Source organism: Aegilops tauschii, chromosome 3 (genome assembly GCF_002575655.3).
Source record: "Aegilops tauschii subsp. strangulata cultivar AL8/78 chromosome 3, Aet v6.0, whole genome shotgun sequence".
NCBI classification, from domain to species: Eukaryota; Viridiplantae; Streptophyta; class Magnoliopsida; order Poales; family Poaceae; genus Aegilops; species Aegilops tauschii.
The window spans coordinates 623666663-623737364 of NC_053037.3; the positions used below are offsets into that span (position 1 = coordinate 623666663).

Below are 70702 nucleotides of genomic sequence, written 5' to 3' on the forward strand. Positions count from 1 at the left end.
TCTCTCTCTCTCTCTATCTCTCTCTCTCTCTCTCTCTCTCTCTCTCTCTCTCTCTCTCTCTCTCGGCGCGCGCGTGCGTGTGATTTATTTTTCTTATTAAGAAAACCCAATACAGTTGATACAAATGACATAGAGATTGAAGTCAACAATCTATTTAACAGTAAATGAACTTTGATTTGTTAATTAGTTACCATATGTGCATCCAAGACCAGCAAAAGACACCAGAAAAACAAAAGGTAGTAGCACAACTCGATGAACATGGTTCCTCGTGTGCTTCGCAATAATTACTTTAGGATCAAAGGCAATGTGAGGTAGTATTTTGTAAGTGGGACTGATGAGTGTATGTCCATGGAATGCTTTCTCCAAGGTTCATATATACAGAAGACGCCATGCTCATCTTGCCACGCACACTTGTAGAAAATATTAATGTTTAGAGTCAAGGCTTTTCTAAACATCCAACTTTTATTCCGCTTCTAAAGATGGGTGAGGCCTTGTATATTTTTTTAAACTTCCTTATCATAATGTCTAAGTTTAGTGCCACGTCTAAAAAATATCGCTTGGGTAGCTACAAATAGTGCATGTCAATATTATATTTAAGGCATTTATAATGGCTGATTAATGAAATATTACCAATATATATACAATTCCTTCTAATTTCATGTTTGTTCTTGTATATCATTATTTCTCATTTGGCATAAGAGAAGAGAATCTCTGCATAGTTAGGATGCACACAGCCAACACCAACTCACACATATGCAAAAACACGCAGACAGGGTGCTTGTGACCTACCTGATGAGATTCGCTGCTCGTGTTCTTCTATTTACCTCGCAATTTGCTCTTGCAAAGTCCCGAAGGGCATTATGTCAAAAACAAACAAAAAATAGCTCTGCATCATACAGTTTAATTTTTTAATGGTATCATTATCGTGGTGAAAATGGTGAACAAAGCAACTAAGACTAAGATCCCAACCACAACGTCTTATTCCAATGGTTACCAAGATCAGGCAAACGAAGAACATAATAACAAAGAGAGGATTAATCAACCAAACTAGTGAACAAGATTGCAATACTAAAATAAGCTTACAGCCATGTTCCTTGTTATCTTCTCTATTCCTATTTAACGCTCACTGCGCCAGTTACAGTGTATTTTGCTAGTTGGCGCCTACATGTTTTCCTTCGATAGCTAAATGGGCCGGCCCAAAACGCATTTCTCTCAGCACCGGTTTTCGGCAACTTCCAGAAGGTTCCTTTTGGTTTCTAGGCTTTTTTTTGGTACTGTTTTTACTCGTTTTTTGTTCTTTTTCGTTTTTAAATTTCTTTTATTTTTTTATTTTCGATTTTTACTTTTCAAAATCGTGATTTTCTTTTAAATTCAGTAATATTTTTTGAATTCACAGATTTTTAACAAATTCATGAAAAATTTCGAAACTTTTTTTAAATTTCGTAAAAACAATCTCAGAATTCTGAACTTTTTTTCAATTCAAAGTTTTTTCTAAAATTCATGAAATTTTTACTTGAATATGTGAAAAAGAAATCAAACCCCACGAACTTTTCCCCAACTTTTTTGAACTTTCCCTCAAATCTGTGCTTTTTCACAAAAATAAAAAAAGATGAACTTATTTAAATTTATGAACATTTTCAAATTCATGAACATTTCAAATTCTGTTAATTTTTCGCACAATTTATGGGATTTTCTTTTTTTTCTTTTTTGCAAACCTTTTGTTTAATTTAAGAATTTTTTAGAGTCTTCTTTCAAAAGGCAATGGTCAATGGTCCACCAGTTAACGGTCAATTGCTCCACCAGTCCACCGGTCTAGGTGCTTTTTTGTTAGGGGAGTCTGGCATTTCGTATACGATGCCTTTAGAGCTGGCTGGAGGTCACTAGATATACCGGCGCATACCCCCCCCCCCCCCACATCATGTGCTCGGCCCATTTCCTTTTTCTCGACCATCAAAAAATGTCGCGAGTGGTCAGATTCGAACTCAGAACATCCATGTTTCCTAAACCATAGAGCATACCCAATGCAACGCCGCTTGTTTGAAAATTTGATGGACTAATTAAGTGGTAGCCTTGGTGCGAGCATCCATGGCTCCAGCGCTGCAGGCGCTTGCATGATGAAAAAAACTGCCGAATATTGTGCAAAATGAGAAGTAGCGCCTGACCACAGGCTTGGCATCGATGCCAACCCAAATCCTGGGATCAGACGGGATTGACAAGAAACTACCGGGAACTGAACCCTAGCGCCAGTCATAAGAGCCCGCGTTGTCGATACCCTAACCTGCTATTCTTAGTAATACTTCTTTTTCTCTTATTTTCTATGCCTCCCGGACCCTTTTTTCCTTATTTGTTTGACTGGTTTTTCATTGGTTTTTGTACTCGGGTTTTTACTTTCTATTTTCTGTTTTCTTGTTACTTTTTATTTTATTTTTTAAATACGTGAATTTTATCAAATTCGAATCTTTATTCAAATCATGAACTTTTATCAAATTCTTGAACTTTTTTGAAATCAGTTTTTTTACTTTCGTGAATGTTTTTTAAAATTGATGTACCTTTTCCAAATTTGTGAACTTTATTATCATGTTGATGACCTTATTCTCAAGTCTGATGAATTGAATTTTCGAATATTTTGTCAAAAATTAATGTATTGTTTTCATCAAATTGATGAAAATTTTCTCAAATCCATGAACTTTTTAGAAAATCCTGTGATTTTGTTTTTGAATTCTTGAACTGTTTTCAAATTTTCATGAAGTTTTTCAAAATCGATGTACTTTATTCTAAATTTGATCAACTTTTTTTAAAATTGATAAACTTTTTTTAAAATCAATGAACTTTATTCCAAATTTGATCAACTTTTTTTCAAAATGAATGAACTTTTATCAAATTTCCAAAAAATCAGATTTATGAACTTTTTCCAAATTTTGATGAAATTTTTTCGAAAACCGTTTAACTTTTTGTCAAATTTGTGAACTTTTTTCAAATTCGTGACCATTTTGCAAACCCCCGAATCTTTTTCTAATTCATGAACCTTTTTTGAAACCTCGTGAAATTTGTTCAAGTCCATTAACTTTTTTTGAAGTCATGGTCAACAGTCATCCAGTCAAAGGTCAGCAGGTATTGGTCAACTGATTAGCTGTCAAGTTTGTTTTGTTTTAGCAAGTATTAGTAGTCAACTATCTATGCCGGAGTAAAAGTATCGAACGAAACTGACCGAGCAAGCGAGAGCGCGGAGCGGGGGCACATGAGCGATCGCTTTTTGTTGGACCGGTCCAGACTAGCAGGTGCGTGGGTGCCGGTTCCTCCAAGTTGTGCTTAAGGCGCCACTTAGGAGCTCTCGGGGTGTCAATGGTGCAAAGTGTTAATGGGGCGGCCCTAAGCGAGACACACGTGAGTGCTAGAGCCCCGGTCAGCGCCTGAAGCGCCACATAGGAGGAGGTCTCTATTATCTGGCAATTGTCAATTTTTTGGGATGATTACAATTAGCAAAGTGATCACCCAACAAACCACCACAAACACCAGAGAGCAAGTAGTTGAAGAGCGCTCCTTCGGAAGCCTCCCAACGATCATCATGATCCTTTCTAGCTAGCTCCTCTGGTGTTGGATTTTCTTTTCCTTCTTCCTCGGCAAGGGGAGGAGTGGGAACGCGCATAGGGCTCACTGGGTTGTCCTGATGCGCCGGCTCTTCAGTGTTAGTTGTGTCACCATTGACGTCCGGGTTGTCCATGACTATGGCCTGAGAAGGAGCTCCCATCTCGGTAGTTGTTGTGGCACCAGGCGAGTTGTCAGTTTTGTTCTTCACGAAGGCTTTGACTCCGGAAATATAAATGCATGGTATATCAGTAAGTGAAGGGAGCACATTATGATGATTAAAGGTGGTATTTGGCTGGCGCAAGATTCGTCAGATGAAGGCAAAGTCATCTGGTAATCCAGGTCAGAAGGATACGGTGGCTCTTTAAGTTGGCCGGCTCTCAGACAAGAAGGAGTGGGATTAAGTTGTTCTTGGGTCCGTGCCTTGCGGGAAGCCGACTCATTTGGTAAGCCGCCAGATAGGTCTCCGGAACTGCTCCGGGTCTTCCTATTCAATGTGGCCTCATGCTGCATTTTCTTCAAAGATACATGTTTATCTAAGTGAGCTGCTGGATGTGAAAATGGTACCTTTCGAACCACACACTGGGTTTTTCTTTGGCTTAATATTTCTAAGTCGTAAGGAGATGGAATTGCCTCTGCCTCGCCGGCTCAGCTGGTCCCGATGTTTTCCAGAGATGTGTCAGCGTCAGCAAGTTCATTAAAGAGATGACCAAGAGAGTCAAGTTCTTCTACCTTGTTTTCTTCCTCCTCTTCCTCTGCAAGGTTTCCATCCTTAGGTGGAGTTGGGACTTGAGGTTCACTCTTCCACCATTCAATGTCCTCCTATGCAAAAGACAAGCCGGCATATTAAACAAAGGCAAAGAGCACAGTTGTATAGGCAATAGGAATGAACAGGTAAATGGCTACTTACCGGAGGTGCCGGGTTACCAGCATAAAAAGGGGCGTGACCCACAATGGTGATTGTCTCCCGGGTCTCACCAAGAAGCCTCTTGACTTCCTTCATACAATCACTGGCAGACAAGTCATGTTGACTGAAGCGTAAGTCGTTAGTCAACTCGCCTGTGTACTGACGTATGAGTCGGCCTCTGAGACTTAGGCTGGATCCTCCAGCTCATCCAACACCGGGTCAAATCAACCCTAGAAAGCCCATGTGCTATTAAAGCATTGATTCTGGAATAGAGAGGCTTCAGTGTCTCCCTCTCTTCAGCAGAAGCATAAGCGTCAAACTGCTTTGAAACTTAAAGCCGGTCTAATCTGAAACACGGCAGTTGATTTTGCTGATTTGGAGATGTGTCTTTGCAGTAAAATCAGGTTTTGTGCCATCCTTTAGGATGACTCGCCAATGCCATCTCAGGGAAAGCAGAATTCCTCCTCCTTTGAATGGTTACTCCTCCCAGTTCTAGACTCGGCCCTCCTTTGTGCTCTGTCTAGCAATTGCAGTAGAAAAATTCTCGAAACAAGCTGACGGATGGCTCGATCTAGAGATACACTTCACAAAAAACTTGAAAGTTACTCAAATTGAGCACCGAGTTGGGACCGAGATCTTGTGGTCTGATGGCAAGAGAGTGAAGGACACCATGGAAGAATTTGGAACCCGGCGGGCGAAAGCCTCTGTCCAAAAATGATTGGCAAAGATGATGATTTCATTTGGGCCCGGTGCAGGCCACGTCTCTTCCTCTGGAACCCGCCATTCAATTTGGTCCTGAGCTGGCAGCAGACCAGAGGTCACCAAGTCGTCGAGTTTAAGATGTGACATGTTCAACTTGGTCCGGTTAACTGCTTTTGCCACTTTGGGGGCTGTCGTGGAATTAACACGTCAGATGTCCTAGGTGTAAGGACTTAGTCGTGAGGCCAACGCATCTATGTAGTAGCTTGAGAGGGGTTGATTGGGATGAGAGACGCAGGGCGGATCAATGCACAAGACAAGGGTTTAGACAGCTTTGGGCCCCGGGAAACATCATCCGGTAACAAACCTACATGCTGTTTGAGGCTAGGTCTCATTATGCTTATGAGAGAGTCGCCGGTAAGCCGGCTCTTTGGGTCTAGCCCTAGAGATTGTTTCTTGTTGCCCGTCTCTTGGGGTGCCCTGCCCCTCCTTATATAAGTTAGAGGGGCGGGTTACATGTGGAGTCCCAGTAGGACTACGACTAGTCTATCTTCTCTTACAAGTAGATTACAAGTCCGGGTCTTGCTTCCTCGTAAAGGAAATATTCATCATCCCTTTCCTCTTAATCCGGCCCATCATAACGTGAGCCGGCCTTCTGGGCTTTGGGCCTTGTTGTCCATCTGACCCGCCCGCCGGGTTACTAATGAGTCACCAAGATCAGGCAGGTTAACTGTGAATCGCCAAGCTCCGGGCGGGTCACCAGTGAGTCGCCCATACCGGCCGGGTCATACCGCGGGGTATATCCCCGACATTAGCCCCCAGTTTGATTTGGATTCATCCATGTTAAACTGATCTTGTAAAATAAACACAAGAACAAACTTGATAGGTTGTGCTCCGGGTTAAATTTTTGTAAGCCGGCACCTGATCATCTTTAAATCCTTGTCATTCCCTTCTTGATACATGCCCATGAACTCATCGCAAATCTCCTTTAGTAGATATGTTCAAACTTTGTGAATGCACAAAATCTAGATACTTCTTTTAAGAACTCCGGGTCAATAGGCCACCTTCAGAGTCAATTTGCTGGCATTGGTCTCTTGTAGAGAAATATTGTAAGAAATAATCCACTTGAATCGGCTTCCAAAGCGCCGGCTTAAAATATATTGGTCTTGAAATACTCATCTGACTTTCAGCCGGCTTGAAGAGGTGGAACTTGCCAGTTTATCATAACCAAAATTGCCGGCTTGTAAATATTGATAGCACCGGGTCATAACTGTTGCCGACGCCGGGTCATAATTATTGGTGACACCGGATGATGATTGTTGCAAACACCGGGTTAATCTGATCTACTCAAAACTGAGAATTTGAAGATTTCCCCCCCTTATATGTATATCACCTGTAGCCCCCAAGTGCCGGGTTGTGATGCTTGCAGCAACCTGGGACTTGTAATTGCCTTATGCTCATAAAACTTCAACCAGTGTAACCCCCAAGGGCCGGGTCATTATGCAATAATGAGCAGGGACTTTGTAAATATGATCATGTAAACTGGAGCAGCAACGTGTAGCCCCCAAGGGCCGGGTCAGTAAGATATTACTGAGCTGGGACTTTGTATATAATTCATTGATAATAACATCATATGATGTAATCTCCACCATGGGGCTTGAACCCACGTCCATAAGGTTAAGAGCTTTGTACTCTACCAATTGAGTAGTGGATCTTTCAATGTAATGGACTGAGGTTTGTGTACCTTGAATTTTTGACAGGAGCAATTGGTATTACCCCCAAGGGCCGGCTCATTTAAAATGTGATGAGTCGGGTCTTCAATAAGTTAAGCAAAAAATGACTTTGCATTAGCCCCCAAGTGCCATGGTGCATGCTAGCAGTGACATGTGACTTTGCATATTCGATGTAATCTCAATTTGAATAATGTAGCCCCCAAGTGCCGGGTCGTAAGCCTGGAGCGACTCAGGACTATTTCCTCCATTGTAAAATAAATCATGCCCATTGATAAAAATAATAGCCGTTGCGCTAAAGCGACTTTGAAAACCTCAATCATAACACTGGTTATTGATAATCACAATAGAAATCCAGCCATGATGGCTATTCAAGATTTGAATACCTCATCGGTTGACAAGTAAATCCGGAGTTTAAATACCTGGCGGCTCTTGGCCGATGACGACTTAATGCGCATTCATTGTAAGCCGGAATTTTTGTAATCCGGTGGCCTATATCCCTTGAGAAAATCAATAATTGATAACACTAATTTCAGTGACGAGCTTGGACTGAAGCATTTATATAAGTGATAGTTCTGCAAATCCTGCACAGAGTTTAAATAACATATGCCCTGGCGACTTAACGTCAAGAGCCAGGGCGGGTAACCACCCAAATGTAGTCTTACCCTACACACAAGTAGATCACAAGAACCCTTGGCGGTTTGAAAAACCCCGAAAAGAATCATAAATAGACAAGCCGGTTATCAATCATGATGTTAAGACACAATTGATGTTATCATACTTATGATCCTTTGGATGATACCACCGGTTTACGTGACCCGGAGGGTGAAGTTGATAACGTAACCCTGTAAAAGCCGGCACATATGATATTTGTGACGACTCAAATACTTGTGATATTGAATTTGCATTTGTCGGTTTATATGACCTGCACAATAAGGGTGATAACCTAATCTTTGATACGCGCATGATTCCAATGGCGCAATTCAAAACATATCGGCGGCTTAAAGTCCATAGCCAGGGCTAGTTTAAACATAATTATGTATAAACAATATCATACCTGTGATATTGAACTGTACCGCCGGCTTATGATACCTGTGCAGTAAGTGTGATAACCCAATCCTTAGAAGCCAATGCTTCCACATAGATGATGATTGTCATAAGCCGGCGACTTATCATCGAAAATCAAGCCGGGTTTAAATAGAAACCACTCATATACACTTTAGATGTGTTCAAAAGAACTTCAAATAAAATCCCAAAATTATTTGCAAAAAAGAAACTTCAAAAAATCTTGAGGCTTCTGATTCGAATACGATCAGAAAACCGTCCCAGAGGGGTTAAGCTAAGATTCGAATACGATCATATAGCCCCCAGTGGCTTTGGCGTTGCCGATCAAGAGGGTACCGACAGCTATGTTCTCTTTGGTCCGAATACGACCTATGTTTGAACAGGAAGCACCCAAATGACCTTGAGAGTTGTTTAACGACGCTGATTCAAATACGATCCACGTCGGTTCCCAAAGGGGGTTGAGCTATGGTTCAAATATGACCAAGAAACTCCCCAATGAGCTCGGCAGTATGCCGATCAAAAGGGTATCGACAGCTATGTTCTCTTTGGTTCGAATACGACCTATGTTTGAACAGGAAGCCCCCTAGTGATCATGAGAATATTTAACGACTCTGATTCGAATACGATTAGGGTCACACCAAAAGGGTTAAGCTAAATTCAAATACGATCAGCTCCCAATGGTCATTAAAGCAGGGTACCTATATTTGAGTTATGCTTTGTAACAGACTCTCTTTGGTCCCTTTAATTTTTCCTGAGAACTCGAACTTTGCGAGAGATAACCTCTTTTTGAACCGGAAATCTGTAAACCGGATATTAAGAGCTTCAAAGCTTTATAAGATATAAATTTACCTTGAGCCGGACGTTAACCGGATTTGAGAGCTTCAAAACTTTGCGGGAGAAAAAATATCTCTTGAACCGGATTTAAAACCGGAATCTTTATTTGAACCGGCAATTTTCTGACGGCCTTTAAAGTTTCATCAATATGGTAGCAGCCTCCGGAACCGGGTTATCATTCCCTCCAACGACCCGGGGTTCCCGAGTCATGTCACTGTAGCCCCCGAGTCTCAAGATGACTCGAGGAGTTGGCTTGAGATTCTCCATATTTAACCGTGATATAAACCGGCATAACTTGTATATCATTGGTGTTGATAACACGATGTGAACCCACATAAGGTTGAAGCGACTGCGGCGGGTTATAAATGACCCCATATGAGTCGTGTCAACAACTCGGCCAATGGCTCCTTCCAACTGGTTGTTCGAAGTTAACCAAACTGTAGTGGCGGCGACTCGTGCGCCTGCTCATTGAACCATCCAGTGCAGACGACGGCTGATAATATATGATAATTTGCCTCCAGTTTGTTGGAAGAAAACCGGGCTTCCCAAGTAGTGACTTGCTCATAATCAATAAACAACTCATCCAGACAAGTGCGGCCTGGTGTGTTGATGTAGATTAGGCCGCGAGAGACGGACGGTAAGGACGACCATAACATCAGAGGCGGCACAGACAGATGAGTCGACTGTGGCATTGTAAACCGGTGCGGATGGGTGAGTTGTCCTCCTTGTTGTAAGCCGGCGTGGTCGCGAGAGACGGCCACGGCGTGGTAAGCCGGCGCAGTCGCGAGAGACGGCCACGGCGTTGTAAGCCGGTGCGGTCGTGAGAGACGGCCATGGCGTTGTAAGCCGGTGCGAGGGTCCGTTGAATAACGAAGACCACCTGTGCCAAAAGATGTTGGTGTGCCTCCATCTCCGTAGTATAATATCACTTTTTGTCATAAATAATTGCCCTGTATAAGCAATATTGCAGACCAAGGCAAAGATAAACTATTCTTTGACAAAAATAATATGTGCTAAAAATATATTTTAGATGGATATCACCTGATGTGTTTAGGCCGAAAATAATCCGCCATGAAGTTGATGATCACTAGGTGAAACTGGAATCCTTCACGGGTGAATCGGCCGCGGGAGCAGACAGATAAACCAGCCATGGTGTTTGTGAGCCGGTGCGGACGAGCAAGCTGTCCTCCGCGTTGTAAGCCGGCGCGGACGCGTGAACCGGCCGCGAGGGCGGACGGGCAAGTCGTCCGTGGCGTTGTAAGGCGGTGCGGACGGGCGAGTCGGCCGGCGCGTTGATGTAAACCGGACCGCGACACGCCTGTCCGTGAAGCCGCGCGACACAGCCGAACGTGCATCCGTGGTATAACACCACCCCTTTTTCTTTTAATAGTCGCCCTGCGTAAAAATATTACAGGCCAGAGTAATTGTTTCGGATGAATTAATATGTACTGATAAAATACATAGGGAAAATAACACCTGGTATTTTTTGGACGGACGAGTTGGCCGCGGCGTTGTAAACCGGTGCAGACGGGGAGAGTCAGCATCAGTATTGTAAACCAGCTCGGACGGCTGAGTCAGCAGTATGTTGATGTAGACCGGACTGATGATTTGTTGGATGGATCGTGGATGCTGATTTTGGGTAATGCTAGACACAGGCACGACGTGAAAACAGCATACGTACACGCCAATTTGATGGGACGGGAGAAGCACATTTGCTTGACGTCACATGGCTAGCCTGGCCGCTTCTTCTCTGTATTTCTTCTGCTCAGTTTCTGTTTTCATGGAGCTCTCGTATCGCCATCTTCTCTGTTTTCCATGCATGCGCCTGACCAGAACGTCCCCATCCACGGATACACACCTGGGAGCTGAATCAGAGTGGCCGCGGCCAGAGGCGCACGAGTCATGTCGAGCGCGGCGAGCAGCAAACATCAGGCGGCGGCAGCGGCTCAGATACAGAAGCATTGGAGGCTGACTCGTATACTGAGGAGGGCAGAGACTGAGGCCGGAGCACAGCCGAACGGCATGTTGCAGGAGCGACTTGGCACAGGGACTTGCGCCAAGGCAAAGGTGACGCAGCAGCAGGCGATCTGGCAGCTCGAGGCGCCGCAGCGGCCGAGGAAGGTTGGGAGCCGAGGGCGGCTCGGAGTGAGGCGGCAAAGTCAAGGACGACTCTGAACCGGACCGCGACGACGGCGGCGTTTTGCCGTGCAAGGAAGTGGCAGGTCAAACGTAGGAGTCTGTATCCATGGATAACTTGCTCTCGGGTCGTGACTATTTCAAGGTCGACCCCAATTGAACAAATCGGGGTGTGGCCTTTCTTTTGATGATTGAAAAATTGGATCAATATTACCTGTAGCTTCACGTACTAGTACTAGTTGCTGACCTTGACCAAAGCAAAGATTAAAAACGAATCTGAACCTTTCAAGCCCCTTATACGAACAGCCGCCGAGGAGTATCATTGCAGTAGTGTCGCCTTCATGAGAACGGTAGCATAATCAAAGTAATACTACTCTGAACCGTAACAACAGATCTCTTTATGAAACCACCTCGGGGTTGGATCCTTGCTTGCACACACGTTTGTTGATTGATCTGACATAGCGCACAGCGGATGCAACATAATTCCTGCCAACCTCGGCGACAAGTGATTGTAGAAAAATTGATCTTAACTTTGGACTTCGACGGATCACATTGTATCGGTCGCACACAACAGAAACTCCAAACCATGGGATTCGCCGGCTTGTGCCGAAGATTATCTCCTGTCAAATTTTCTTCATTCGGCCAATTGCGACCTTCTCGATCCCTGTGAGAGATCCCTCCAAGAACTCATCACCACCGTGTGCGGGAGCCCCACGGTGGGCGCCAACTGTCGTGGAATTAACACGTCAGATGTCCTAGGTGTAAGGACTTAGTCGTGAGGCCAACGCATCTATGTAGTAGCTTGAGAGGGGTTGATTGGGATGAGAGACGCAGGGCGGATCAATGCACAAGACAAGGGTTTAGATAGCTTCGGGCCCCGGGAAACATCATCCGGTAACAAACCTACATGCTGTTTGAGGCTAGGTCTCATTATGCTTATGAGAGAGTCGCCGGTAAGCCGGCTCTTTGGGTCTAGCCCTAGAGATTGTTTCTTGTTGCCCGTCTCTTGGGGTGCCCTGCCCCTCCTTATATAAGTTAGAGGGGCGGGTTACATGTGGAGTCCCAGTAGGACTACGACTAGTCTATCTTCTCTTACAAGTTGATTACAAGTCCGGGTCTTGCTTCCTCGTAAAGGAAATTTTCATCATCCCTTTCCTCTTAATCCGGCCCATCATAACGTGAGCCGACCTTCTGGGCTTTGGGCCTTGTTGTCCATCTGACCCGCCCGTCGGGTTACTAATGAGTCGCCAAGATCAGGCAGGTTAACTGTGAATCGCCAAGCTCCGGGCGGGTCACCAGTGAGTCGCCCATACCGGCCGGGTCATACCGCGGGGTATATCCCCGACAGGGGCCATGACTACGGTATGCAATAAAGCTCAACTATAAGATGAGGAGAATAAATTACAAGTCGCCTATATGCACATGGATGATGAAAGTCAAAATAAGATGGATATCTACAAGTAGGAAGTAATTGTGAATTACTGCATTGAGAGCTGGCAACATAAGTACAAGCCGACAAAAATGTCATTGAGGCCCAAGACCCGGCGGAGGATTACAAGAGCTATTTTCCGGGTCATAACAGTTATTATTCAGGGTACTATAAATGTCTAAATAACTATGGATTTTTTATGACTCAAGAGCTAATGAGACGGAGTAATCATAACTCGGTGTCGGGGATATACCCCGCGGTATGACCCGGCCGGGAGTATGACCCGGCCGGACTTGACGCTTCATCGTAACCCGCTGGAAGATTGGCAACTCATGAGCCTGGCGACTTAATGATGGCCCTGACGGCGGGTTAGACGGATGACAAGGGCCCAAGGCCCAGTAGGCCGGGACGTGTTATTATGGGCCGGCTTAAGACGGAAGGCATGAGGAATATTTCATTTACGAGGAAGTAAGACTCGTACTTGTATCCGACTTGTAATAGAGAATAAGTTAGTTTTAATCCTACTAGGACTCTACATGTAAGCCGCCTCTTCAACTTATATAAGGAGGGGCAGGGCACCCCAAGAGGGACAAGAAACAATCTCTAGGGCTAGACACAAAGAGCCGGCTTACCGGCGACTCTCTCATAAGCATAATGAGACCTAGCCGCAAACATCATGTAGGGCTATTACCGGATGATGTTTCCCGGGGCCCGAAGCTGTCTAAATCCTTGTCTTGTGTTGCGTCTCTCGATTCCGCCCAACCCCTCTCAAGCTACCACATAGATGCGCTGGCCTCGCGATTAAGTCCTGACACTAAGGACATCTGCCGTGACAATTCCACGACACCCGGCAAAGGTATCATTACATTTTGTGACCCGGCAAGTGTTATGAAGCAGGTTCCGAATGAAGACAACTTCAAAAAAACTATTGAACATATTCAACATCGATATCGATCTAGAAAATGATTGCAAACGAGAAAATAAAAGTCCTACGTTTGCAAACATGGTTTGTTACGGAGAAGTATTGGATTTCATTCAGGAGACAAAAAGGGGATCTACGAGGAAAATAACTACGCTGCAAAAGAAATCCAAGGATCTACGGATGCAAGTCCATTTGGGATATAAAACTATAGTCGTGCCTTACAATGAACTACGGATAAACTCCGACGAACTAATGAAGAACTACGATAAAGAAAATCACAGAGATGCAATGGTGCACTCACAGATCTGCGACGAAGAGCTTGCAGGCTTCGGGACTTGCGAGCGCGGCTGCGGTGTTCTCCGTGACGTTGTTGGTTCTGTTGTAGTTGCTGTCCTTGAGGTTGGGGAGCTCGAGGAGGCGCGACAACGTTCAAGTGAGAGGAAGAAGTAGCAAGAGGCAGAGAGGGAAAAAGGTGAGCCCCTGGGTGCACTGCTCTATTTATAAAGGGAGAGGAACCTGAAACGGCAGGCGGGAGACCCCAGGGGGCACAGTAAATTTCGGCCATCGATTGACAAGACCTGACATATCCACCCAAAGATCCGTTATGATATCACGCATGGATATCGGAAGTGAGGAGCAAGCTGCGCGACCCAGCTAATGGATTGACTGGCTGGATGTTTCACAAAAATGAATGAAGATTGAAAGGATGAAAAGATGTTGGCTCGGAAAGAAATCTAGACCCGGAGCTTAATCCTTCTCATCTTTTTCCTTGTCTTGTTTTCAGGGTGGAGTTTAGCATGGATAAATCCAAGCGGAACTGGGGGCTAATGTTGGGATGTTCCCCACGATTGAGACCCGGCCAAATATATGACCCGGCCAGGAGCATTTAGGCTCCATGGGTCACTCTATTTTCCGGATCACGGTGAGGCGACAAGAAGGGCCCAAAGGCCCAGAAGGAGAACTGGCAGAAGGCCGGCTCATGGAGGAACCGCTACCGGCCGGCTTGAGAAGACAACCCAGAAGGAAAGTTGTCCAAAGTTAGAGAACAAGTCCAATTTGAGTTAGAGTAGGATACGGGTTAGCAGTGTGACCCGGAATCTTATGTAAACCTAGGGACTCAACCTATTATATAAAAGTGAGCCCCTAGGATGAAAAGACTAAGTTGCAATCCCTTGAAAGCTAGGTTAGAGAATCCGCATCCTTCTAATCAAGACCATCATCAATATCAATCAAGAAGGAAGTAGGTCTTTACCTCCACCGTGAGGGGCCGGATCTGGGTAAACTTGTGTCCTTCGTTCCCGATCAACCCCATTCAAACAACCACCTAGTTGCGATGGCCTCGAGACTTAGTCCTTTCACAAGGACATCTGCCGTGACAAAACCATGACAACACCTATTTCAATCGAGCCATTAACATAATGCAGGGACACCTGATGAACCAGCGGTCGCAGTATGGATGTGTGCACGACGCCGCAGACGGCACCACGTGGAAGTACTACTACCACGAGGACAAGGAGGAAAAAAGGCACAAAAAGAGGTTGAGCCAAGTGACTATCAATGAGAAGGTGGCGCTGGCAGTCGAGAAATCCAAAGTTGATACCAAAGCTGAGATTATGCAGGCATCGGTAGCTGCGTGCAGAAGTGATATGGCAGCTGCGTTTACTTCCTTGATTCCGGCTGTTGTTATCTGGGTGGAAAAAATCCAGACGCAAAGGAAGAAGATTTTCGCATTCCCAGCTTCGGCGGGAGCAACTCGGTGAACACCGCATCCACACCCGGACCTGCTATCGTAACCGCACCTGCTCCCGCACCAGTACCCGACACCGCCGCTCATAGCAGCCCGTCCTCCGTCTCTGGCATGCTCGGTGGTGCTTCGTCATTAGCTGACCTCGATGCCCTCACGATAATTACGTATCGCACCCTCATCAACATATTTAATCTTCAGTTTTCGTTGCCTTCTGGATCACTGACGCCGCACACATGTCTTCGCAGGCCGACGACAACCCGTGCACCCTACTCTACCACATCAATGGCCAATTGGTGGATGTGGGAAAGGGTACGATAATGAAGCCCAAGGATCGCGTGTTCCATGGCCAACAGATACCCGGTAACGCCTTAAGGGTTTCCGTGGCGAGTGTGAAAGCGGGCTACAAGGGTTTGGCTCCTCCTATAAGAATCGAGGGAGAGGACGATGAGACCCTGACGCAGCTTGGTCAATGGAAGAATTGGATGTTGTTGGGGCCGAAGAATCTACTTTGTGTGGAGGCGGCCGGGAGCACACCAACGACAACAATATTGATGCAAGGTATGACCACCACCCCACACACGCAATTATCATCGTATGTCGTGTTGGGTGAGAGCGGACGATGCGGGGAAGGGAGTCCAACCGTTCCAGTGGCTGATCACGTCACCCCCATGGAAGAAGATATGGATGATGACATGGAGGAGGATGACCCTCTCCAGTACATCAACACCGGCTATGATGACGTAGGACTAATGAGTCGGCCATATGACTCGGGTATGAGCGTGAAGATGATATGCATGATGTACCGGAGCCAAAATGTTCTCGGGTTGAGTGCAAGAAGTCTCTGGTCATGCAATCCTCGCAGGACAAGCCTCCAGATGCCGCCTCAACCCAGGGTGAACTAGCCGAGGGTCGTGCAGTGCTGAGCCCGACAACACTGTGGGCGGCGGTAAGGCAGGGTCTGATAAGCTCACTACATGAACCCAAGAAGAAACAGAGGAAGAGGCCGCCGAAGAAAGGCTCTGTTGTCGCCAAAGCTGCTTCTAGTAGTCAGCCACCTCCGGTGACTCGAGTTGCGGACAGTGTACCGATCAGAGGTGCACAGTCACTCCATGTCGCGGGCGAGCCGATCCAACCGGCGAAAGTGCTACCACAAGGATGTCGCTGCCGCCACACCATTCTTGCTTGAAGAATATTTATTAAGCGTCGCCATCACGGCTGCCAAAGTAAGACAATGAACAACCTAAAAACCTAGGCTATGAAGGCCTAAAAAGATCCACAACCCCCTCACCACCAACGACTGAGGTCGTTGATGGAGGGGCGCCAGAGGACGGCGGGGGAAGGAGACGCCCTGGCAGCTGCCGCGACATCACATGTTCTATTCTGCTTGGGAAGGAAAGAAAAACAATGGCTAAGACATCATTCATTTGAAAAACGAATTTGGGTCAGTCGATGCTTTTCGGCCGTTGGATGGAAAATAAACGTTGCAGATTGCTTCTTCTACCTCCAGACATCTTCTTCAACCCGCCATACGTGCCACCGTCCATCGCCACCCTGCCCTCCCCAGAACCCCCCCCCCCCCTCCCCCCCCTCCCCCCCCCCCCCCCCACCGCTGGTCTTCTGCCGCCCTCGGCCATCCCTCTAGCCCCCCCTGAAGGAAATATGCCCTAGAGGCAATAATAAAGTTGTTATTTATATTTCCTTATATCATGATAAATGTTTATTATTCATGCTAGAATTGTATTAACCGGAAACTTAGTACATGTGTGAATACATAGACAAACAGAGTGTCACTAGTATGCCTCTACTTTGACTAGCTCGTTAATCAAAGATGGTTAAGTTTCCTAGCCATAGACATGTGTTGTCATTTGATAAACGGGATCACATCATTAGATAATGATGTAATTGACTTGACCCATCCATTAGCTTAGCACTATGATCGTTTAGTATGTTGCTATTGCTTTCTTCATGACTTATACATGTTCCTATGACTATGAGATTATGCAACTCCCGAATACCGGAGGAACACTTAGTGTGCTATCAAACGTCACAACGTAACTGGGTGATTATAAAGATGCTCTACAGGTGTCTCTGATGGTGTTTGTTGGGTTGGCATAGATCGAGATTAGGATTTGTCACTCCGTGTTACGGAGAGGTATCTCTGGGCCCTCTCGGTAATGCACATCACTATAAACCTTGCAAGCAATGTGACTAATGAGTTAGTTGTGGGATGATGCATTACGGAACGAGTAAAGAGACCTGCCGGTAATGAGATTGAACTAGGTATTGAGATACCGACGATCGAATCTCGGGCAAGTAACATACCGATGATAGAGGGAACAACGTATATTGTTATGCGGTTTGACCGATAAAGATCTTCATAGAATATGTAGGAACTGATATGAGCATCCAGGTTCCACTATTGGTTATTGACCGGTAGTGAGTCTCGGTCATGTCGACATAGTTCTCGAACCCGTAGGGTCCGCACGCTTAATGTTCGGTGACGATCGGTATTATGAGTTTATATGTTTTGATGTACCGAAGGTTGTTCGGAGTCCCGGATGTGATCACGGACATGACGAGGAGTCTCAAAATGGTCGAGCCATAAAGATTGATATATTGGAAGGCTATGTTTGGACACCGGAAAGGTTCCGGGTGGTTCGGGCATTTTTCCAGAGTACCGGGAGGTTACCGGAACCCCCCGGGGAGTTAATGGGCCTTAATGGGCCAAGGTGGAAGAGAGGAGGAGGCGGACAAGGTGGGGCGCGCTCCCCAAGCCCAATCCGAATTGGGAGGGGGGCGGGCCCCCTTTCCTTCTCTCCCTCTCCCTCTTCCTTCTTCTCCTACTCCAAATAAGGAAAGGGGGAAACCTACTCCTACTGGGAGTAGGACTCCCCCCTTGGCGCGCCATAGAGAGGGCCGGCCCTCCCCTCCTCCACTCCTTTATATACGGGGGAGGGGGGCACCCCATAGACACACAAGTTGATGGTTTAGCCGTGTGCGGTGCCCCCCTCCACAGGTTTCCTCCTCGGTCATATCGTTGCAGTGCTTAGGCGAAGCCCTGCGCCGGTAGCTTCATCATCACCGTCATCACGCCGTCGTGCTGACGAAACTCTCCCTCGACCTCAGCTGGATCTAGAGTTCGTGGGACATCACCGAGCTGAATGTGTGCAGATCGCGGAGGTGTCGTACCTTCGGTGCTAGGATCGATCGGATCGTGAAGACGTACGACTACATCAACCGCGTTGTCATAACGCTTCTGCTTACGATCTACGAGGGTACGTAGACAACACTCTCCCCTCTCGTTGCTATGCATCACCTAGATAGATCTTGCATGTGCGTAGGAAATTTTTTGAAATTACTGCGTTCCCCAACAGTGGCATCCGAGCCAGGTCTATGCGTAGATGTTATATGCACGAGTAGAACACAAAGAGTTGTGGGCGATAATAGTAATACTGCTTACCAGCATGTCATACCTTGATTCGGCGGTATTGTTGGATGAAGCGGCCCAGACCGACATTACGCGTACACTTACGCGAGACTGGTTCTACCGACGTTCTTCGCACACAGGTGGCTAGTGGGTGTCTGTTTCTCCAACTTTAGTTGAATCGAGTGTGACTACGCTAGTCCTTGTTGAAGGTTAAAACAACAAATTTGATGAAAAATCGTTGTGGTTTTGATGCGTAGGTAAGAACGGTTCTTGCTCAGCCTGTAGCAGCCACGTAAAACTTGCAACAACAAAGTAGAGGATGTCTAACTTGTTTTTGCAGGGCATGTTGTGATGTGATATGGTCAAGACATGATGCTATATTTTATTGTATGAGATGATCATGTTTTATAACAGAGTTATCGGCAACTGGCAGGAGCCATATGGTTGTCGCTTTATTGAATGAAATGCAATCGCCATGTAATTGCTTTACTTTATCACTAAGCGGTAGCGATAGTCATAGAAGCAATAGTTGGCGAGACGACAATGATGCTACGATGGAGATCAAGGTGTCAAGCCGGTGACGATGGTGATCATGACGGTGCTTTGGAGATGGAGATCAAAGGCACAAGATGATGATGGCCATATCATATCACTTATATTGATTGCATGTGATGTTTATCCTTTATGCATCTTATTTTGCTTAGTTTGGCGGTAGCATTATAAGATGATCTCTCACTAAATTTCAAGGTATAAGTGTTCTCCCTGAGTATGCACCGTTGCGACAGTTCGTCGTGCCGACACACCACGTGATGATCGGGTGTGATAAGCTCTACGTTCACATACAACGGGTGCAAGTCAGTTTGCACACGCAGAATACTCGGGTTAAACTTGACGAGCCTAGCATATGCAGATATGGCCTCGTAACACTGGAGACCGAAAGGTCGAGCGCGAATCATATAGTAGATATGATCAACATGGTGATGTTCACCATTTAAACTACTCTATCTCACGTGATGATCGGACATGGTTTAGTTGATTTGGATCATGTGATCATTTAGATGACTAGAGGGATGTCTATCTAAGTGGGAGTTCTTAAGTAATATGATTAATTGAACTTTAATTTATCATGAACTTAGTCCTGGTAGTATTAGCTTATCTATGTTGTAGATCAATAGCTCGCGATGTAGCTCCCCGTTTATTTTTTATATATGTTCCTAGAGAAAACTAAGTTGAAAGATGATAGTAGCAATGATGATGACTTAGTCCGTGATCTGAGGTTTATCCTCATTGCTGCACAGAAGTATTATGTCCTTGAAGCACCGCTAGGTGACAGACCTATTGCAGGAGCAGATGCAGACGTTATGAACGTTTTGACAAGCTCGGTATGATGACTACTTGATAGTTTGGTGCATCATGCTTTACGGCTTAGAACCGGGACTTCAAAAATGTTTTGAACGCCACGGAGCATATAAGATGTTCCAAGAGTTGAAATTGGTATTTCATACTCATGCCCGTGTCAAGAGGTATGAGACCTCTGACAGTACTTTGCCTACAAGATGGAGGAGAATAGCTCAACCAGTGAGCATGTGCTCAGATTGTCTGCGTACTACAATTGCTTGAATCAAGTGGAAGTTAATTTTCCAGATAAGATAGTAATTGACAAAGTTCTCTAGTCACTATCACCAAGTTACTAGAACTTCATGATGAACTATAATATGTAAGGGATGACGAAAACGATTCCCGAGCTATTCACGATACTGAAATCGACGAAGGTAGAAATCAAGAAAGAGCATCAATTGTTGATGGTTAACAAGACCACTAGTTTCAAGAAAAGGGCAAAGGAAAAGAGAGGGAACTTCAAGAAGAATGGCAAGAAAGTTGTCACTCCCGTGAAGAAGCCCAAAGCTAGACCCAAGCCTGAAACTGAGTGCTTCTACTGCAAAGAAAATGGTCACTGGAAGCGGAACCGCCCTAGATACTTGGCGGATAAGAAGGATGGCAAAGTGAACAAAGGTATATTTGATATGCATGTTATTGATGTGTACTTTGCTAGTGTTTATAGCAACCCCTCGGTATTTGATACTGGTTCAGTTGCTAAAGAGTAGTAACTCGAAACGGGAGTTGCAAAGTGAACAGAGACTAGTTGAGGGTGAAGTGACAATGTGTGTTGGAAGTGATTCCAAGGTTGATAAGATCACCATCGCACACTCCCTCTACCTTCGGGATTAGTGTTGAACCTAAATAAATGTTATTTAGTGTGCGTTGAGCATGAATATGATTAGATCATGTTTATTGCAATACGGTTATTCATTTAAGTCAGAGAATAATTGTTATTCTGTTTACATGAATAAAACCTTCAATGGTCATACACCCAAGGTGAATGGTTTATTGAATCTCGATCGTGTGATACACATATTCATAATATTGATGCCAAAAGATGCAAAGTTAATAATAATAGTGCAACATATTTGTGGCACTGCCGTTTAGGTCATATTGGTGTAAAGCGCATGAAGAAACTCCATGTTGATGAGCTTTTGGAATCACTTGATGCTTGCGAACCATGCCTCATGGGCAAGATGACTAAGACTCCATTCTCTGGAACAATGGAGCGAGCAACTGACTTATTGGAAATAATACATACTGACGTATGCGGTCCGATGAGTGTTAAGGCTCACGGTGGGTATCATTATTTTCTGACCTTCACAGATAATTTGAGCAGATATGGGTATATCTACTTAATGAAACACAAGTCTGAAACATTTGAAAAGTTCAAAGAATTTCAGAGTGAAGTGAAGAATCATCGTAACAAGAAAATAAAGTTTCTACGATCTGATCGCGGAGGCGAATATTTGATTTACGAGTTTGGCCTTCATTTAAAACAATGTGAAATAGTTTAACAACTCATGCCACCTGGAACACCCCAGCGTAATGGTGTGTCTGAACGTCATAACCGTACTTTATTAGATATCGTGCGATTTATGTTGTCTCTTACCGATTTACCACTATTGTTTTGGGGTTATGCATTAGAGACAGCTACTTTCACATTAAATAGGGCACCATCTAAATCCGTTGAGACGACACCATATGAACGGTGGTTTAGCAAGAAACCCAAGTTGTCATTTCTTAAAGTTTGGGGCTGCGATGCTTATGTGAAAAAGCTTCAACCTGATAAGCTTGAACCCAAATCAGAGAAATGTGTCTTCATGGGATACCCAAGGGAGACTGTTGGGTACACCTTCTATCACAGATCCAAATGCAAGATATTCGTTGCTAAAAATGGATACTTTCTAGAGAAGGAGTTTCTCTCGAAAGAAGTGAGTGGGAGGAAAGTAGAACTTGATGAGGTAATTGTACCTTCTCCCGAATTAGAAAGTAGTTCATCACAGAAATCAGTTCTAGTGATGCCTACACCAATTAGTGAGGAAGTTCATGATGATTATCATGAAACTTCAGATCAAGTTACTACCGAACCTCGTAGGTCAACCAGAGTACGTTCCACACCAGAGTGGTACGGTAATCCGGTTCTGGAAGTCATGTTACTAGACCATGACGAACCTACAAACCATGAGGAAGCAATGATGAGCCCAAATTCCGCAAAATGGTTTAAGGCCATGAAATCTGAGATAGGATCCATGTATGAAAACAAAGTATGGACTTTGGTGGAATTGCCCGATGATCGGCAAGCCATTGAGAATAAATGGATCTTCAAGAGGAAGACGGACGCTGATGGTAGTGTTATTATCTACAAAGCTCTACTTGTCGCGAAAGGTTTTCGACAAGGTCAAGGTGTTGACTAGGATGAGATTTTATCACTCGTAGCGATGCTTAAGTCTGTCCGAATCATGTTAACAATTGCCGCATTTTATGAAATCTGGCAAATGGATAACAAAACTGCATTCCTTAATGGATTTATTAAAGAAGAGTTGTATATGATGCAACCAGAAGGTTTTGTCAATCCTAAAGGTGCTAACAAAATGTGCAAGCTCCAGCGATCCATCTATGGGCTGGTGCAAGCATCTCGGAGTTGGAATATACGCTTTGATAAGCTGATCAAAGCATGTAGTTTTATACAGACTTGCGGTGAAGCCTGTATTTACAAGAAAGTGAGTGGGAGCACTACAGCCTTTCTGATAAGTATATGTGAATGACATATTGTCGATCGAAAATGATGTAGAATTTTCTGTAAAGCATAAAGGAGTGTTTGAAAGGAGTTTTTCAAAGAAAGACCTCGGTGAAGCTGCTTACATATTGAGCATCAAGATCTATAGAGATAGATCAAGACGCTTGATAAGATTTTTCAATGAGTAGATACCTTGACAAGATTTTGAAGTAGTTCAAAATGGAACAGTCAAAGAAGGAGTTCTTGCCTGTGTTGCAAGGTATGAAGTTGAGTAAGACTCAAAACCCGACCACGGCAGAAAGAAGAAAGAGAATGAAAGTCATTCCCTATGTCTCAGTCATAGGTTCTATAAAGTATGTCATGCCGTGTACCAGACCTATTGTATACCCTGCCCTGAGTTTGGCAAGGGAGTACAATTTTGATCTAGGAGTAGATCACTAGACAACGGTCAAAATTATCCTTAGTGGTATAAGGAAATATTTCTCGGTTATGGAGGTGATAAAGAGTTCGTCGTAAAGAGTTACGTCGATGCAAGCTTTGACACCGATCTGGATGACTCTAAGTCTTGATCTAGATACATATTGAAAGTGGGAGCAATTAGCTAGAGTAGCTCCGTGCAGAGTATTGTAGACATAGAAATTTGCAAAATACATATGGATCTGAATGTTGCAGACCCGTAGACTAAAAACTTCTCTCACAGGAAAAACATGATCATACCTAATTACTCTTGGGTGTTAATCACATAGCGATGTGAACTAGATTATTGACTCTAGTAAACCTTTTGAGTGTTGGTCACATGGCGATGTGAACTATTGGTGTTAAATCACATGGCGATGTGAACTAGATTATTGACTCTAGTGCAAGTGGGAGAGTGAAGGAAATATGGCCCTAGAGGCAATAATAAAGTTGTTATTTATATTTCCTTATATCATGATAAATGTTTATTATTCATGCTAGAATTGTATTAACCGGAAACTTAGTACATGTGTGAATACATAGACAACCAGAGTGCCACTAGTATGCCTCTACTTTGACTAGCTCGTTAATCAAAGATGGTTAAGTTTCCTAGCCATAGACATGTGTTGTCATTTGATAAACGGGATCACATCATTAGATAATGATGTAATTGACTTGACCCATCCATTAGCTTAGCACTATGATCGTTTAGTATGTTGCTATTGCTTTCTTCATGACTTATACATGTTCCTATGACTATGAGATTATGCAACTCCCGAATACCGGAGGAACACTTAGTGTGCTATCAAACGTCACAACGTAACTGGGTGATTATAAAGATGCTCTACAGGTGTCTCTGATGGTGTTTGTTGGGTTGGCATAGATCGAGATTAGGATTTGTCACTCCGTGTTACGGAGAGGTATCTCTGGGCCCTCTCGGTAATGCACATCACTATAAACCTTGCAAGCAATGTGACTAATGAGTTAGTTGTGGGATGATGCATTACGGAACGAGTAAAGAGACCTGCCGGTAATGAGATTGAACTAGGTATTGAGATACCGACGATCGAATCTCGGGCAAGTAACATACCGATGATAGAGGGAACAACGTATATTGTTATGCGGTTTGACCGATAAAGATCTTTGTAGAATATGTAGGAACTGATATGAGCATCCAGGTTCCACTATTGGTTATTGACCGGTAGTGAGTCTCGGTCATGTCGAGATAGTTCTCGAACCCGTAGGGTCCGCACGCTTAACGTTCGGTGACGATCGGTATTATGAGTTTATATGTTTTGATGTACCGAAGGTTGTTCGGAGTCCCGGATGTGATCACGGACATGACGAGGAGTCTCAAAATGGTCGAGACATAAAGATTGATATATTGGAAGGCTATGTTTGGACACCGGAAAGGTTCCGGGTGGTTCGGGCATTTTCCAGAGTACCGGGAGGTTACCGGAACCCCCCGGGGAGTTAATGGGCCAAGGTGGAAGAGAGGAGGAGGCGGCCAAGGTGGGGGCGCGCTCCCCAAGCCCAATCCGAATTGGGAGGGGGGCGGGCCCCCTTTCCTTCTCTCCCTCTCCCTCTTCCTTCTTCTCCTACTCCAAATAAGGAAAGGGGGAAACCTACTCCTACTGGGAGTAGGACTCGACTCCCCCCTTGGCGCGCCATAGAGAGGGCCGGCCCTCCCCTCCTCCACTCCTTTATATACGGGGGAGGGGGGCACCCCATAGACACACAAGTTGATGGTTTAGCCGTGTGCGGTGCCCCCCTCCACAGATTTCCACCTCGGTCATATCGTTGCAGTGCTTAGGCGAAGCCCTGTGCCGGTAGCTTCATCATCACCGTCATCACGCCGTCGTGCTGACGAAACTCTCCCTTGACCTCGGCTGGATCTAGAGTTCGTGGGACGTCACCGAGCTGAACGTGTGCAGATCGCGGAGGTGCCGTACCTTCAGTGCTAGGATCGGTCGGATCGTGAAGACGTACGACTACATCAACCACGTTGTCATAACGCTTCCGCTTACGGTCTACGAGGGTACGTAGACAACACTCTCCCCTCTCGTTGCTATGCATCACCTAGATAGATCTTGCGTGTGCGTAGGGAAATTTTTGAAATTACTGCGTTCCCCAACACCCCCCCCCCCCACACACACACACACATACACACCGACTTTTTTCTCCGGCGAAGCCCCACCACCACCACCCAGCACCGTTGTCGACCACCGCCCCCCCCCCCTAAACCCTAGGATACTGGGGTAGCCATTCGGCGAGCACCTTCCTTCTCCTTCCTCCCATCTGGCCTTCCTCGGGCGAATTTCTGGGAATTTCAAATTTGACTGACCCATTAGCTAAAAGTCAGTCGATTGAACGAACCAACCTGTGGTTGGATGGTTAGAGCGACAGTGGGATCTCCAGCCCACAAGGGTTCAAGTCCTGGTGCTCGCATTATTCCTTGTTTTATTTCAGGATTTCCGGCGAAGCGCTTTCAGTTGGAGGAGACATTCCCGTCGACGATGAGGCGCCTACGGTGGCTTCGTAAATCGAAAGATGATATGCCGGCTAAGTCTCTCAAAGGTGCTCATAGGGGTAGTGTGTGCATTCATAGGGGTGAGTGTATGCGTGTATGTATGGCGCTTGTTTTTTTAGAATGAAGACGCTAGGGGCGTCCGACTTTAAATTAATAAAGCCCACAACGGAACAGGCAGAGTATCATAAGGTCGGATATTACACAGACAAACCAAAAGCCCATGACAAAGCTAGAAACTAAAGTCTGGGTAGGGTTTATAGCCGGGCAGCGAGCAAATTACATGGCCGAAGCCCATGAAAAGGAGCGCGCAGGCTCGCAGAACAAAATATCACGCCCACCATTAGGTAGGCATCGCCGGCTCCCTAGCCGCAACGTAGACCTGGTGCACTCGTTCTTGCGCATGCTTCATGATCTCAGAGTCCTTCTGCTTCGCCAACGGACTCCACTGCTGCAAGAGGATAGAGCATTTGCATATGATATTAGCCGGGTGCGACGAAAACGATCCTTCAATGGTAAATTTGTTGCGGGTAAGCCATAAGGACCATAACATCGCCCCTATACTGGTCCATAACACGTGTTTGTGCGGACCCTGAACCGAATGCAGGAGTTCCACTAGTTCGGATGAGGAGCGCGGGTCCCAAGGGACACCAGCAGCTTCACGCACTGCACTCCAAGCAAACCTCGCGAGGGGGCAAAGAAAGAAGACGTGGTTTGCGTTCTCGGGGTTCCCACATAACGCGCATGGACCCGTTGCCGGGCCATTCCGTTTTGCTATGTTGATGGATGTGGGGAGACGATCCCTGAACAATTGCGAAAGAAAAACTTTGATCTTCATCGGAACGCGAGCTTTCCAAAGTCCTTTGACCTCTCTCTGTACCGTCCCTTGGCACAGTTTGTGATATAAGGACTTGACAGTAAACTTCTCGGAGGCGTTAAGATGCCACAACACCCTATCGGGCTCATCTGATAGTGCCACGGGGGTCACCAGATCCAACAAAGCACCCCACCTTGTTGTTTCCAGATCGTTAAGGTTACGGCAGAAGGTGATGGTCTGGGGGGAAGCCAAAGCCTCTGACACCCTTTGATTTGGATGCACCGCTAGAGCATACAAATCAGGGAAATCTTCCCAAAGGGGGCGAGTACCCACCCAAAAATCTAACCAGAAACGGGTGGATCGTCCGTTGCCTACAGTGAATTTGGCCCCTATGTCAAAAGCGGGTCAGATAGCCTGCAGGTCTTGCCAAAAAGGGGAGCCCCTTGCATCCCCTTCAAAGAAATTCCCGTTAGGGAAATACTTGGCCCTTAGGATATCAGCCCATAGGCATGTCGCTCCTTGCGAGAGCTTCCAGATCCACTTGCACATGAGGGCTATGTTTTGTAATCTGGTGTTGGTGATTCCTAGTCCTCCCAAGGATTTGGGCCTACACACCGCAGCCCATTTGACCATATGGTATTTGCGTTTGAGGCCCGTCCCTTCCCAAAAGAAACGGGCACGCGGCGTGTCCAATTTGGCATGAACCCCCTCTGCCAACAAGAACAGGCCCATAGCGAACATAGGTAGTGAGGAGAGACTAGAGTTGGTCAGGACAAGTCTGGCCGCGGAGGACATGAACTTGCCACGCCAGGGACTCACTTTCTTCCCCACTTTTCCCAGTTACCGGTGCCCATTCATCTATTGTTACTCTGCGTGACGCAAGAGGCAGGCCAAGATACGTAAAGGGGAACTTTCCCACCTTACAGTTGAGTAGGTCAGCGATGTGACGCCCCTCCTCGCTATCTATCCCCATAGATAGCATTTCGCACTTGTGAAAATTAATTTTGAGACCGGACATCAGTCAAAACTCAGCAAAGGTGCTTTCACCGTTGCTATACTATGAGTATCTGGCTGGAACAGTAGCAAGGTGTCGTCTGCATACTGCAAGTGCGAGATCCCCCTTGGGATAAGGTGGCCCTCCCTTGATATGGCCAGTCGTGGTCGCCCTCCGTAGCATAGCCGCGAGAGCATCAACCACAAAATTGAACAAAATCGGAGACATCGGGTCGCCCTGACGCAGTCCCCTTTTGTTCCAGAAGAAGTTCCCTACTTCCCCATTGACCGAAATCGCGGTCTGGCCACCCGAAACCAGCTGCATGACTTGGTGGACCCACATGGCCGAGAAGCCCCGGCTAAGCAGAACCTGACGCAGAAAGTTCCAATTCACGCGATCGTACGCTTTTTCAAAGTCTAATTTAAGAAGAATGGTCGGTTCCCTAGTGCTTTTGAGTTCGTGAATGATCTCCTGCAGTGCAAGAGAACCCTCCAGGATGTTACGGCCGCGGATGAAAGCTGTTTGGGTGTGGCTAATTGTACGGTGCACAATCGGTACAAGACGTGTGGTGGTTGCTTTGGAGCAGATCTTGAACGGCGCGTTAATAAGCGCGATCGGCCTAAATTGACGGATGTTATCCGCACCAGCCACCTTGGGGATGAGCGAAAGGATCCCGAAGTTGAGCCGGGATATATCTACCGTCCCACACATAAAACCGTTGCACACCTCAAACACAGGCCCCTGCAGGATCGACCAGAAGTGTTTGAACATGGCGACGGGCCACCCGTCCGGGCCTGGCGCTGTATCAGTTTTCATGCTCCTAAGAGCTGCATCGATCTCCTCGGGCAAAAAGGCAAGCCCCAGCTCCTCATTTTCCCGTTCGGTGACGAGCTGGGAAGGGTCCCACAGGTCAGCGCGCACCCCTGCTCGATGTTCCTCGCTCGTCCCCATCAGTTGGACATAGAAGTCGTAAACATGACGCACTATGTCCGCCTGAGCCAGCAGCAACCCCTGATCAGACTGCAAGCGAAGGATCGCACATCTACGTCGTCTCCCATTAGCGTAGGAGTGAAAGTATTTCGTGTTAGCGTCCCCTTTGAGCGGCCACTTAAGGCCACCCCGACGCCTTCAGTACTCCTCTTTTGCGCGAAGCAAGGACTGCACCTGATTCTCCAACTCGTAGCGACGAGCCCATTCTTGTTCAGAGAAAGGCCACGCATCCGCCTGTTGGTCGAGGCACGCGATCTCGGCAAGGATACCCTCCCTAAGCATCCTTTCCTGGCGGCCCAAGTTAGCCACCCAGCCCTTGAGACTGGCTCGAAGGCGGCCTCCTACCGCGATCCAGAATTCCATCGGGCCTCGCTAGTTACCCACCTGGCTAACACAGGAGTTCCACTTCGCCCTGAATATAGAGTCGAAGTCTGGATTTTCGAACCAAACCGTCTCAAAGAAAAATCGAGGGCTTCGACGGATCCTGTCCTCCCCTGAGGAAAGGATAAGCGGGACGTGGTCCGACGCGACCCTGGTCTCCGCGACAAGCGAACATAGAGAGTACATCAGCTCCCAATCGGAAGAGATGAACACCCTATCTAGCACCGATCGCACCGGGGTCAACTATTTGTTCGTCCAAGTATAGCGAGCCCTAGACCTGGCCACATCCTGAAGAGCCATGGAAGCGATGGCATTATTAAACATGGACATCCTTAGCCAATTAATATTGCAGTTGTTTTTGTCCGCTCCCAAGCGGATCAGATTAAAGTCCCCCCAACCATTAGAGGGTGTATGGCGCTTGTGCCATACTATGTTAAAAAAAGTTAGTCGATTGACATCTAGCTAATGTGAGAAAGAAAAGCGATCTGAAGGGGGCGATTTGTTTGCCTTCGTGTAGGATTAGGACTCAGTTACCAAATAAACCCCACGCTTCAGCGATAGAATCCAACAAAAGAACCCTAGTACCACGATAGACTCGTAAACGGGCGTGATCGAACAGTAGACGGCGTGATAGATGTCGGCGCAGACGGCCGCCGCCGCCGCCTGCGACGAGCGGGAAAACAAGCGCGCGCATGCGGAGAGCCAGTGCTGGTCCGCCACTTACCCTGAAGATCTCCTCGTCCTCGTCTACACCATGGTCGCCTCCCCACGCGGCCGCACTTGCTTCGCCGCCGTCTGCCGGTCGTGGCGCGCCGCCGCGCGCGCGGCTCCACCTGTGCCGGTGCTCCCGTGGTTGCTCCTCCCGCCTCGCGACGGCATCGCGATGAAGGATCTTTACTGCCTCGAGGATGGCGCCCTCATGGACTTAAAGATCCTCCAGATCATCGGCGGCCACGACGGCGGCTGGGTCGCCGTGCCCGTATCAGGTCGTCCGGTCAGGATCATGAACCTTTTCTCCGGCGCCGACGTGGCGCTCGACGAGAAGAAGGCGATGATGGCCTGCCCGATCCCGGACCATGCCCCACGCACGCAGGTGGTCATCTCGAGAGTTGTCTTCTCCGCGCCGCCCACCTCGCCCCGATGTATCCTTGCCGCCGTAACACAAAATTGTGGCATCGCGCTCTGCAGAGTTGGTTGTCCGAACAGTGGGTGGGCCGTACAAGGATGCCATAGTAACATCAGAGAGATTGTCGACATCACGTTTTGCGATGGTGAGCTCTATGGCCTATATAAAAAGAGGAAACTGGTTAAGTTTGACATTGGTGTCGATGAGAAGGTTGGTGCCCCAATGGTCACCGCGGAACACCAGCTCATCATGCAAGGGATCGGCCGCACCATCGGTACGGACGACGACTACTGGGACAGTACTAGTTACATCTTTAATCTAGAGGGCAAGCTTGCGATGGCGTTGAAGGCCCGATGGTTGCCAAACATCCCGCCTTTCTTCAAGGTGTTCAAGCTTGTTGACATCCACATCCACATGGGTAAACGCAAGCCACATTACAAGGACAAGTGGCTCGAGGTCACAAGCTTGGATGACCACGCATTGTTTTTGGGGAAGTCGTTCTCTAAGGCAGTGCATGTGCCAGCGAAAATGTGCGGCGGCGTGGAGAGAAACCGTATCTATTACTCGCACCATTGTTGGTTAGGAAGAAACACCGTCATCCCTAGTGACAAGGTATTCTTGAAAGTCTCGAACGACAGCAACGGGATGACATGCTACAAGGAAGACGACTTGAAGAACGCCATCACCGACGATGATGATGACGTGAAGAGGATCATCTCGGTAGGATACTTCACACAGGGTGGGTCTTATGGTGGCTTGTGGATTTTCCCTCCAGATTTGCAGCTACTCTAGACTGTGATATTAGCACATTAAACTGTCTATAAGAGATATCAATATATCTAGAAAGTGCAGACTAAGGCATAGCCTAGTGGTGGGAACCCTTCCCACCCATCCAGGTTCAAGGCATGGTACTTGCAATTTGGGTTTGTTGCACTAATTATACTGTAAGGGGTTCCCTTACAGTCTTTCTGTCAAAAATATATATAGAAAGTAGGAGAAAAAGAAGAATATAGAGCAAACAAGGTTATATGTCATTTTTGTAGGCAGACAGTAGTCTTATAGATGGATAAAAGATTCAATGAGTAGCTCTTTTCTTTGAGCAAGACGAAGGTCTGAAATATTTTGGTAGAAAGCAAGTTTAGACAACTGAATCCAAATACCAGGTCAAAATCTATGTACTCTTACCAACATGGTGGTATAATCTTGTATCGGGTCGCTTCGAAAGGCATGGAAATGGAAATCTGTGGAGTTGGCACTTTACATAATAAGGTCTTATAACATTGTACTATCGTTCTATAAATTGGCACCTGAATCTCTTCTTTTGGAGGGTCATCTCAACAAATATACAGTACTAGTTGAATATTACAGACGAACAAGTATCATCTTGCTGTACAGAGGATTCAAATATCATCTTGCGTTGGATATGATCCATCATTCCCGGTCTCTTCCAAGTAGACGGAAATCTTTGATAGAGCTTTGAAAGGCTTGCCTATATGAACATGCCTTCTTCTGTCAGGGCATGTGGAAGTCCATGGCACCTGTGATACACCAAAGCAAGACCACAGGCACGGTTATGGTATGCAAACAAAGTAATTCTTCAGAAAGGTTGGATCCGGAAGTTCAGTCTCATGATACAACCAAAAACCAAGGGGTAAAGTAATCTGTTGGACAGCTATAAACCTGATAGTAAGCACTTCTGCTAGGGCAGTTCTTTCGGAATAAGTTTATCTGAACTGAAGTTTCTGGAGGCTAAAGTTTAATATTACAGACTAAAAATATCATCTTGCAGTACAGAAGATTGAGTTATCATATTGCGTTTGATCTGATCCATGATTCAACTCCGGTATCTTCCAGTAAGAAGTACTCCACTAAGTAGTAACATGTCAAGTCAGATATACGATGGACAAGCTATTGTAAATTAATATATCAAAGCCCCATACTCCGGGAATCAGTTGTGCAAGAGGACTAACCTAAAATAATTCATCAGAGAACTGATATTGCGAACATGCCTAGCAAGCACGTAGCACGTACTAAAGTCGACAGTATGAAACAGTAATCTATTTTAGGCAGGCATGCATCTTGTGTGCTAGTTAATCAATCCTAAAGGTTAGCTCCATCACATGCCTAATCCTGAAAGGTTATGGTTGATATATATTTTTTACTGTTATAAGGGTATGGATAATCCTACTTTGTTAAAGCTAGTTCCCCGTTTCAAAAACTTTATCAAAGGTTCTCCATCACATGCCTAATCTTAAAAGCTTATATACCTAAAATTAGCTGAACGATTGAATTGATGCCCTGACCTCCTACATCTTTAAGTTCTCTTGGCTCTTGCCATCAGTGTGCTAGCTGCACTCTTCATTGCGCGACTATTACATACGCAATCTCTGCTATTTTGCAAGGTACGTGCTATTTAACCAAGAACATTGTGCTCTTCTCTTCTCTTGTTTTGGGCTACAGTTGGCTTCTTTCTTCGATTGTTAGCCTGATTTTTTCACTCAGCCTAATGTCAGCTATTTGTACTTACCCTTATTTTAGTGGCATGCATCTGGTCGCTGTCCTAGCTAGAACTCGTTCAATTTGTCAGCTACCACCCCCCCCCCCCCCCCCCCCCCCCGCGCTACTCACCACAAAGAGTACAGCTCTGGAATATTATTTCCCATGCCATAGGATATGCAATGAAAGTGACAACTCAAGTTTCATAAATCTAAGAAATATATATCACTAAACTTCAAAAAATCAGTTTATCAAGTATATACCAGGGTATTGTTCAATCTGTGAATCACATCCTGATTCAGCTAGGACTCTTTCTGTCAAGATGTACCTGCAGAGAAAAGCAGATCATCATATCTTCGGAAAGAAAAAAGTAGAGCACTATAAAGTATACACATATATGTAACCATCAGTTTTTTTCTACAGGTGAAGTCAATTGATAGATGCATGGCAGCCAATACACCAAGAACTAGCTCACCGGGAGGAAGGCAGGCATACATGGACAAGCGTCTCCTGGAAGCAGCCACCACTGGTGATTCCACATCAATGAAGCAGTTGGCTGCGCAGAATCCAAGCATTCTACTTGGAACAACTCCACAGGGGAACAACTGCCTCCACATAGCCTCCATCCATGATCACCGGGGCTTCTGCGAGGACGTCCTGGAACAGGAGAAGCCTCTCCTATCAAATGTCAATTATGAGTCTCTCCTCGCAAAGGTCAATTTTGAGGGGGAGACTCCACTTATCACAGCCGTTACACTTGGCCATGTTTCACTGGCTTCTTTTTTACTAGGATGCTGCCATCAGCTAGAATTGAGGCAGGCAATCTTGAAACAAGATATGTATGGATTCAATGCACTGCACCATGCCATTCGCAACGGCCACAAGGATCTTGCGCTGGAGTTGATAGCAAAAGAGCCTGCACTGTCGCAAGCAATGACCAATTTCAATGAGTCGCCCATGTTTATCGCCGTGATGAGAAATTTTCAGCAAGTTTTCCGGAAGCTACTGGAAATTCCTTATTCTTCTCATGGGGGAAAGAATAGCTGCAATGCTCTGCATGCTGCAGCTGGAAATGGAAATGAAGGTGAGGTTCATCTGTGGAGTAGTATTTACGAAAAACTAGCTCCCGGGAGAATTACCTAAAGCTAGTGTAGTTGACCATGATCTTCGACTTGTAGTTGGTACGTTTCATCACTTAACTTCCTGTGAACCATCATTCATGTTTTGATTTGTTTCCAGACGTTGCTAAAGAAATTATGGAGAAACGACCTGCGTTAGCCAGAGAGGCTGCCAAGGATGGGAATACTCCAACAATGCTGGCTGTGATTTATGCCAAGGTTGCCGTACTGCGAGTATTGCTGGAACATGATTCTTCTTTAGGATACGAAATAAGCAAACAAGGTTATCCGCTCCTTTGCGCTGCCGCAGATAGAGGTCATGTTGATGTTGCCCAAGTGCTTCTTAAGCATTGTCCAGATGCTCTTTATCACAATACAAGTGGAGAGATTTGTACATGCCTTCATCATGCTGTACGGGGAGGTCACATGAAATTTGTTAAATTCATCCTCAAGAAAAAACAACTCCAAAAGGTTGTTAATATGCAAGACAGCAGTGGAAAAACCGCTCTACATTATGCAGTCCAGAAGTGCAATCCCAAGATGGTTGCTGCTTTACTGTCCCACAAGGATATAGACAGGACAGTGATTGACAATTTTTCTGGTTCAGCAGTCCAGGAGCTGTCGAGCAACATGCGTGCTGTCAAGACTTTGAACTGGGTACGTACATATTTTATAATTAAATAAATATATTGGAACATATGAAATTGTTATAAATAAGAAAAATACTTTAGTGGCTTGAACATAGGAGCGCGCGCTCCCATGTACCCCTTTCCTATGCAAGTAACTAATGATAAAACCATCCATGAGACTGAGCGATAGCTCGGGACTCGACAACAATGCTGCTAGCTCTGGCCAGAAGTAGACAACACCAAAATGATTTGTAGGTAGGTAGGTGGCAAATGTGTGAGTTTAAGATGTTTCCTACTTTTCTTTTCAATGAAAAAGTTACAGGCAGATTCAGTACCATAATATACAAATGGCTATAGTTTGATTGTTTAATTGCTTAATTTACATACAAATGGCTAGAGTTTGTCAAACCACACTTTCTGAACTAAATGCAATGTTCAGGATATCGGTAACTCGTAGCTGCTCGGTCGGGTGAGGAGTAGGGATTAATCGGGGAATCGGCCTATTAACTGAAGTTATTGGTAACCCACCCATGTATCGGTAGGTTAATTAGAGTCAAATACACCACATTAGACAATAAGCAGCAGCAGCAGCATGTAGCACATAGCAGGAGCAGCATATAGCATAGCAGCAGCAGCATATAGAACATAGCAGGAGCAGCATATAGCATAGCAGCAGCAGCATATAGAACATAGCAGGAGCAGCATATAGCATAGCAGCAGCAGCAGCAGTAAAGGAGAGGCAATAAGCAGCAGCATATAGCATAGAGCAGATTGCTGCTTGGAGAGGGGCAGCGGCTGCTGCTGCTCGGAGAGTGGGGCGGCAGCGGCTGCTGCAGCCTCCTCCAACAAGGGTTACTACTACAGGAAGGGAGGGGGTGAGAAGGGAGGGAACGGGCTGTGACCTAAACACCCAGTTTTGGGGTAAAGGAGGGAATGGGCCAAACTTTTGGGCCCAAATTTCTCTCTCCAGTTAATCAGCCGTATAGCCGATAAATCGGCCTGACAGCCAGTTAATCCGCTAGACCAGTTAATGCGAAGGACATGCTGTTATCGCATCTGTGACCTACGGAATCAGGATTAACTGGCTGATTAACTTAAATATCGGCCGATATTTTGAACAGTGACTAAATGCCCTACTATGAATAACACTATTAGTCACATGGTAGAACAGCTAAGCTTTATTATTACACTCTGAGCTCTGTGTGTGTACCTTATCTCTAGAATTTATGCAGAATGAAGTAATCATGCGTATGTCGGAAGCTGATCCACATCATGCTACCGCTTCTCATTACCTCGCGGAAGCCAAGCAACTGGCAATTTATGAATCAAGGAAGAATGTGAAGTCACTAACTAAAACGGACACAACCAACACCTCATTAGTGGCGGTCCTCATTACAACAATCACCTTTGCCGCTGCTTTCACTCTGCCTGGAGGATACAGCAGTGCTCCTGAAAGCGAGGGGCTTCCTGTCATGTCTCGGAAGGTTGCATTTATAGCATTCTTGATCTCTGACACCTTAGCAATGTGCTTATCATTTTGTGTGGCCTTCATATGCATCATTGCAAGGTGGGAAGATTACGAGATCTTGATCAATTACAGATACTTCACTAAGAAGCTCCTGTGGTTTGCATACGCAGCAACAACTACGGCTTTTTCAACTGGTTTATACACGGTGTTGGCTCCACGTCTCCACTGGCTGGCCATTGCAATTTGTGTTATGTCAGCTGTGTTGCCCATTGTCACTAAGCTGCTAGGAAAATGGCCTATTTGGTGGCTCAAAATTAGGCTGGGTAAAAAATACAAGCATGATCTTCTTAGCATAGTTTGACCTCATCAGTTTGTATTATGGTTATGCTTTCTCAATAGTACATCTGAATCTGTAATAAATATTATCGCACTACCAAACTTGTGATGAAGTGCTTCCTTCATTTAAGAGACTAAGCCAAGAGTAAGCTTCATACATTGCATCAAACCTTGATAAGATTTTGCAAAGCTTGGCCTTGAACAGATCTATTTCTTCTGGGGTTTGTGGAAGTTGTGTGAAACGGCTACAGTGGGACTAGTACCAGCTGGCCATGATAATCGCACGTATTCTTAAAAGGTTTTTAGAAGTTCAAACCTAGAGTGTTGTGTCATAATGCAACTAAAAACCGCATGAGTATGGCACAGTAATCTTTAGGACGCCTAAAAGCTATAAACATGTGATGTGCTGAGGCAGATCTTCAGGAACAAGCTATAAGGACACCTATAAGGCCATCAAACTATACATATGTTTCTGGATTGTTGGCTTAATAAATACTCCCTCCATTCACAAATATAAGATGTTTTTGATATTTCAATATGGACTATATACAGACTGAACTGAGTGAACAAACACACTACAACATGTCTATAACTCTATATACATCCGATTCAGAAAAAGTTGAAACATCTTATATTTATGAACAGAGGAAGTAGCAGTTTAATAGCATGTACTAAAAACATATCATTTCCCTATACAGAAGATTCAAATTTATTATGTTCTTGTTACCTTCAATATCAGAGTTAAGCACCTGCTATGAACTTGTACATTGTCAAGCCCACAGTAAAAATGCATGCTCGGGTATTCTGCATTTGATCTGATTGGTCGTTCCAACTCTCGGCATCTGCCAATAAATAGTAACCAGTCAAGTCAGTTAAAGTAACGGTTTAATAAAGGACAGTCCTGAACTAAATCAATGCATCCTCCTCCAAGATATAGTTGTGTGTGTGAGAAGATACATAAAATAAACCATTGAGCAAGTATAACCAATGATTCTCATCAAGCAAAGCAAGTCTGATTCAGTAAGGCTAATATGCTTTCAGACTAGTGTGGAACCGTCTAAGAGGGGTCTAATTCGATAACAAGGTGCCACCTGTTGGATGCAGTGCCACCTGTTGGTCTCTCCAGTGGTCACTTACTCAGCCATCCAGTAAAGATTAATCCGACAGTTATTGCATATTCTTCAAAAATCACTCAGTCCAGACAATACTTGGCCAGGACAGTGCCACTTTGACTGTCGACAGACCTTGCTGCTCCATCAAATCCACCATCGATATCCACTGCGCCAAGCTCTCCGCTGGCGGTCCAACTAACTGCTTGGCAACGCTGAAGCAACGCAGATAACCTGTCTCGAAGATGAGCTTCAATGCGGGCTTCATATTCTGGTGTAAAGTATATGTTATCTAGCCTAGGTGACTGCACAGGAAATCTCAGCTTTCAAGACAGGTTACTGAAGCCTGTCTTGAATTGAAGCTCATTTTTCAGTGCGCTCAAGCTTACAAGTCTGATCTCCTTGAATGGTCTAACCTCATTAATGTGTCTTATGGTAGCTTTGTAATTTTTTATTGGTCAGTAACAGATATTGTCTCGCTACTCATATTGTAATGTTTATTCATCACAACAAAAGATATTTGTGCTGTTAATTTATGGCTGGGATTTGAAGCATGTGCACAATCATAGATTTTCAACTAATAGCTGAATTTGTGAGGAAACAGAGGCTACATGTTACGTCAGTTCTGCCTGAACTTTATGGTTCACTAAAGTTCAGAGAACTCTCCAAAAGAAAAGGTACAGATACCAAATTTGTATATCATGATAAAGGCGGCAAAGTAAAATGCTCTAAAACCTTATGTGAAGTGCTAGCCCCACAGATTTACTTTTCCACCCCTTTTATTCATTTTCTACAAGCAACCCAATAGGGCTAAACATCAGGTTATTGAGATTTATTGTTTCCTAGACTTTCAGAGGCCCCACAAACTCAGTTGAAGAATTTTATATACCATGTTAAAGGCAGTGAAGTACTGAGGTACCTGGCACTTAGATTCAGTTTTCTAATCTTTTTTGTTTTCTATTGTTTATTCATGACAATAAAAATATTGTACTGTTAATTCTTTAGGTGCAACTTGAAGCATGTGCACCATCATAGATCTTCAAACAATAGCTGAAAATGAAATGTGGCAGAAAGGTGAGTTCATGGTTAATGAATAGTTACCGTAAGGTCTGCATAGGTCCTGTGATCAACATCATCAAAAAGGACCAGAACACCCTACTCCACAGCTACGCATTTGAGCAACAGGACTTCTTCATAGAACTGTTTGGCTTTGAGCCTTTGACTGAGTTCCTGTTTTCTGCACAGCTTGCAGCTGCTTTGCCAACATCGGGGGATTAACTGGAACTTGCACATTTCAAGAGTCCAAAATAGTATAAAACATTGAAAAAAAATGGTTTACAAAACTTGAGCAAAATAGCAGAAGAGGCAAGAATGTGGCGATTAGGAGCCTCCTGCCAGTGAATAGTAAATTCATAAAAAATAGCAAACAAATTAAAAAAGGAACTGAATTTTTTTTGGCATCATAGATGGTCGAGTGCGCAAGGTGCGTGCAAAAATTCATGGTGAAATGGCATTCGGGGAGCTCTTGGCAAAAAAAAAAACAAATTTCGGCTGCCAAAGAAACTTTGAAAAGGGGCACTGTTGAGACCCGATTTAGTTTAGATTGCTCAGACACTGTCAAACTGCAAAGGCATACTTTACTGCCTTCATTCTCAGACACATTATTGTCTAGATTGCTCTGGCACTGTCAAACTGCAAAGGTATAATCTCACAGGCATCTTTTATAGAAGTACTCATGACATGATGGTGTAGGTTTCTCTGTCAGTTTGCATTGCATCAACATAAAGTGATGTACTGGCTTATGATTTTAGTTTCATTATTAGCAAGAACATAGGATTAATACTGTTTATGTGTGTTTAGAACTTTAGATGTTGGTATCATGTGGTGCTGTGTTGCTACTGATGGTAGGCAATTAATCTTGCACGGGCAGTTTATGAAGCATTCTCCGAGATTTGGCCAGCACAGCTTATCCTTTTTACAGCAGAATGGCTGGCCTAGGACCTGGTGCACGTCCTTGTAACAAGGAGGTCGGACTACGTGGCTTACTTTGATCTTCCTGTTGATCTCCTTGTTGCTTATGCCTTCACATAACATGCATAAAAGAAAGAATTAAAAGACTTATCCTCTCAACATACAAAAGAAAAAGGGTATGTAGCATATATCTGTACACCTAGAATTTTGTTTTCTGGTTAAGAAAACCCAATACAGTCAATAACAAAACGACATAAAAGAAAACAAAGCCAACAATCTATTCCCCAATAAAACGAACTTTCATTTGTTAATTACCATCTGTGTATCCAAGATGGGCAAAACACACCACTGGAATTACAGAAAGTATCACAAATCCTTGGACACTATTCCTCATATACTTGGCCATCATTGCTGAGGTAATGTGGGGTACTCTTGTAAGTGGGACTGACGAGTGTATGACCATCAAATGCTCCATGGTTCATATATATAGGAAAAGCTTGTTGGCATTCACACGGCAGTTATAGAAAATATTAACGTTTGGAGGTAAGGCATGTCTAAACATCCAATTTAAGTTACGCTACTAAAGAATTTTTTTGAACGGTCACCGGGGGGGAGAGGATCCCCACCTGAATGTATTGCTCAAAAAGCTGCCAAAGCCAAGAGTCACCCCTTAACTTTGGCTGATCCAGTTTATAAGGGAAACCGGATCGAAAACCTAAACAAGTTGACCCCGTTTATGAGGGAAACCGAACCGAAAAACCGCACAGGTAACAAGGTTACAGAAGATGAGAAAAAATGCCACTCAAGAGAAGGCTACTAAAGATGGCTGATGCGTTTTTCATTTCTTTCATGAAAACTGATGTCTTATCATAATGTCTAAGTTTAGTGACATTTAATTGATAGCTAAAAACTACAGTTGCTGGGAAAAAAAAGAACAGAAAAGCGACAGCACACCACATAATTTTGGAACACCAGCCAAGGAACCACAGTAGATTACCATGGGGAGTTGGGAGCATAGGTCACAGCTGCTGCATAAACTAGCTCGCTAGAAATGCATCTCTTGTATGAGTAATTAACCTGGACAGAGCAAAATACTATGTACAATTAGCAGATAATGCAAGCACATGGCAAGGTTAACTTGTAATTACCAAGTGACCACCCAAGAAATAGCTACAGATTCCAAGAAGGGTGAAAGAACTCACTGCAGCCAAAAGAGCAGACCCCATGGCAGCTACAGATGGCACAAAATGGACTTTGCTTCTGAACCATTCAGCTATAGCCGGAACACCAAAATTATAGCTTTCTTCCCATGCTCCTTGTCCAGTTGTCTGAATGCATGTAACCACTCGTACTCAGCATATCAATCCCCATATGCTTCAGGTATACAAAATCAGAAGAAAAAAAGAGTCAATCAAAGTGAGGGTTATGAACATAAAGAAAGAAAGAGGGAAATCTCAAAGTTTGATTCATATGGGGAATACAAGTGACAAAAGGGTCAAACAGAGCTACTGGGTTGGAGTAAAGGCAGATAAGGCATCCGAAGGCAGTCAATTTCTATTTCTTTTTTTGAGGAAAACAATTGGCACAGCAGTTGCAGCTGAGGGAAAGAAACGCCTAAAAGTGTGATGAAAGGATTGTCATGGATGCAGACCTGCATTAGAAAATTTACAGAACTCAGCCACAGCAAGCTGGATAGATTCCTTTTTGTTTCACCCACGAAAATAAATTCCTTTTTGTTTCATTGAACATAAATGTTCGACATATTCTTCACTTTTTTCTGCAAGTTTCTCCTCACTTTTCCTGCAGTGGTACGTAAATATACACTATAACCACACTGACTGTCGAATGATAGCAGGTATGAGCACACAAAAATTGCAGGACAGGTCTGCTAATAGATCATGAACGGGTAAAAAAAATACATCAAACTGTACAACAACTCCAGAAACAACATGCGGTGTTTTTCTATTATTATTTCACCTTGCTAGGCTGTTGAGGAGCTTCTCGTATTACATAATCTGGGAGCAGCTTCTATTGTCAGTACAGCCAAGAATACATGCCAGCAATATACTGAACCTCAAGCAAAATCTCCATATGCACCACAGTTTCAGTGTTATGTTCTGGCAATTTAGGTGAAGTCTAACACAAAGAGTATTATTTTTTATCAATTGTCACTGCCCTCAAATGATGAATTAGACCAACAAGCGCATGATCATGAGCACTTCTATGATGTGGTCTTGCTTTTCCAGATTCCAATTATAAAACTGCAGCTTTCTAGTCAAGACCAACATACAAGGCGGGGATCCAAGAAAGAGCAACTCAATCAAAGATTATTTTCTTTGCTGAAAACTAATTTTGTCTCTTCCTCTCTCCTTCCAGCGCGCCTTTATCTTATTAGATAGATAAATAGCAACTTCTAATTCACTTTTTCAGGAACAAGTTCACCTGAATCAAATCACGCTAATGTTCCAGTATAATTGGCTAGTTAAGCAGTAGTTTAATATTATCCAATGAAAGATCTTTTTCCTGTACAGAAGATTCAAGTTTCCCTTTTCCCCTAAGAAACAAGAAGATTCAAATTACTGCAAGCAAAATATTGTATTCTTGTTACCTCACGAGTAGCTAACAACACTGAACCTTCAAATCAGAGTTAAGCATGGCTATGTGCAGTGGTGCATTTGTCAAGCCCACAGTGAACATGCGCGGTCGGATATTTTGCATTTGACCTGATCAAGTCATTCCAACTCTGATCTCTTTCAGTAAGTAGTAACTAGCCAGATAGTCATTGGACAAGCTGTTGTAAAACACACTAAAGTTATCAAAGAAGACAGCCAGAACTACTATATCAAAGCATCATCCTCCCAGTATTAGTTGTGCGTGGAGACGTGGCTAGAAAAGTTCATCCAAGACCATCTGTCTACAAACTGAAAACTATGTAGTTATCATTCAGTAAGTACCATCAACCATTCTCATCAAGCAAAGTAAAGTTCAGAGGTATCAGGGAGATACCCAGAATTTTTAAGTAGGCTTGTCAGCTCATCCAGTACTGCATGTACCACTTCTGCCTCTGTGTGTTCTCGTCCTCTTGTGAAGAATGTATGAACCCCCTTCACCAGCTATATCCTGCTTCCTTCGCAACGCCAGCACAGTCCATCCCCTGTCTCAACTTCTGTGCATCAGCCCACAGTCCTTTAGAGGCATAAATATTTGACATAAGAACAGAGGGGCCACTGTCCATAGGATCCGCCAAGAGTGCCATTTCAGCGGCATACGTCCCGATTTCAACATTACCAAACAGATGGCAGGCACTCAGCAAGCTCCTCCAAACAACCGCAGCTGGTTCAATCGGCATCCTTTCAATAAACTCCTTGGCAGCATGCAGTTTGCCTGCACGACCAAAAAGGTTGACCACAGAAGCATAGTGCTCGGTTCCTGGTTCAACCGTGTATTTTGTGTTCATGGAGTTAAAATACTGTAAGCCTTCATTCACCAGGCCTGCATGAGCACATGCTGACAAGACAGCGACAAATGTCACATAGTTCGGCTCTACTCCAGCCCCTCCCATCATCCCAAAAACACGAAGAGCTTCCTCAGCATGACCGTGCTGCGCATATGTCAAAATCATCGAGTTCCAACAGATGACGTCCTTTCCCGATGTTGACTCAAACAACTGCAGTCCTTCTTCGATGAAGCCACACTTTGCATACATGTCTATGAGAGCATTTGAAACATGGGGGTCACTGTCTGCACCTTCTTTGATGATCTGGGCATGAAACTGCTGTCCATGAGACATGCTTGCCAGAGTACTTGCCACGGCTACCAGTGCAACAAACGTGAACTCATTAGGTGTTAGCCCAGAGATACGAAGCTGGTTAAAGAGCTTCACAGCCTCTTCCCCTCGCTCATTCTGTGCAAGGCCAAAAATCATAGCATTCCAGATTACCATGTCCCTGTTGTGCATCAGGCTGAATACAACTTTCGCATCGTCCACAAGGGAAAACTTTGAATAGACATCGATCAGAGCACTCCCTGCATATAGGTCCAATGAAGTTCCTGATTTGACAATGAGACCATGAATCTGCTTGCTCAGTTCAAGGTCTGACCGAGATGAGGACACCCCAAGCAGCGAAACAAATGTCAGTAGGCTTGGCTTTAGTGAGCAATATCTCATCTTTCTGAATATTTCGACTGCTCCTGTAAGGTCACCCAGCCTTGCATATCCTTCGATCATTGCATTGTAAGAAATCGCATCATCTTCTGCCAAGGCTTCAAATACCGCTCTTGCTTCTGTGAGATGCTCACATTTGGCATACATGTCAATCAGAGCATTCTTGACATACTCATCAGACTCTAGATCAGCCTTTATGGCGTGAGCATGTACCTGCCTTCCTTGCCATATCGCTGCCAAAGAGCCACACGAGTTCAAGATGCTTGTGCAAGCGAAAACATCCGGCTGCCACCCAGCCCGGCTCAGCTGCCAGAACATGGACATTGCTTCAGCATCGAGCGAATTCTGCATGTAGCCAGCGATCATCGTCGTCCAAGACACAAGATTACGGTTCTCCATGGAATCAAACAGCCTGCGAGCCAACGAGAGCCTGGAGCACTTACAGTACAGATCGATGAGCGCATTGACCACCGACGCATCTGACTCCGCCGCGGTGCGGTACGCATAGCCGTGTATCTGCCTGCCGCCCTCTACAAACCCAAGCGCAGAGCAAGCACTGGCAGCGCTCGCCAGCACAAACCTGTCGGGCCGGACGCCGTCCAGCCCCATCTTCCCAAACAGCTCCAAGGCAATCCCAGCCTGCCCAGCCTGAGTGTACCCCGCGATCACCGCGGTCCAGGTGACCGGGTTCCTCGCCGGGAGGGCGTCGAAGACCAGCATCGCCGCGTCGATGCGGCCAGCCTTGGCGTACAGGTTGACCAGCGCGGTCCCGACAAAGACGTTGGCGTCCAGGCCGAGCTTCGCAGCGATGCCATGCACCTGCTCGCCGAAGCGGGCCGCCCTCGACTGCGCACAGGCCCTGAGGGCGCTGGCGAGCAGGAACTCGTTTGGCGGCTCGCCGTCATTGTTGGCGGCGGCACCCCGGAAGGCGGCGAAGAGGGCGAGCGCGTCGTCCTCGCGGCCGTGCTGCGCGTACATGGAGATGGCGGAGCCCCAGGAGACGAGGTTGCGGCCGGGCATACGGTCGAACAGGCGGCGGGCGTCCCCGAGGCGGCCGAGCTTGGAGTACCCGCGGAGTAGGAGGTTGGCGAGGAAGAGGTCCGGGAGGAGGGCCGAGACGACGGCGCGGGCGTGCGCCGCCGGTAGGACGCGGCGGAGGCGGTCGCCGGCGAGGCATGAGAGGAGCAGCTGGGCGAGGCTCCCGCCCATTTGCCGCCGCCGGCTCGGGAGAGGGGGCAGAGGAGTGGTAACTGGAATTGCTGGATGTTGTTGGGCTAATGGGCCTTATCCACTGGGCTAGGTAATTCAGCCTGGCCTCACCAACAAAAATATATCCCTCGCTCAAAAAAAATAGTTGGGACAGTATAACACTTTTTTTTTCTCACAAAAAAACTCCTCTTATTTTTACTAGCAACTACTGTACCCTTTCCCAAAAATATGTATATGTACTAGTACAAATTTACCAAATCCAACCACTCAAGGAGAAATAATAATCCAATTTTTCTGAAGGGAAAAGAACAATAATCCGATTTCTCTCAAGAAAAAAAACTGCAATGGAAGACAGTGTGATAATAATTAATGTAGTAATAAGAAAATGTGCAAGAACTGGAATGTTGAACTGTTTTTATATGAACATCTGGTAAATACTGAAACATTCCAAATAGTTTATAAAATCATTTACAAAGGGGCTGTCGAAACCAGGCGTTTAGTTTCTCTTATTAATCGACAGAGGAAAGAGAGCACCTGGCCTGAGCAGCAAACAGAGAAGAAGAAAAGGAAAATAAAATGACCTGTGAGTTTGGAATAAATACAGAAAATTAGTCAACCTCCTTTAAACATTTTTTTTACAGAGTATCAGTTTTTATCCTCTCTAGGCAGGCAAGGCAGAGGAGGATCTCTTCAGCAGCTCGAGGAGCAGGCTTGTCCTGAAGCCTTGCCTGAGATCTGCTGCTGCTGCTGCTGGGACCAGTAGGCCTGCGCCGCCAGCACGCGGTCGAGCAGCCCCTGCGGCACCGGCTCGCCCCGCCTCTGCTGCGGCGATATGCTCGCCGTGTGCACCAGGGTCTTCCACTTGTCCTGGTTCATCCACAAAATGTTTCACAGTTTAGCACATTTGAAAATCCTCACTGTTCACAATCTATGTTAAACAGAAAGAAATAAAAAGCAATGCAATAGTGGTTACTGAATTACCTTGAGATCGACATAAGTCCTATGATCAGTATTGTCGAACGCGAGCATTTTAACGTCCCTCCACCTGAACAAAGCAGACCAAGCGGGCAACATATGAGAACATGTTTGCAGCAATGACCTTAGTGTCAATAGAGAGAAATCATTCTGGCACGAACCTTCCTGTTCCAAGCTGTTCGACAGCTTCCACTAGCGCCTCCACCTCAGGCAAGGAGAAGGGCCTCCTTATGCGTCTTTGCCCAATAACGGGCCGCTTTGACTTGCAAACAGGCACGATGGCTAGAGCCTCTGAGCTTGGAGAGGCAACCGGAACAATGGCTTGTGAGCTAGCTGATGCTTCGTGAGCAGTCGCTTCAAAACGAGAATGAACAGAACCATGTTCACTCTGAACACGGTTTGGAGAAGCCTGCACACGCTGCTGGCTGTTATAACCGGCCTTGGTCTCAGAGAGAGGCTCTTCACACTTTACCCTGCAAACCATTGGATACCAAAACCATCAATGGTCTTCAGATTTGGTTTATGCTCCAGAGCGTACATAATATCGAAACTGTCAGACGCATATTGACAATTGTCTTCCTAAACCAAAACTACCATATAAAGGCACAAGAAATAACTTCATTATGCCTTACATAGCTAATGGTTTCATGGCATCTGCACCATGAAAATCCATTTCCTCTGGTATTCTGACCCCGGGGGAAGAGTTTTGCCCAGCTTCACATTCCAGTGTGAAGTCTATGTTTTCTAGATTTTCACCGTGGCAAATTCTAGCTTGACGAAGTGTCTTGTTGTCATCTTGAATACTCTTTCCTTGAAGAAGAACACCGACCCGGAGGCCACTTTCAATTATACTAGTAACAACGTCCATTACAGTTCTCTGTAGAGAAAGTGAGGAATATTAATGGGGAACAATTAAAATTGTCATGAGGGGAAAATTTTCACTGTGTAATGAATTTGTTCTGTTGCTTAAATTTAGAAATCTAACCATGACCTCTCGACTCAGCAATTACAGAAAGTAACTCGTGCATTCCTTAATTATGTACAGAACTATGTAGAACAGAGTACAAAACAGAGTTCAGAGAAGAACTGTTGCAGATTTCACCAATCACAGTTCACAATGCAATATCACCAACCAGTTTACTTCTAGAAGCCGGTATAGCATTTACCTTCAATGAACCAACTGTTGCATTTTCAGGGATCTCGATGAACAGTTCCGGGATGGTGAATGACTTGATTCTTAGCTTAACTGGAAAAAGAGAAAATAGATATATGATAAGTTCTCTTGCTGACGAAGCATGTAATGAATCTATTATATCCAAAATATACCATTGTAGTCCTCAGATCCACATAATGGATTTTGACCTTCCACAGAAAATGATGCCCCGCTAGCTGAAATGGCAAGCGGCATTTTCTTTTAGGAAGTATACCAAAATAAGGATTGAGGCTATCAGATGGCATATAGAAGGCAAGTTTCAAATGACTCTGTGCAATGTACCAATCGTATCACCATACGAGGTAAACGTGAATTGGTGATGCAGCATACCTTCAGTTAGAATCCCTTTAGCAGAAGATGGTGTAAAATGGCGGCGCACTGGCTTTTGTCTCTTGAACATTGCTCTTTGTACTCTTTGGCGTGTGGTGGATATCTTTTTTCCACATAAATTTAGCTTGCTACCTAGTTGAACAAAAAAAACAATAGCCCTTATTTAGTCCAATTCCTGCAATATTTAGTTAGTCCCATAATAATGGTGGTAGAAAGATTTAAAAGACATATGCTTCTCTAGTTTATGGAAACTATGGAGCCTGTGGAGAAGCAAAAGGTTAACTTTGTGATGACGATTGCCATACCTTTGTTGGACATCTCTCCACACATCTTATTACGAGCTGCCTTCCTTATCTTGGAGGCAAACATTTTCCTTATCCTGCTATCGCCTGTATACTGTGGCATATAGCTCTTATTATTTCCCGTGGTGCATGGATGAGTGCACCCGGAAGAATTTTCGTCATCATCTCTATCTGCAGCATGCCTCACTTCAGCATGGCATAAGGGGGAGGTGGTGCGGTCCTTGTCATGGATGCACAAAGGCACTCCTGAGCTACTGTCAGAGCTAACCAAAGCAGGAGGTCTGCCATCCAAATCCACAGAGCTAACCAAACTGTACAAGGCTGTGGTGTCACCATCCATAGGTTGCTGCACCTGCACTTGATTAGTAGCCTCTAGCGACCGTGAAGATCCACACTCTGGAATTCCGCCAACACCATGGGCACGGTTACATGATTTTGTACAACTAAACACCGAGTCCCTAACCAACATATCTGGTTTCACGGTTAGTGACTCTAATACTGGGTCAGTACCATTTCGTGTCGACGAGTTTTCTGCCAAGCAGATGTTAGCTTGCCTAGGAGAGGCGCACACACCACCAGAACCCGCTATACAGTTCTCCACGGCCATGCTTTTGAGCGGCGGAACGTCATCACACTGCTCAGCTTTAACTGATTTCCTTTTCCTGGCATAGGTCAAAGCCGCTGCATTGATGCTAGGAGCATTGGATGAATTCTCATGATCCACTAGCAGCGTTCCTGCGACGGTCGCGAGCAAATCAAACGGGGACATCTCGTCTTTCTTTCTCCTGGCCGAGCGTTTCCCCTGAATCACCATCGGTCGTTAAAATACATAATATCCAATGCGCAAATTGCGGGGGGGTCATGGCAGGTAGTACAGGGTATCGAATGTGTATGTACCCGAGCAGAGCTTGGAACGCGTGGCATGGCGGGAACCTGGTGGCCACGAGATCCATAATCCAACCTCTTCCGCACCACCATGTCTTGATCTCACTCCAAAGGACGGCTTTCGCAGGCAGCAAACGGGCACATATATAAGCTTTATCTGCAACAAATATATTGAATTCAGTGAGGATTCCCAACTAATGATTGCTCAAACGGCAAAGCTGGAACTGCTTGGCCCCAAACAGAGCAAGATATTAGCAAGCCTAAAATGGGTGGAAGACATGGTCTTCCATCGAATCCCAGCAAAGAAATAATAATTTGTAAGATGTTTTGTGTATGTATGTATGTATGTATGTATGTATGTATGCCAACAGGGCAGGGCAACCTGAAGCCGGGTGGATTGATGGAGGAGGAGGAGTTGCCATAGCCATAGTAGGGGAAGAAACGGTGGAGATTGATTGGGTTTTATAGGGGAGTGAGATCACCTCCAAGGAGCATCTGAAACGAGTCACCCAAGATCGATGAGCACCTGCCCAGGAATCCTTTTCATCGGTTTCTGCAAACAAATAAACCAAAGACAGAGGAAGCACAAATCTGGCGGTCAGCTCCATGAATTGAAACAAAAAGTATATATATACTACTATTATGCAGTAAAATTCTTTGGCTGGCGCACCAAACAAGGCAGCCAAAATCTGAATCGGCAAGGCAAGTCGTTGTGCAGATCCAGAAATAAAAAATTCATCGGAAGAGCCGAATTCTGAATCGGGAAAACCCCAAAAATCTCAACCGCATCGAACAAGGGGGGGCCACACCTGCAGCTTGAACGCAGTCCCGATTGAGGAGCAATCTTTTGCGACGACTGGGAAGATTCGGAGAGGCGACCAAGGAACATCCAAGAACATGGCGAAATTCAACTCCGGGGAAAAAGTCTGAAATGGGCAAGAACCGATGTGTGTGTCCGCATCGGCACGCAACAACAGGACCGAGCGAATCCGGCGGGGTCAAGAAGCAAGCGCCCGCCGGCCATGGCCGGGAGGGAGGGAGGAAGGGAATCGGGCCCCAAGAAACCAAATCGCGGAGCATAATTCGACCTGACCACCTCGCCGAAACCAAATCCGAGAGCATAATTCGATGGGCTCCGGCCGAATCCGGCGGAAGCCCCGAAGGACGGCGCCTCCCCGGTCCGCGCCGGGCGCCAAAGCGGCAGCGGGCCGACCGGGCAACCGAACCAGGGGAGGATCCGGGAAGAAGAACCCCGCGGGGAGAAGACGACCGGCGAAAAAAGAGAGAGGGAAAACGGCAGAAATCTCGGGCCGGGGTTTCCCCGCTGCTCCAGCCGGATCTCCGGCGGCGCCATGGATGGATGGATGGATGCATCGGGAACGTACCCTTGCGGTTTCCGTCCTGGATCGGCGGAACGAACTGCTTCCTCTGCCCCTCCTCCTCTGCTTCTCTCTCTCTCTGTCGCTTAAACCCTCGGCTATCCTCTCGCTGGTTCCTTCCCCCTTTATACCACCGTCCACACCCACTCCCCAATTCCCCCTCCCCTCCGGTTCTCCGCTCCCCTCACCTCACCCGCCCGCCGGTCCAGCCCGCCCCGCCCGAACCGCTCCCCTGCTTTTCGCTCCGGTTGCACCAAATGTCCAGTTCAGAGTAACAAAAAAGCTCCCATTTTTAACTGCTGCTGCCGGTTCTTGTTCTGGTTAGTGTTACTTTTATGTGTGCGCTCACTTGTTAACTCCTGCTTGACAGTACTACTGCTGTATGTATGTTATGTTCAGTGGACGCAGCAGATCCACCACCATTTGCTTAATTACTCTAGTCTAGTCCGTATGTATGATCCAGATCTGCCCCTCTTATCCTCCTTTTAATTACTTGTAATTTTTTTGATTAGTCTAAGCTCGCTCAGATCAGATCTGACGGCGATGGCGGCGATGACGTGTCGCATGCATGTAGGCTGATGTCATGTGGGGCTGCATGTTTAAAATTAGCAAAATGAAAAGGGAGGACTGTTGCACTGCAGTGCTAATTAGGCCAGGGGTTGGTTGTTTACTGTGTCTGTGTAGCTAACCAGCTATGGTACGCTAGGGCTAACTTGCTGGTGGGTATGCATGTCATGTCTGCTGCACTCACTGGCCGAATGCCAATTTTCCATGCTGCATCATTTGTTCCTTTAGTATGCTGGTTTTTCTTTGTGTCTAACTACGGGCAATTTGCCATCAAACTCTGTTTTTCTTTTGCTTTCATCCTTTTCCTCTCTCTCTCTCTCTCTCTCTCTCTCTCTCTCTCTCTGTGTGTGTAGTATAGAGCAGTACACATTGTGCAATATTTAAGATCAATCCTGTCCATTTTTTGTTTTGCTTGTGAACAGAAAGGTGGGCAGCATTTTCTACCCCCCTGCTTAAAGCTGCCCTGCACATTACGTGGGACAAAAACGCTTTGCTGATCAAATACTATCATACATGTCACCGATGATCAAGATCCAAGATTTGCCAGGGCTATGTCATTAACTAATAGTGCGAGCCAGACAAATCGGTGCTGATTTTGTAATGGGCTAGCACAAAGCTAGCTGTGTTTGCATAAGAAGGTCCAGCATCATTAATCTACACCATTACGTGTCAAAACAGCACTTAGTGATAACAAATGCCCAGCGCAATGTGGGCTTTGGTTTTGACATCAAAAAACTTGTCAGTAGCCAATCACAAAAACCACTGGTTTCTTCTTTTTCTTGTGTGCATTTTCTCGAGCAGCAGCTTTCTTGTGCTCCACTTGAGGAAGTGCACACATCGTCTTGTTGGTGAGGAAGGGTGGCACATCGCTTTCCGAGCAACGAATCTATCTCCCTAATAATGTATAGTTTCTCCATGAGTAAATAGTTATATACAATGTGTGTTCCTGTGGTCAAGTATTTCTTGAATTTTTTTTAGGCATCTTATTGAGCATCACATACTTTGTAGTATTATATATGTCTCTGACTATTTATGCCATAATATGAACCAAGATTTCGCTGCAAAGTGGGAAATAAACTAGAGCAATCTAGTTCTTTGCCAAATCTTTTCTTTTACCCTCCGAAAGAAACTTTCTTTTTTCATATTTTGGACAGGGAACGGGTGTGCTGAAATTTCATTTTTCTTACCCGCAAAAAAAAAGAAATTTATTTTTTCTTAATTAATGAAATTGGTTCTAACAAGCATACATGGGAATTAAATTTTGTGTCTACCGACATATAATAAATTTTGGTTTGAACTACATTTAGCATCACTATTAAATATGGCAAATGGGGATAAGATGATGGGGATGGAGATGCTTTCCCACGGATTATGATGGCCGGTGAGAGGATCGGAGGTGGATGGATGGATGGAGTAGCTATGCCATGGTAGGGGAGGCTATCCCTGTTGAGATAAGGATTTATTTGTTTGTGGATTAGACCATCTCTATGTGCCACGTAATCTGCCAGAGACACTGCCGTGTGGGCCCACGCATGCACCAAGGTCCCCAAGGATCTATTTTACTACTACTATATATGTGTGTATTGTATACAAGAGGGGTAGTTGGTTAGGGCCGTAGTGTGTAGATCTAGCTAGCTATACGGCTGGAATTAATTTTTCTAGGATGCAATCAGTGAGCCAACGTATAATATAACGTTATCTTAAATTTCTAGTACTTTGCAAGCTGGATCATTGACTTCATGCCATGCTAATCAACATCTCACATCCATATAGTCTACTCTAGTGTAGTAATAGTAGAATGTACTATGTGTGGTTGTCTATGACTGACTTGAGTGTCGTCCATACGCGTCCCATTGGTACGACATTTCCTAGTTGAATTCATGGAGGTTGGAAAAATGTTGGTACCAAAATAAACGCGGACGAGGATCACTTGTAACCATTACGCTATGGTATATTCATTTACTAGCCTTTTTAATTGTTTCATTTATTTATGTGATGTCCTCATACTTTGAGTTTTAAACTTGGCCATCTATTCTCGAAACAGGCTTTCACCCAGCTTTTATAAATAAAGCCCAAATGGCCAAACAGATACAAGGTGATGAGGAAATCCTCTTATGAAGCATGTCAAAATACCCCTAAAAAATGAAGCATGTCAAAATAAAATCAGCATTCTAGAGAATAGCAAAAACGCCACTCACTCAAACTCGAGCAACAGTACATGAGTAGCCACACCCAACAAGAAGAACCCGAGACCACTGACCAGGAATGAAACATCACCTCCTTGGGAAGTCGCCGGAGAGGGTCACCTGCCCTCTCGCTCTAGTCACGGAGCCCTGATCCTGCCAGCTGATGGTGAAGATCGAGGACAATGACTATGAAGTTGTCAGCAATATAGGGGTCGGGCCCCAGCTGAGACGGGCCATCATCGTAGATGACGGCACTGAGTGGCGCCACCCAGAGGCTCAATGTATGAGACAACCCCCGGGACCAAGGACCCCGAAGACATCCCTCACAGGAGACGACGTGGTTGGCCAACTCTCGGCAGATTCGTACAATGATGACGATCACGTCGCGGCCGCTCGAGCTCATTCCATCCAGACAAGCATGATTTGGTCTTGATGGGAGGTAAAAGGGGTGGTCCGGTTGTGCTTAATATATGGCCAAGTACGGTAAGAATGGTCGAAGTCGGCTGACATCGGTGGACATGGCATATGGACAGGGTGAAGTGATGTGATGCCTAGAAGATGGTCATCTTCGACAACCCATCACGAAAGGGGAGAACTAAGTCGACCCTGGTGGATGTTTTTTTTTAAACTACATATATATGAGAGGAGAGACCACTTGTAAAAGGCTGGCAGACATTAGATCAAAGGGAGCAACCCATTCTCGCGACCCTGCTGGGGCAAGGTAGGCGTCCGCACGCATGCAGGAGCGGGATGGCCGCCCCTTCCATGTCTCATGGCCCGCAGGCCTCCCAACATGGCCGACATAAGGAGAAAACCCGACCAGAACCGCCAAAACAAGGAATAAACAACACTACCCCGGATACTCGAACCCCACAACAGAGAGAGTGCTCGTGGTCGCAGAAGCGGCACGTCGGCTGGCCCTGCCGGCGAGGATGGCTAGGGTTTTCCGATGTCTCCCGAGGAGGGTGACGCCGGGATTTTTTTCGAATAGTTTTTTCAATTGGTCATCTATTACATCAATAGTATGTACATAGTGTCATATACTTTCCCCGTCTCAAAATAAGTGTCGTTGATTTAGTACAACTTTAGTAAGTGTCGTTGATTTAGTACAACTTTAGTACAAAGTTGTACAAATCAACGGCACTTATTTTGGGACTCCATTATAAAATGAGCATTCCTGGTTACTTCTTTCGAGCAGAAATTCGACGGTATAAATTCCTTTTGCATATAAGTAGGGTTTTATTGGTCAGATTAATGATTAAACTTAAGAGTGTGGCTAGGTCTCAGTTGATTGGGATTTAACTAAGGCTAAATCAAGTGACATAACATGTAAGAAAGAAAAAAGAAAAACAAAAAAAAATTGCACGGATCTCAACGTAAAATCCCATGAATATAGAATCGACTGAGACTTGGTTAAATCTTAGTCGACTGAGATTTAGCAATTCTGTAAACTTAAACCTCGAACTGAACACGAATTGACACGGTTTTGAGATCGAACTAAACAGCTAGCTAGCTACACCCTGTGAGATCAATTCAAGAAAACTACATTATTGTGTTCTAGTAACTAGAGTGAGAAGAGAAATTTGTAGCTAGCTAGGCAGTGGTTGGTTCTCCAGCAGATAGGTAGATGCATGGAGACTTTGGGCAGATACGAAGGTGCATAGACGTTTGGTGGGGGGACAACCACACAACTTTTCTAAGGAAAAATGATGACGCTGATGGTGATGATCCACTAAGTTTAATTTTTTTGCTTGTGGCGACACCTTCGATCCCATCTCGCACTGCTGGCGTCTTAATTTCTTAGTTTTTTTTTGTCTACCTTCTACTAGCACATATAGCTGCACCATTGTATTTTGTTGCTGGTAATCCATTCCTACTTAGCGTATTGTTCTTTCTTCATCTGAAAGGAAAAGGCGATCTCGCTCGGGGGCATCACCAGGGAGTTCCTCCGTTGACGACCTCCGGCGGCTTCTCCCGTTGACGACCTCGGTCATCGGTGATGAGGGGTTCGCCGGATCCACACGTGTGGATAATTTTAGGCCAGGGCAGCTTAGTTTTTAGGTTGTTCATCGTCACTGGATAAAGTTTCTTTAGATCCTATTTTGATGAGGCGATCGGTCCAACAGTTAGGGATGAATTTAAACTCCAGTCTGTTCAAGCAAGGATGGTGCGGCGGCGGCGGCAACCTCATGGTGGATCTGTGTCCTCGTGCTCCGCCGTTGCAACAGTGTTTGCTCTAGCGCCCGTGCGGAGCTTGGGAGGTAGTCCAGGAGCGGATGCAAATTGTGGTCTGCATTGGTGGCAACTAGAAGATGGTGGATCGTGTGCTGAGTTCGTGGTTGGATGGCAGGTATGATTTCCTCGTTCGATATCTTAGTCATGTAGGGGTATCAAATCTGGAGTTCGATGGCGTCTTCGAATTGTTGTTACTCAAATTGTTATTTGTTGCTAGCAACCTCGTTTGCGCATTTTGATGGTAGAGAAAGGTTTGTTCTTTACAACTACTCCGAATACCTTACAAAACGATCTTATATTATGGGACAGTGGGGTAGGTTATATAGGAATGAAATTTGTTAAAAGTTTTGGTAAAATGAATCACCGCTTGCACTTTTCTATGAAGCGTGGTCGACCATCAACCTCCGAGAGGGTGAAGAGCAGTCGAGACCATCGACGACGGCTGGGTACAGAGACTATATATAGTCTATAGAGCAGACCCCTACCAACTGGTTACCGTAACAAGGTGGTGTGTCGGTGACGTCATGATGGCTGGAGCGAGAAAGAAGACATCACCGAAGCTGTTTAGGCGAGCTCGGAGGGTTCAACAGAGCCGGAATGATGGGTTGGAGCGACAACACAAAGAGGACGAGACACACTCACTGAATCGGCTTGAGTTAAGAATTATACAACACACAAACTTTTTCAAGAGGCAAATTATCTGACAGACGGGCATGGTATTTCTGTTTCAATCAAATCAGTTAAGGGAAGTTTTTAATTGTGATTTCAGCTTTCTTGAGGGAAAAATGGTGATTTCAGTTAGAAGTAGAACGTGCGAGAGAAGGATCTTGTTGGATAACAAAACGGAGTCCTGGAATACGCCAACGGCCTGCTAAGGCGGAAGCCAAAAGGAGTCCGTCGGCGACCTGACCGAGCAAAGCTCCGTCTTTTCTCTCTCCCACGCCCACCAGCGATCCCATCTCACCGCCGATCCCATCTCGCCGCCGCCCGCGTGGAGAACCGCCGCCGCGGCGGAGCCGGAGGCATGAGGAAGTCCAAGGCGGCGGCGGCGGCGGCCGCGAAGCAGCCGCACCACGCGGCGCAGAACGGCCACGCCCTCCCGTCCCGGCTCGCCCGGTACCTCGACCCCGACGCGTCCTTGGACAAGGTATGTACGCCACCGCCGCCGCCGGCGTGTCCCCGAGCGACTCCGTGGGGGTTCTGATTGGTTCGGTGCTTGGGTTTTGGTTTGCAGGACCAGCTGCTGGACGCGGTGCACTGGATCCGGCAGGCGGTGGGGCTCGCCTGCGGCCTGCTCTGGGGCGCCGTCCCCCTCGTCGGCGCCTTCTGGATCGCCCTGTCAGTCCCTCCCTCCCTCCTTCCTCAAAGCCCCCATCTTGGTCTCTCTCTTTTCCTTCAGACATAGGCATAGATTCAGGTTCACTGTTAACTGAATTCAAGAGCTAATCTCACACTGAATTCAGGATCTCTCTCCCATCGTGTGATATACTTCTAGTAAGTCACGCGTGCATTGTGTGGTTAACTGCATAATTTCAGAAGGCTGATTTGTTCCGCCGTTCATTGATCGCTATGATTGGCCAGAGGAGGTGCAGCGAGTGTTAGATTCGCTGCGAATTGGAGGTTCCGTCGCATCGTCTTTGAGTGCTGGTCACCAGCTCGGCAACCAGAATCGCGATGGTTTTCGCTTTGTCTGGTATTAGATGTGACATGAGCTGTTCAATCAGCTCTTAGTTTGGAGTGGCCATCCGTCAGCAAACCAACACAATTGCCGCATACTTAGTGGTTTATGAACTCCTCTTAGTTTCTGTGTGTTCATTAGTTGAATAAATTGGCAAAGGGCTGCTGATGTATGGTTGGCCAGTTTTGTTTGTCTTGCTAGAGTTCCCTGGAAATATTAGCATTCTCAAACCAAATGAGGTGCCCTTTATTCCGTCCATGAGAGTATATATTGCATTGTGAGTGATGAATTTCCTGATTGCTGATCTTTGCTGAACAGCTGAGCACGTATGCAAACACTTAAAACCATGGCTCAGCCTTTCTCATGTCCAACAATATGCGTCTTTGCTTACATCACATAGCGTAGTGGATTATGATTGTATTTCTGGTAACAGAATTTCAGGATTATCATAAGTTCATAACATAGATGGTCTATTGCAAGTTGGCTGGAGAATTTTGTAACATGGTGCCATTTTCAAGATGTGCATACTGTCTTAGGATAGCTTTAGCACCCTTTCGATAACTGAAGACTGATCTCTTCAGACAATTTGACCATGTGGCATATTTTCTTTTGCTATGTTGCAGATTTTTTTACTATTTCCACCGTGATAGTTCATTTGTACCGTTAGCAAACAAACACAATTGCCGCACAGTTGGATATTAACTGCTCTGAGTTTCTATGTGTTCACTAGTGAATAAATTGGCAAAGGGCTGCTAATGTATGATTGGCCGGTTCTGTTCACCTTGCTAGAGTTCCTTGGAAAATTTAACACTCTCAAACAAAATGCAAACTTTGACATTTAGATATGAGTTGTACTTTTTCTTCATTCCATGAGAGTGTATTTATCTGCTCCCTTCAGCAGGGGATAAATTCTGGTGCAAATTTGTGTTGTGAGCGGTGACATTGCCTGATTGCTGATTTTTTTTTCTGAACTCCTGAGCATTTTCTATATCCAGACACTTCAAAATCATGGCTTGACATTCCCCATGGCCATTGATATGCCCGTTTGCTTATAGCACATGCCATACTGGATTAGGATTGTATTTTAGTATCAGCAATTCAGGATTATCATAACTTCTACTCCCTCCGTCCGAAAAAGCTTGTCCTTCAAATGGATGTATCTAGCATCAAGTTAGTGCTAGATACATCCATTTGAGGGACAAGCTTGGGACAAGTTTTTTCGGACGGAGGGAGTATTTTTTTTGTTACAAGTTAGCCAGGGAATTTAGTAACAGGGTCATTTTCAGAAATCTGCATGCCGTCTTAGGATAACTTTAGCACCCTTTCGATAAGTGCAGAATGATTTACCTCTTCTCAGCATAACTGACCACGTGGCATATTTTGTTTTTCTCTGTTGCAGATTCTTTACTATTTCCACCGTGATAGTTCATTTGTACTATGCACACTTGCTGAAGATTGATGAGGAAGACTTTGGAGGCCACGCCGCCCTACTTCAGGAGGGGCTCTTTGCTTCATTCACCCTTTTCCTGGTAAGCTATCGTCCATAATCATGTCTCTTCCAGACATCCATCACCGCCTCCTAGTTGCACCAACGTCGAACTCATTTCTACCACACATGCACATGTCTTCTGTTGACATGTTTTCAGTTTGCCTCCAAACTAGCAAGTGCTACAGGCACATAAACTAGCACTATCACGACATCATGTGATTCTGCTTTTTCAGTAGGAGCTGTCAAACAAACAATACAAGCTTGCAACATTAAATCAACTCCTTAATTCTTGCGTCTTTGTATTTGCGCATTGAATAAATTGGGTGCCATGGATTACTAACAGATTCTTCTCTCTCGGTTGCAGCTTTCGTGGACTCTAGTATACAGCTTGGCTCACTTCTGAGAAGCCCGTCTGCAGAAACATGGCGTCGGATTTTTGTTGTTAATTTTCATTCACCATCTTGTAAAATTAGTTATCAAGGATGTAATGGCATGGTCATATAGAACAACGTCGTCGTCGAGCTATAACTGTAATGTGGATAGAATCCCTTTAAACTTTAGTGAGGAAAATAGATTGCCTGGTCTACCCAGTCATGCTAAAAAATACTTACAATCTATCTATCATTGTTCCATGCAGGGGTGCAAAATTGGCCACTACTGCGCGCCGGTCGGCCGGCCCAAATTTGGGCAAAACAGTAGGATCAAACAAACCCAGAGCCACATGATTCTCTCCTTCCCCCTGAAGCTCCGGCGGCCGGTTCCCAGCAGAGTCTCATCGACTGCATCATTTTTTGTCGCCGATTCGAGCACACCACATGGCCAGTTGCAGCATCACCATGTGCTAGTTCTAGAGCGGGTGCACACCGGGGTTGCCACTTGCCAGCATTTGCCCGCGCCGGTTCCAGCACCCCCACGTGCCGGTTGTAGCACCGCAACGTCGCAGTCGTAGCAGCGCGCCTCACCATGGTTGTAGCACATCCCACGCCGGCGACGATGCCTTGGTTGTAGCAACATCGAGGGCTCGCCGCCAAGACAGAGAGGAGATTGGCGGTGGGCATTGCCATGAGACCGATGACCAGCGACGCGTCCTTGTACCAGCCTCATGGTGGTTTTGTTGCCAGGGGAGGAAAGTGTGGAAGAAAAAGCTCGCGGGGTGAAGGAGAGGTTGGGGATGCGAAAGGTAGAAGAAAGAGTAGAGACAGTGACGTCCTGGAGATAAAATTTGTGCGGCCCAAAACCGGTTGGTGCAAAGAGATAGGGGAAAGGGAGAGGCAGCGCATGGGCCAGGCCACGTGGCCGTTGAACTCGCCTTTGCGATCCTGTTTCCCAAGAATAGTATCATGTGGTTTAGGAGATGACATATATAGTTCGTAGAACAAGTCACTACTGCCTCCGTCCCAAAATGTAAATCATGTCAAAAATGGTACTAGTGTCAAAAATGATATTACGTTTTGGAAACGGAGGGAGTATTTGATAAAAGCACCGGAACTCAAACTACACATATACAAATCGTTGGAAGTGAGGTGGCATGTATCATAAAGGAAAACTCCGAAAGTATTGCTTGGATGTTATGCATGAAAACACGAGGAAAACATCAGAGAACCCTCGTGTTTAGTTTCCTCCTAAATCCGTGTAGATTTGAATCCATAGGAATTTCAAGAGAATCTGAAATAGCAATTCTTGTGTTCCAAAGTTTATCAAATGATTTTTTTTCCTAAAGAAAACATATCCTCTAAAATTCCTATGTTTCTCCAGCCCGAAGTTACTGATTGTTTTTCTTTTTTGAGATACCTACCCGCTTATTCCAAGTGGTACTCCAGGCCTAAGTTTTTTTTTTGCAGGGGAGGCCTAAGTTAATTTGCTTGTGCCTGAGTAATTGGTTCTTGTATTCCAACTTCAAGGTTGTCAACGTTAAGTTTGCATTGGCATGTAGATTCCCGGTCATTATGGTTCCTGTGATTTAGAGAATGGGATTGATGTTTTTTCATCTATGTATAGATCATAGATGAACTTTTAGTCGTAGTTCCAACACTGCGCATCCATGGCTTCTGATAGGATAGATGGGTTTTCCAAATATATAATTGCATACATCTTGCATATTGGATTGGTTTCTGGAGGTCCAGGGGGCGCTTAAGTTGATGTGTATTCAGGATTAACTGGTCAATCGAAGAAAAATACCTGGACCCATAATTAATTACTACAACTATAGATTAAGTTTCTAAGTTCCCTTGCATGTTACAGATGGTTCTCTGGGGATGTTTGACATACATTTTCTGAATTAGAAGTGTCGTATATATTTTGGTTAAATGCCGTTGCAACGCACGAGCACTTAGCTAGCAACATTTAGCATACTTTTTTTAAATATATGTTTGTATGTTCACTTTTGTAGGTCTGAGATAAAACTGATGCATTCGAATAAAACGGTATGCTTTCGAAATGTCGATTGACAAAGTCACTGACGTAACTATGATGGAATGGATTCAAAACACATCGAGTTTTACACATTGAGATGCATACAAATAATTGTTCTTCCTTGTATATATGCTGTACATGATAATAAAAAAGGTGTATTTCTCTCTCTATATATATTTTGCACATGATAATACAAAAGATGTATTTCTATATATGTTTATTTTTGCAGAGTATGAGAGAGATGGAGATATGGATTATATCGACATTCAAAAAGAATCCATCGACAAGGGTCCCGAGGCAATGTCGTCGGAAGGGGCTGAAAATTTCCTGAGCTTTATACAACAATATGGGTACATATATGCAATTAGAAAAAAGACTAAAAGGCCCGTAGCAATGCACAGGCGTTCTACTAATCATCTTTAGTGTCTTTAGCTTGTTTCATATTAAATGCCTTTGTCCTTGCTTGTTTGCTTGCTTGTGGATTGTTTGTGGGCTTGCGAGCACATTCAAAGTATTCACCTAGCTTATCATGCAAGATGCAGGAGAAGTCGTAGTTGTGGACGTCGAGGGTGCCATCTAGGAAGTGTCCTAGCAGTCCCCCGTTGGATTGGAGTCGCTTCACTGTCACATCGTTCCACTGTATTAGTCCTCCTACGTTAGTAGTATTCCGCAACATGAGGTACCTATCTGGTATATGTTTCTTAGCCAGTTAGCACACCATACAACATGAGGTACCTATGAACCTCTGAATATTACCATTGAGTTATTTGGTACTTACAGTAGTCTGAGGATTGATGTCGGCAAGCTTGAGGGCATGCAATATTGCATCTATATTCGGTTTGCACAGGATTGGTGACCTTGGCAGCTCAACCCCAGGCTCTGGATGAGCCAGGTGCTTCATTATATCGAAGATCTCAACTTTTTCAGATGGCACAGGGTAGGCGATGTCGGGTTCAGTGTCTCAAAGCACAAAACCCCCTCAAAGCAGTCCTCAATCCCAAGCCTCTTTTGTGCCCTCGAAGCATGGAGGTTATCACCATTCGTGAACACCTAGCAGCACAGCACAATTACATGGTCATGCTTGCATCCTAACACTTGGTTTCTGATGAAAAGTTTCGGGCTTGCACGACGCATACGAGTTTGCAGATAGGTAAGCCGAGGAGGATGTTCCTGAGCACCCAGTCAGGCTTCTTTTCTAAGGCCAACCGTCCATGAACAAAGCCGCAAAACAAATGAAACAGTAAAGAATCTCGCATTCCATTCTTTTTTGCCCAAATTATGGCCAAAACAAACACTGAAACAACAAGTTTGGCGAGAAACCGACAGGCAGGTAGTACCCGTGGAAATCATCGTAGTCGAACTTGTTGGGGAACGTAGTAATTTCAAAAAAATTCCTACGCACACACAGGATCATGGTGATGCATAGCAATGAGATGGGAGAGTGTGTCCACGTACCCTCGTAGACCGAAAGCGGAAGCGTTAGCACAACGCGGTTGATGTAGTCGTACGTCTTCACGATCCGATCGATCAAGTACCGAACGCACAGCACCTCCGAGTTCTGCACACGTTCAACTCGATGACGTCCCTCGAACTCCGATCCAGCCGAGCTTTGAGGGAGAGTTCCGTCAGCACGACGACATGGTGACGATGATGATGTTCTACCGACGGAGGGCTTCGCCTAAGCACCGCTACGATATTATCGAGATGGACTATGGTAGAGAGGGGCACCGCACACGGCTAAAAGATCCAAGAGATCAATTGTTGTGTCTATGGGGTGCCCCTCTCCTCCGTATATAAAGGGGGGAGGAGAGGGCCGGCCAAGGGGAGGAGGCGCGCCCAAGGGGGGAGTCCTAAGTAGGACTCCTCCTTTTCCTATTTGGAGAGGGAGAGGGAAGGAAGAGGAAGGAGGAAGGAAGGAAAGGGGGGGGGGGCGGCCCCCCTCCCAATTCGGATTGGGCTTGGGGGGGGGGGGGGCGCCCCCTCCCTTGCTACTTTTCCCTCCTTTCCACTAAAGCCCATTAAGGCCCATATACCTCCCGGGGGGTTCCGATAACCTCCCGGTGCTCCGGTATTATCCCGATCTCACCCGAAACCATTCCGGTATCCAAATATAGTCGTCCAATATATCGATCTTTACGTCTCGACCATTTCGAGACTCCTCGTCATGTCCGTGATCACATCCGGGACTCCGAACTACCTTCGGTACAACAAAACACATAAACTCATAATATAACCGTCATCGAACGTTAAGCGTGCGGACCCTACGGGTTCGAGAACTATGTAGACATGACCGAGACACGTCTCCGGTCAATAACCAATAGCGGAAACTGGATGCTCATATTGGCTCCCACATATTCTACGAAGATCTTTATCGGTCAAACCGCATAACAACATACGTTGTTCCCTTGTCATCGGTATGTTACTTGTCCGAGATTTGATCGTCGGTATCTCAATACCTAGTTCAATCTCGTTACCGGAAAGTCTCTTTACTCGTTCCGTAATACATCATCCCGCAACTAACTCATTAGTTGCATTGCTTGCAAGGCTTAAGTGATGTGCATTACTGAGTGGGCCCAAAGATACCTCTCCGACAATCGGAGTGACAAATCCTAATCTCGAAATACGCCAACCCAACAAGTACCTTCAGAGACACCTGTAGAGCACCTTTATAATCACCCAGTTACGTTGTGACGTTTGGTAGCACACAAAGTGTTCCTCCGGTAAACGGGAGTTGCATAATCTCATAGTCATAGGAACATGTATACGTCATGAAGAAAGCAATAGCAACATACTAAACGATCAAGTGCTAAGCTAACGGAATGGGTCAAGTCAATCACATCATTCTCCTAATGATGTGATCCCGTTAATCAAATGACAACTCTTTGTCTATGGCTAGGAAACAGAACCATCTTTGATCAACGAGCTAGTCAAGTAGAGGCATACTAGTGACACTCTGTTTGTCTATGTATTCACACATGTATCATGTTTCCGGTTAATACAATTCTAGCATGAATAATAAACATTTATCATGATATAAGGAAATAAATAATAACTTTATTATTGCCTCTAGGGCATATTTCCTTCAGTCTCCCACTTGCACTAGAGTCAATAATCTAGATTACACAATAATGATTCTAACACCCATGGAGTCTTGGTGCTGATCATGTTTTGCTCGTGGAAGAGGCTTAGTCAACGGGTCTGCAACATTCAGATCCGTATGTATTTTGCAAATCTCTATGTCTCCCACTTGGACTTGGTCCCGGATGGAATTGAAGCGCCTCTTGATGTGCTTGGTCCTCTTGTGAAATCTGGATTCCTTTGCCAAGGCAATTGCACCAGTATTGCCACAGAAGATTTTCATTGGACCCGATGCACTATGACACCTAGATCGGATATGAACTCCTTCATCCAGACTCCTTCATTTGCTGCTTCCGAAGCAGCAATGTATTCCGCTTCACACGTAGATCCCGCCACGACGCTTTGTTTAGAACTGCACCAACTGACAGCTCCACCGTTCAATATAAACACGTATCCGGTTTGCGATTTAGAATCGTCCGGATCAGTGTCAAAGCTTGCATCAACGTAACCATTTACGATGAGCTCTTTGTCACCTCCATAAACGAGAAACATATCCTTAGTCATTTTCAGGTATTTCAGGATGTTCTTGACCGCTGTCCAGTGATCCACTCCTGGATTACTTTGGTACCTTCCTGCTAAACTAATAGCAAGGCACACATCAGGTCTGGTACACAGCATTGCATACATGATAGAGCCTATGGCTGAAGCATAGGGAACATCTTTCATTTTCTCTCTATCTTCTGCAGTGGTCGGGCATTGAGTCTTACTCAACTTCACACCTTGTAACACAGGCAAGAACCCTTTCTTTGCTTGATCCATTTTGAACTTCTTCAAAACTTTGTCAAGGTATGTGCTTTGTGAAAGTCCAATTAAGCGTCTTGATCTATCTCTATAGATCTTGATGCCCAATATGTAAGCAGCTTCACCGAGGTCCTTCATTGAAAAACTCTTATTCAAATATCCTTTTATGCTATCCAGAAATTCTATATCATTTCCAATCAACAATATGTCCATATAATACCAGAAATGCTACAGAGCTCCCACTCACTTTCTTGTATATACAGGCTTCTCCAAAAGTCTGTATAAAACCATATGCTTTGATCACACTATCAAAACGTTTATTCCAACTCCGAGAGGCTTGCACCAGTCCATAAATGGATCGCTGGAGCTTGCACACTTTGTTAGCTCCCTTTGGATCGACAAAACCTTCCGGTTGCATCATATACAATTCTTCTTCCAGAAATCCATTCAGGAATGCAGTGTTGACATCCATTTGCCAAATTTCATAATCATAAAATGCGGCAATTGCTAACATGATTCGGACAGACTTAAGCATCGCTACGGGTGAGAAGGTCTCATCGTAGTCAATCCCTTGAACTTGTCGAAAACCTTCTGCAACAAGTCGAGCTTTATAGACAGTAACATTACCGTCAGCGTCAGTCTTCTTCTTGAAGATCCATTTATTCTCGATGGCTTGACGATCATCGGGCAAGTCAACCAAAGTCCATACTTTGTTCTCATACATGGATCCCATCTCGGATTTCATGGCCTCAAGCCATTTTGCGGAATCTGGGCTCACCATCGCTTCTTCATAGTTCGTAGGTTCGTCATGGTCTAGTAACATAACCTCCAGAACAGGATTACCGTACCACTCTGGTGCGGATCTTACTCTGGTTGACCTACGAGGTTCAGTAACAACTTAATCTGAAGTTTCATGATCATCATCATTAACTTCCTCACTAATTGGTGTAGACGTCACAGGAACCGGTTTCTGTGATGAACTATTTTCCAATAAGGGAGCAGGTACTGTTACCTCATCAAGTTCTACTTTCCTCCCACTCACTTCTTTCGAGAGAAACTCCTTCTCTAGAAAGGATCCAAATTTAGCAACAAAAGTCTTGCCTTCAGATCTGTGATAGAAGGTGTACCCAACAGTTTCCTTTGGGTATCCTATGAAGACACATTTCTCCGATTTGGGTTCGAGCTTATCAGGTTGAAGCTTTTTCACATAAGCATCGCAGCCCAAACTTGAAGAAACAACAACTTTGGTTTCTTGCCAAACCACAGTTCATAAGGCGTCGTCTCAACGGATTTTGATGGTGCCCTATTTAACGTGAATGCAGCCGTCTCTAAAGCATAACCCCAAAACGATAGCGGTAAATCAGTAAGAGACATCATAGATCGCACCATATCTAGTAAAGTACGATTACGACATTCGGACACACCATTACGCTGTGGTGTTCCGGGTGGCGTGAGTTGCGAAACTATTCCGCATTGTTTGAAATGTAGACCAAACTCGTAACTCAAATATTCTCCTCCACGATCAGATCGTAGAAACTTTATTTTCTCGTTACGATGATTTTCCACTTCACTCTGAAATTCTTTGAACTTTTCAAATGTTTCAGACTTATGTTTCATTAAGTAGATATACCTATATCTGCTTAAATCATCTGTGAAGGTGAGAAAATAACGATACCCTCCGCGAGCCTCAACATTCATTGGACCACATACATCTGTATGTATGATTTCCAACAAATCTGTTGCTCGCTCCATAGTTCCGGAGAACGGCGTTTTAGTCATCTTGCCCATGAGGCACGGTTTGCAAGTACCAAGTGATTCATAATCAAGTGGCTCCAAAAGTCCATCAGTATGGAGTTTTTTCATGCGCTTTACACCGATATGACCTAAACAGCAGTGCCACAAATAAGTTGCACTATCATTATCAACTCTGCATCTTTTGGCCTCAATATTATGAATATGTGTATCACTACTATCGAGATTTAATATAAATAGACCACTCCTCAAGGGTGCATGACCATAAAAGATATTACTCATATAAATAGAACAACCATTATTCTCTGATTTAAATGAATAACCGTCTCGCATCAAACAAGATCCAGATATAATGTTCATGCTTAACGCTGGCACCAAATAACAATTATTTAGGTCTAAAACTAATCCCGAAGGTAGATGTAGAGGTAGCGTGCCGACCGTGATCACGAACCATTTCCCACGCGCATCGTCACCTCGTCCTTAGCTAATCTTCGCTTAATCCGTAGTCCCTGTTTCGAGTTGCAAATATTAGCAATAGAACCAGTATCAAATACCCAGGTGCTACTGCGAGCATTAGTAAGGTATACATCAATAACATGTATATCACATATACCTTTGTTCACCTTGCCATCCTTCTTATCCGCCAAATACTTGGGGCAGTCCGCTTCTAGTGACCAGTCTGCTTGCAGTAGAAGCACTGAGTCTCAGGCTTAGGTCCAGACTTGGGCTTCTTCTCTTGAGCATCAACTTGTTTGCTGTTCTTCTTGAAGTTCCCCTTCTTCTTCCCTTTGCCCTTTTTCTTGAAACTGGTGGTCTTATTGACCATCAACACTTGATGCTCCTTCTTGATTTCTACCTCCGCAGTTTTTAGCATTGTGAAGAGCTCGGAAATTGTCTTATCCATCCCTTGCATGTTATAGTTCATCACGAAGCTCTTGTAGCTTGGTGGCAGTGATTGAAGAATTCTGTCAATGACGCTATCATCCGGAAGATTAACTCCCAGTTGAATCAAGTGATTGTTATACCCAGACATTCTGAGTATATGCTCACTGACAGAACTATTCTCCTCCATCTTGCAGCTGTAGAACTTATTGGAGACTTCATATCTCTCAATCCGGGCATTTGCTTGAAATATTAACTTCAACTCCTGGAACATCTCATATGCTCCATGACATTCAAAACGTCGTTGAAGTCCCGGTTCTAAGCCATAAAGCATGGCACACTGAACTATCGAGTAGTCATCAGCTTTGCTCTGCCAGGCGTTCATAACATCTGGTGTTGCTCCTGCAGCAGGTTTGGCACCTAACGGTGCTTCCAGGACGTAATTCTTCTGTGCAGCAATGAGGATAATCCTCAATTTACGGACCCAGTCCGTGTAATTGCTACCATCATCTTTCAACTTTGCTTTCTCAAGGAACGCATTAAAATTCAACGGAACAACAACACGAGCCATCTATCTACAACAAACATAGACATGCAAAATACTATCAGGTACTAAGTTCATGATAAATTTAAGTTCAGTTAATCATATTACTTAAGAACTCCCACTTAGATAGACATCCCTCTAATCATCTAAGTGATCACGTGATCCAAATCAACTAAACCATGTCCGATCATCACGTGAGATGGAGTAGTTTCAATGGTGAACATCACTATGTTGATCATATCTACTATATGATTCACGCTCGACCTTTCGGTCTCAGTGTTCCGAGGCCATATCTGCATATGCTAGGCTCGTCAAGTTTAACCTGAGTATTCCGCGTGTGCAACTGTTTTGCACCCGTTGTATTTGAACGTAGAGCCTATCACACCCGATCATCACGTGGTATCTCAGCACGAAGAACTTTCGCAACGGTGCATACTCAGGGAGAACACTTTTATCTTGAAATTTAGTGAGAGATCATCTTATAATGCTACCGTCAATCAAACCAAGATAAGATGCATAAAAGATAAACATCACATGCAATCAATATAAGTGATATGATATGGCCATCATCATCTTGTGCTTGTGATCTCCATCTCCGAAGCACCGTCATGATGACCATCGTCATCGGCGCGACACATTGATCTCCATCGTAGCATCGTTGTCGTCTCGCCAACTTATGCTTCTACGACTATCGCTACCACTTAGTGATAAAGTAAAGCATTACAGGGCGATTGCATTGCATACAATAAAGCGACAACCATGTGGCTCCTGCCAGTTGCCGATAACTCGGTTACAAAACATGATCATCTCATACAATAAAATTTAGCATCATGCCTTGACCATATCACATCACAACATGCCCTGCAAAAACAAGTTAGACGTCCTCTACTTTGTTGTTGCAAGTTTTACGTGGCTGCTACGGGCTAAGCAAGAACCGTTCTTACCTACGCATCAAAACCACAACGATAGTTCGTCAAGTTAGTGTTGTTTTAACCTTCTCAAGGACCGGGCGTAGCCACACTCGGTTCAACTAAAGTTGGAGAAACTGACACCCGCCAGCCACCTGTGTGCAAAGCACGTCGGTAGAACCAGTCTCGCGTAAGCGTACGCGTAATGTCGGTCCGGGCCGCTTCATCCAACAATACCGCCGAACCAAAGTATGACATGCTGGTAAGCAGTATGACTTGTATCGCCCACAACTCACTTGTGTTCTACTCGTGCATATAACATCTAAACCTGGCTCTGATACCACTGTTGGGGAACGTAGTAATTTCAAAAAGTTTCCTACGCACACACAGGATCATGGTGATGCATAGCAACAAGAGGGGAGAGTGTGTCCACGTACCCTCGTAGACCAAAAGCGGAAGCGTTAGCACAACGCGGTTGATGTAGTCGTACGTCTTCACGATCCGACCGATCAAGTACCGAACGCACGACACCTTCGAGTTCTGCACACGTTCAACTCGATGACGTCCCTCGAACTCCGATCCATCCGAGCTTTGAGGGAGAGTTCCGTCAGCACGACTGCGTGGTGACGATGATGATGTTCTACTGACACAGGGCTTCGCCTAAGCACCGCTACGATATTATCAAGGTGGACTATGGTGGAGAGGGGCACCGCACACGGCTAAAAGATCCAAGAGATCAATTGTTGTGTCTATGGGGTGCCCCTCTCCTCTGTATATAAAGGGGGGGAGGAGAGGGCCGACCAAGGGGAGGAGGCGCGCCCAAGGGGGGAGTCCTACTCCCACCGGGAGTAGGACTCCTCCTTTTCCTATTTGGAGAGGGAGAGGGAAGGAAGAGGAAGGAGGGAGGAAGGAAAGGGGGGGGGGCCTCCCAATTCGGATTGGGCTTGGGGGGGGGGGGCCCTCCCTTGCTCCTTTCCCCTCCTTTCCACTAAAGCCCATTAAGGCCCATATACCTCCCGGGGGGTTCCGATAACCTCCCGATGCTCCGGTATTATCCCGATCTCACCCGGAACCATTCCGGTATCCAAATATAGTCGTCCAATATATCGATCTTTACGTCTCGACCATTTCCAGACCACATCCGGGACTCCGAACTACCTTCGGTACATCAAAACACATAAACTCATAATATAACCGTCATCGAACTTTAAGCGTGCGGACCCTACGGGTTCGAGAACTATGTAGACATGACCGAGACACGTCTCCGGTCAATAACCAATAGCGGAACCTGGATGCTCATATTGGCTCCCACATATTCTACGAAGATCTTTATCGGTCAAACCGCATAACAACATACGTTGTTCCCTTTGTCATCGGTATGTTACTTGCCCGAGATTCGATCGTCGGTATCTCAATACCTAGTTCAATCTCGTTACCGGAAAGTCTCTTTACTCGTTCCGTAATACATCATCCCGCAACTAACTCATTAGTTGCAATGCTTGCAAGGCTTAAGTGATGTGCATTACTGAGTGGGCCCAGAGATACCTCTCCGACAATCGGAGTGACAAATCCTAATCTCGAAATACGCCAACCCAACAAGTACCTTCGGAGACACCTGTAGAGCACCTTTATAATCACCCAGTTACGTTGTGACGTTTGGTAGCACACAAAGTGTTCCTCCGGTAAACGGGAGTTGCATAATCTCATAGTCATAGGAACATGTATAAGTCATGAAGAAAGCAATAGCAACATACTAAACGATCAAGTGCTAAGCTAACGGAATGGGTCAAGTCAATCATCATTCTCCTAATGATGTGATCCCGTTAATCAAATGACAACTCTTTGTCTATGGCTAGGAAACATAACCATCTTTGATCAACGAGCTAGTCAAGTAGAGACATACTAGTGACACTCTGTTTGTCTATGTATTCACACATGTATCATGTTTCCGGTTAATACAATTCTAGCATGAATAATAAACATTTATCATGATATAAGGAAATAAATAATAACTTTATTATTGCCTCTAGGGCATATTTCCTTCAGAACTGTTACGCAACGGCCTGCATCAAAGATCACAAAAGACATCCATGGTCAATACTAGAGATAAACAAAAGAACTAGGCTTTACGGTGGATTCAGATCATACGGACCCGCAGACCGGCCATGGTGGTTCCATAGTGCTAGAAGAGCAGGATCTAGAGCTCGAGGTTGACGCTCTTGTCGACGCCGAGCTTCTCGACCATGTATTCTAGGCCAACAAGTCACTTGGAGAAACACACACATCACTTATATAGACAATCTAGAATTATCTATTTACTTGCATGTGAGGTAAGGTAGACAATCATATACATTTGTAGATCTCTCTACAAAGATATTAAAGGTTATGCCAAAACCAATAAATACACCAATATATCTAAAATGGTAAAATTAGTTTACAAGGAAAGAAAATTTTGTCTATGTAACATTATGTATTTAAAAATATCTCAAAAAAATCTCAATTAAAACATAGCTTTTACAACTAAATACATTTCAAGCTCATCACAAGTTTCTTATAATAACCAAATTACAATCATAACAAGAATTTGTACTTAATATTTTTTTAATATGGTTCTTTAGCTAATTTTAGTATGCATAATACCATAAATATTTTTATAAGACTATGTGACGAGAAAAAACAATTATGAAGGATTT

At 45.1% G+C, this 70702-nt stretch overlaps 5 protein-coding genes and 1 long non-coding RNA gene across 15 annotated transcripts in view; 3 read left to right on the forward strand and 3 right to left on the reverse strand.

The window, feature by feature from the left end:
- The first annotated feature begins 29400 nt into the window (after positions 1–29400).
- On the forward strand, positions 29401–30684 carry LOC109784642 (uncharacterized). The gene has a single exon (XM_020343241.1). It carries the CDS (start codon positions 29401–29403, stop codon positions 30682–30684), a length of 1284 nt encoding a protein of 427 aa, XP_020198830.1.
- A 275-nt stretch (positions 30685–30959) lies between these two features.
- Positions 30960–44458, reverse strand: LOC109784634 (pentatricopeptide repeat-containing protein At4g39530). Of its 5 annotated transcripts, none has more exons than XM_073511394.1 (11): positions 41628–44458; positions 40671–40819; positions 40222–40393; positions 40017–40096; positions 38150–39129; positions 36667–36781; positions 34018–34124; positions 33528–33915; positions 32864–33454; positions 32652–32716; positions 30960–31430 (listed from the first exon to the last, which is right to left on the reverse strand). In XM_073511394.1, exon 1 carries the CDS (start codon positions 44391–44393, stop codon positions 42126–42128), a length of 2268 nt encoding a protein of 755 aa, XP_073367495.1. In that variant the 5' UTR covers positions 44394–44458; the 3' UTR covers positions 30960–31430; positions 32652–32716; positions 32864–33454; positions 33528–33915; positions 34018–34124; positions 36667–36781; positions 38150–39129; positions 40017–40096; positions 40222–40393; positions 40671–40819; positions 41628–42125. The 5 variants fall into 5 exon arrangements, with proteins under 5 accessions (XP_073367495.1, XP_073367497.1, XP_073367498.1 ...); XM_073511396.1 differs by lacking the exon at positions 34018–34124 and having other exon boundaries at positions 38150–38326; positions 39095–39129; positions 40997–44458; XM_073511397.1 differs by lacking the exons at positions 34018–34124; positions 40671–40819 and having other exon boundaries at positions 33528–33633; positions 33736–33915.
- On the forward strand, positions 32884–36085 carry LOC109784635 (protein ACCELERATED CELL DEATH 6-like). The gene is made up of 3 exons (XM_020343232.4): positions 32884–33472; positions 33628–34163; positions 35368–36085. The coding sequence occupies exons 1-3, from the start codon at positions 32884–32886 to the stop codon at positions 35962–35964; spliced, it is 1722 nt and encodes a 573-aa protein (XP_020198821.2). The 3' UTR covers positions 35965–36085.
- Positions 44459–44805: 347 nt separating the features above from the next.
- Positions 44806–49709, reverse strand: LOC109784637 (telomere-binding protein 1). 6 transcript variants are annotated; one of them, XM_020343233.4, is made up of 11 exons: positions 49484–49709; positions 48581–48651; positions 48111–48255; positions 47217–48015; positions 46912–47043; positions 46695–46757; positions 46535–46614; positions 46001–46245; positions 45530–45841; positions 45375–45438; positions 44806–45260 (listed from the first exon to the last, which is right to left on the reverse strand). In XM_020343233.4, the coding sequence occupies exons 3-11, from the start codon at positions 48189–48191 to the stop codon at positions 45084–45086; spliced, it is 1953 nt and encodes a 650-aa protein (XP_020198822.1). In that variant the 5' UTR covers positions 48192–48255; positions 48581–48651; positions 49484–49709; the 3' UTR covers positions 44806–45083. The 6 variants fall into 6 exon arrangements, with proteins under 6 accessions (XP_020198822.1, XP_020198823.1, XP_020198825.1 ...); XM_020343234.4 differs by having other exon boundaries at positions 48481–48651; positions 49484–49680; XM_020343236.4 differs by lacking the exon at positions 46695–46757 and having other exon boundaries at positions 49484–49680.
- A 5614-nt stretch (positions 49710–55323) lies between these two features.
- LOC109784639 (uncharacterized) lies at positions 55324–58269 on the forward strand. The gene is made up of 4 exons (XM_020343237.4): positions 55324–55612; positions 55700–55803; positions 57543–57672; positions 57997–58269. Exons 1-4 carry the CDS (start codon positions 55490–55492, stop codon positions 58033–58035), a joined length of 396 nt encoding a protein of 131 aa, XP_020198826.1. The 5' UTR covers positions 55324–55489; the 3' UTR covers positions 58036–58269.
- An 11624-nt stretch (positions 58270–69893) lies between these two features.
- LOC141021109 (uncharacterized) overlaps positions 69894–70702 on the reverse strand; it is a 2251-nt gene continuing 1442 nt past the window's right edge. Inside the window, exons 4-5 of the long non-coding RNA XR_012181113.1 lie at positions 70162–70275; positions 69894–70072 (exon numbers count right to left, since the gene is read on the reverse strand). This is a non-coding gene — a long non-coding RNA (uncharacterized lncRNA). The remainder of the gene's footprint in view (positions 70073–70161; positions 70276–70702) is intronic.

Excerpts from the sequence above, each read along its gene's own strand:
- LOC109784642 (XM_020343241.1), top strand. The coding sequence starts at position 29,401 with ATGTCGGCGCAGACGGCCGCCGCCGCCGCCTGCGACGAGCGGGAAAAC.
- LOC109784635 (XM_020343232.4), top strand. The coding sequence starts at position 32,884 with ATGGACAAGCGTCTCCTGGAAGCAGCCACCACTGGTGATTCCACATCA. Across the intron at positions 33,473-33,627 it reads AGCTGGAAATGGAAATGAAG|ACGTTGCTAAAGAAATTATG; the intron begins GTGAGGTTCATC and ends ATTTGTTTCCAG. Across the intron at positions 34,164-35,367 it reads CTGTCAAGACTTTGAACTGG|AATGAAGTAATCATGCGTAT; the intron begins GTACGTACATAT and ends GAATTTATGCAG.
- LOC109784634 (XM_073511397.1), bottom strand. The coding sequence starts at position 44,393 with ATGGGCGGGAGCCTCGCCCAGCTGCTCCTCTCATGCCTCGCCGGCGAC.
- LOC109784637 (XM_020343233.4), bottom strand. The coding sequence starts at position 48,191 with ATGGTGGTGCGGAAGAGGTTGGATTATGGATCTCGTGGCCACCAGGTT. Across the intron at positions 45,842-46,000 it reads GCCATGAAACCATTAGCTAT|GGTAAAGTGTGAAGAGCCTC; the intron begins GTAAGGCATAAT and ends AATGGTTTGCAG. Across the intron at positions 45,439-45,529 it reads GAACAGCTTGGAACAGGAAG|GTGGAGGGACGTTAAAATGC; the intron begins GTTCGTGCCAGA and ends TGCTTTGTTCAG.
- LOC109784639 (XM_020343237.4), top strand. The coding sequence starts at position 55,490 with ATGAGGAAGTCCAAGGCGGCGGCGGCGGCGGCCGCGAAGCAGCCGCAC. Across the intron at positions 55,613-55,699 it reads CCGACGCGTCCTTGGACAAG|GACCAGCTGCTGGACGCGGT; the intron begins GTATGTACGCCA and ends TTTGGTTTGCAG. Across the intron at positions 55,804-57,542 it reads GGCGCCTTCTGGATCGCCCT|ATTCTTTACTATTTCCACCG; the intron begins GTCAGTCCCTCC and ends TCTCTGTTGCAG.